The sequence below is a fragment of the Cheilinus undulatus genome, linkage group 19, assembly GCF_018320785.1.
Source record: "Cheilinus undulatus linkage group 19, ASM1832078v1, whole genome shotgun sequence".
Lineage (NCBI taxonomy): Eukaryota > Metazoa > Chordata > Actinopteri > Labriformes > Labridae > Cheilinus > Cheilinus undulatus.
This window is the reverse complement of record NC_054883.1, coordinates 35,928,259-36,000,347: the sequence shown is the minus strand read 5'-3', so window position 1 is coordinate 36,000,347 and position 72,089 is coordinate 35,928,259.

Sequence of the window (72,089 nt, the reverse complement as noted above, 5' to 3'; positions counted from 1 at the left end):
ACCAGGTAGTTATTTGATACATTGTGGTTCTGTGCAGCCTGTAGAATAAAACTGCTCTTTCAGGTCAATCCCTATTAATAAGGAAACTTTCTCCAGTGAGCTTTTATGACCTTAATGATTGAAATTGTGAAAGAGCTGATGACAGGGAGAACATTCACCATACAGCAAAGTTAATGCATTTTGTGGTGGTCAAAACTTTTGAAACTACAGCACTTTTTCAATAACATATGGTCTAAAATGGTGCCATACCAAAATTTGTATTGATGGATAATGATCTTCTCCTCTTAGACGGAGATTGTGTCATATTAGGTAATCTTAAAGCCATGAAATTATGCCGTAACTTAACTGGCAGACATGACAGACGACACACGGTGGTGCCTGACCAGTCACTGACATGGTGACACTTAAGGAAGAGGGGGCCAACTAAACGTTTCTGCTGTACTAGTTCAGATAGATCGATAGATCGATAGATAGATAGATGTTATGTAAATACCCTTTTAGGAAGAAGTTACACAAATAGTGGCTAACTGTAGCTATGTTAGCCATGCTAGCTTCATAAATAATATTACTACAATAGCCAATGTGGAAAGTTAGCTTTAGCAACTTGTGCTTTAGCAAACATAGCTTAAACTAATGTAGCTACATAAAAAAACTTGCCTACATAGCTTACTTAGCTGCTTTGTGAACTTTGCGTTAGCTATGTGTGCAAAAAACTACATTAGCAACATAGCTTTGTTGTCTATAGTTAGCTACAACAATGTGAGCTTCAGAAAATGTAGCTAAACTTAACATAGCTACAAAGATTATGATTACATAGATACCTAGCTTACAGCTGCTTTGGTTTCATGGAGGACGGATTTTGAGAACAGAGTAAACTGTCTGCTTACAGGAAAAAGGATCCCCCCCCCCCCCCCCCCCGTGAAATCCCTAGCACAGCAAATAAAGCTTATTTAGCTTAGTATAGCTATGTAGCTGATGGAACTTAAGGTAAGCTCACAAAGCAGCTATCTTAGCTACATATCTCTGTTGTATATGTAGCTAAGTCAGTTTCAGCTATGTTTGATAAAGCTCATGTTGCTAAAGCTACCTTAGCTATAAATAACAAAGCTATGTAGCTAAAGTTAGGCTACCAAAGCAGCTCCATGATCTAAGTATCTGTATTTGTATTTGTCCTGCACCGTGACGGTACAGGACGAATACATATACCGTTACACCCCTACTTACTAATATATTTAGTGTTTTCTCACTTTTAGACTAGACAGCTAAACTGAATACAATGCAAATTTCCATTTAATCCACATGAAAATTAGTTGTTGGGAGCACGCCTTGTCATAATCAAGCTCAACACAAAATATGTTTAGTTCTTAAATTACTTGACAAACAAAAAGAGCCAAATAGCCGTGAATCCCCCTGCCATGATCACAATTTTTCATCTCCAATGTGAAAACTGCTGTAAAATCAATCTTCACTACGCTGTGCCTGCTGAATCAAATGATTGCGTAAGGTATTGTGTTTACATGCTCGACGGTTTGTAATCAGCGAGAATGTTTCTGACATTCACAAAATAATAACCCAGCTCTGCAGCATCTCCAATCCTATGAAAACGATGGAGAATCATTATTAATTTACTGCTGTGCTTTTCACTGGAGAAGCCGTTTTGTTGGAGTATCCTATCTCTGCAGTTATTAAGCGAGGTAATTGAGACACCTGTTGTACTCAACATGAAATCAGGTTTGGCTAGAAGAAAGACAAATGTCCCTTTTAAATACTTTGATGTTTTATCACAGATGTTACACCATTGGGCTGTATTTCACAGGAAGATAAGTGTTTTTTCACTCAGTTCTGGCCTTGATGAAACCGTTCTTCTGCTGACAGTCAATTTTGTTTCAGCGATTCCAGCAATATACAGTTTTCTTCTTTGAACAATGCTGTCAGAGATGAAGAAAACCCACAAACCACAATACACAGCTGCACACCTGGCAGCTGAAGGTTTCTAAGGAGAAATACTGGGTCAAACTGTACTGGTTTGTTCTGTGTTTGGGCTATTCAGGAGAAAGAATGACTGCCCTTTATAGGATTGACACCTTTTCCCACTTTGGACCATCTCAAATGAACCAGGAGCATGAACCAGTCTGCAAGTATGTGTCTGCACATGTTGATTTAGGTGGGAACAGCTCATCAAAAGTCTTATATTTACAACACAAATTCCAAAAATGTTGGGGTGTTTTTTTTAAATGTTTTTAAAAACAGAATGGAATGAATGTCAAATCTTACTATCCTACATTTTGGCCACAATAGAACATAACGTATCAGATCAAATCAGATTGAATTTGGTAGCAGCAACACATCTCAGTGTTTACCATTGTGAGAAGACTAGTTGCTGGAGTTTTGGGAGAGGCATGTTGTCCCATTCTTTTCTGATGTAGGATTCTAGCTGCTCTAAATGGTTTGCGTTGTCTTGCTGAAACATGCAAGGCCTTTCCTAAAAGAGACGTAGTCTAGATGGGAGCACATGTTGCTCTAAAGCAGGGGTGTCAAACTTAATCACAGCAAGGGCTGGATTCTGGATTCAGGACTAACCTAAGAGTACAACAGGGTCACCTATTTAACCATAAACTGTCAACCTTGTTTCACCGGTAATAAAATGTTGAAAAAAAAAAAAAGTTTAAAGGCTCACAATCTGAGAAAAGTAAATTTATTAGTTCAAAAAGGTCAAAACATGAAATTGAAATTAAAAAATAATGTTTTTTTATGGCAAATATATAGACAGACGTCAAAATCATGAGTTTTAAAGGTCAAAATATGAAATAAATGTAATAATCATGAAATTAAAATCAAAATATGATGCAAAATTTTAAATTGTGAGTCTAAAAAGTCAAAATAGGTGATTATGAAGTTAAAGTCTGGAGTTGAAAATATGAGTTATAATACAAAGTAACCAGTAAAAAGGTCAAAATATCACTTAAAAATTAGAATTATGAATCTTAAAGCTCAAAATATGATATGAGCAGTCAAAAACATGAGTTGAAATGCTCGAAGTATGAAATAAAAGTCAGAATCCTAAGTTTGAGCCCTAATTGTGAGATGCTAAATTTAAAATATGAAATTAAAACACAAAATAATGTCTTTTCCCTCATTGCTGACTTCTTATCTAAATATTTTTAATCCTTACTTTTTCAGGTTTTGTGACTTAACAAGGGTTTTTTTTTTTAATCATCAAGGATAGGTTTGAATTTCTATACTTGAGGAACTCTGCCGGCCTCACACTGATGGTCCAGTTATAACAGAAATATGAGATCATCTTGCGAGCCGGATTAAACTGTTCCACGAGGCGGATTTGGCCCCTGGGCCTTGAGTTTGACACCTGTGCTCTAAAGTTTCTATCTGCTTTGATAGTGCCTTCCCAGATGTCTAAGCTGCCCATGCCATAGGCACTAATGTAGCCCCCATACCATCAGCGATGCAGGCTTCTGAACTGTGCCAGGATAACAAGCTGGATGGTCCCTCTCCTTTTAAGACCTCAAGACATGGAGTTTGCATGGTTTGCAAAAATAATTTTGATTCGTGTGACCACAGAACAGTTTTCCATTTTGCATCACTCCACTTTTGGTCCAGAGAAGACGCTGGCATTTCTGGCTTGTGTTCACACATGGCTTCTTCTTTGCATGGTACAGCTTTAACTTGTATTTGTGGATAGCACGGCGAACTGTGTCGACATATAAATGATTTCTGGAAGTCTTCTTGAGGCTATGTAGTGATTTCCAGTGCAAAATCTTACCTGTTTTTAATACAGTGTTGCCTGTGGCCGTTCATCAGACCAGGCAAGGTTTGTAAGTCTTCTGTTTCCAAATTTGAAGAGCCTGTGTGAATCGTAGCTTCAGCTTCCTACAATATGTTCTGTTTAACTGGTTGTCCAGTGTTAATTTCGCCGACTAAAATTATGACTAAAACTATTCGGCGACAGCCTTTTTTCCATGACAAACGCTAGACTAAAACTAACAAAAATATACCTGTGATGACTAAAACTGACAAGAACTAAGTTTAGTCTTAGTGAAGATGACTAAAACTAGACTAAAATATGATGTAGTTTTCATCAGACATTGAAAATCTGTGATATTTCTCCACTGTGGGTAAATATGTCAAAAAACAATGCATGTATATGTATCTCTTCAGTCTCTCAGCTGTAGAAAGCAGGGACCCCAGGTTTGGCAGAATGCATAGAAAACACTACCATGATTTGGTACCAGATTTAGGCAAGAGAATAAATGTTTGGACCAAAAGTTCAGACTAAAATGTGAGGACTTTTTATGGACAACAACTAGACCAAAATGTTTTGAGTTTTCGTCGACTTAAACTAGACTAAGACTAAAAAGGAAAGAAATGGCTAAAATGTGACTGAAACTAAAATGCGTTTCATTTAAAGACTAAAACTAAGACTAAAATTAAAAATAGCTGCCAAAATTAACACTGGTTGTCGCTGGCATTTTCCTTACCAAAGGTTTAACAGCACTACTTCTGTCCACTGATTGTGTTGGCTGATTTTAACCTGGCTTCTTATGTTGACTTTTCCAGCTGAGCACTGATTGACATAATCAGTGGTTCCTGAGAGGGTATTTTGAGGTTAAGATTTTTGCTTTATCTTCGCTGTTTCTTGGGGGGTAAAAGTTTGAAACCATTGACAAATGTAGAGACAAATCAGCGCTGCAGGCCTGGTGCATTGTTTTGCTACTTTTTTTGTTAAAACTGGGACAGGAGCTGTTCAAAACCAGGACATGTTAATGTTTTATAGAGATTTATTCAGAATCTGGACATTAAAACAGGACAGTCCCGGCCAAACCAGGACATCCAGTCACCCTACATCAAGGACACTTTCACAGTTTTCATAATGGACACATTTACACCATTACCTGTGACTGAACTTGTAACGTCTTGATTCCATAACCCGGTCTGGTACTTGAGGACATCTTCATTTTTATTAATCAGAGGTTATTCAGAAGTCATCTTCACTTTGAATGTAAGCTCTGTGATTAGTTTTTCATTATGCACCTGGCTCTGATTACAAAAAAAAAAAAAGATTTGGAATTAGGCCAATGCAATAAATTGTGAGTCCTCTTGAGCACAACAGAAACAGCAGTATTTGTCATGCTTTTTAGAAAAACCACTCTGTTGGGGAGTATGAAGGCTTCCATGGGAATAATGGATGGTCAGTGAAATAGATTAATTTTAAACTTGATAGTTGAACACTCCTATGCTTTCTGCTAATTAGTCTTTCTCTGTTGAATTGTTACACAAAACCCTTTCATTTTTTTAGATAACAAAATTACTCTTGTCCTATTTCTGTACTGCCACCAGAATTTATTCATTCAAGGAGACACTTTAGTCAAATCAAGTAAAAAAAGATATCCAGTGTACTTGTGTTTGAATGCTCACAAAACTAGCCAATTTTCAAAGGGACAAATCTAAATTCCAAAATAGTTGGGACATTGTATTCAATGTGAATTAAAGCAGAATAAAAATGTATGCAAACCAATTCGTATTCTACTGAATACAAGGAAGCAATATCAATGTCGAATCTGATGCCTGCAACCTGTTCCAAAAAAGGTGGGACAAAGACAAGGAAATACTGTTCTGAAAGCTCAAGAAGAATCATTTTTGGTCCTATATTTACAAAAAAATGAATTAAATTCATCTGCTACTTCTTTAATTGTTTTAACAATGCTTCCTTCACCTTTGAAACACTGAGGATATTGATTTTGTTTTGTTACAAAGGCTTATTAGTAATGTAACAGAACCATGGCTGACTCTTAAAAACTGGTATCATTCTGTAAAGTAGTGGTTCCCAACCTGGGGTCCAGGACCCCCAAGGATGGCGCCAAAGATCTTAGGGGTTAGTGAGGCTTTGCCTGCTCCAAGGTTGCAAAAAGGAGGGTTAGCATGCATAGGCCTTTTTTTAGGGTTTTATCGGTGAAACAATATAAATCTATGTTGATTTTTGGTGGCAGTGTGTCAGTATTTCCTTTCTCTTAGGTCCTAGGGGGGCAGAGGCATCACTGACTTATCTGAGCCTTACCACATCTGAGATGGAATGACTTAAAGTGTAAAAGTGTGCTGTGGTCTGACAATCCCATATATCAAATTATTTTTGGAAATAATGCCGGTTGAGTTCTCAAGACTGAAGAGGAAAAAGACCATTCAACTGATATCAAATATCAACAGCCAGCATCTGTGATGTGTAGGGGTGTATTAGTGCCCATGTTAGGGTCACTTGCATATCCTATATATAAGACCAATGATAAGTTGTACCAGTAGCCTAGTGGTTATGTGCACATGCCCAGTATTCAGAGGCTGTTGTCCTTAGGGTGAATCTCCAGGGTTAAAATCCAACCTGTTGCTCCTTTACTGCATGTCATTACCCTCAATCTTCATTTATCTATCCGTAAAATACCAAATAATAGCCGTGGCATTTATTTGTTTCAATTACTGAGCAGACCAGGCGTTTATTTGGGACCAGGCGGCTATTGGGACCAGGCGGCTATTGGGACAGGCGTTTAATTCCTTTCTCACAAAAATCTTGCTTAGCAAAAAAATGGAAAAATATGGTAAATTTAAGCAAACTATGTATTTACACCAGGGTGAATATCACCTTTACATTTTTAAGACAAGATTACAGTACCATAGTTATACTTTTGTCTTCTTCTGTCAACTCAACACTCTCTAATGTTGTACTTTTTATTTTTTCGCTGCACCGGGGCCATGGCGCTGCTATCTCACTTGAGAAAACCAGCAAGGGACAGGGGCGCCCCAGCCAATGAGGAGACTAGTACTCGCAGCCAATCAGGCTCAGGTCAGAGGGAGCGTTCCTATTGGCCACTGTAGCTTTCGTATCTCAGCTCAGTGAGAAGTTGATTCAATGGCAGAATTACGGCGGTGTTCGGTCCTGTGTCGAATTTGTTCATGATGAGATGAAGTGCTTTCTTGCCTGTGATTCAACCATTGATTTCAGTGGAAAAGCAAAGCTAAATCACTCCACGAGCGCTTTTACCATCAGTATTCAATTCAGCACACATTCTCATCCACAAGAAGGTATATATGTAAGGAGAGGGGCGGAGCTATGGAGCTCAAACAGTCAAACCATGAGTCAAACACAGAGAAGAACAGGAATGGAGGGGGAGTTGAGAGTTGATTCTGTATGGTTCTCATCGAAAGTCATGGACTGTGATTATTCTCTGCTAATGGCTGTGAGTTGTGTTGGATCTGATATCCTTCTGACATCTTCAGAAGTCCTACCGCTTCTTGATTTTGATTGGCGATATTGACAGGTATGACACTGCTGAAAGTGTTCAGAGCATGGCAACAAAAAAAGCAGGCATGTTTGAGGCTTGGGGTGCTGGGAACACTGGACTACGTTTGGCTTTGTACTGAAAACGAGCACTGCTGTTATGGTGTGGTTTCTGGTTTGTGCTGTGTGCAGGTCGGCTACTTTTAACTGCTTTTCTCCCCCATTCTGTCCTATTGAAAGACTCCTCAAGTCAAAACAAAAGGTTTATTGTCTTTTAAGATCCCCATAAGTTTCGGCACATGGTCCTAGGTACTCTACCTTAAGTCTGGAACAAAATTAAACATATAGATAGATGCTTGGGGGGGCGTTGCTCAGCAATCCTCTACTAATCATCTGTTCTTGATTTTGATTGAGAGCCCTCCCTTGCAGCAGGATTTCCATTCTGAACAGTTAAATCTACGTTTTAACAACCAGACAGAGTTCCATGTGAGTTCCGTGGGAAACCTCCATCACTGGTAGGCATAAATCCGCTCTAATGTTCACTGACATTTGTGTGGAGTGAGGTGGTGTGTGGGAAGAAGTGCTGGATGATAGTTTCACAAGAAAAGCCCTGAGGACCCTCCTGTCCCAGCCAAAGTGATGACACTTCACTCCGTCTGTGAACACTTACTTATGGAAGTGCTCAGCAGGCGATACATCTGCTTTTATTGACTAAATTGCTACTTTCATAAAATTTTCACAGTCCAGTCCCTCCTCGTGGGCATTTAGTGGTCCAGGCTCGGCTGGGGAAATTATTCATTTATTACCGGGGAAATAATTATGCTGAGGAGCCATTTGCATAATATATCTTTATTTTAATGAATTTTCTATATTTTTTTCTAAGTAAGCAAAGATCAGTTTATGGTAGGAGATAATTAAATGAAGATACAATAGCTTTACAGCAATGAATAATGTGTAAACTCTCCCTTTACTCACTTTAAAGAGCCTAAAACAGAAAGGTAAAAGTACAAAAGCAACAACTTTAGAGAAAGTTGCTACAATGAAGCTTTTACAAGGTATAAGTCGTGGTTCTTTTGTAGAGTACTTTGTCATTCAAGCTGTAAATCAATAGTAAAAGTCCCATGTGACTAGTTCACTCCAGCGCAGCACTCACGCATAAATAAAAACACCTTAAGAGAGAGGAAAAAGCTCCCTCTCTGAATAAACAAATCAGACTTTTTCTTCCTCTTACTAGAACATGCAAGGTCACCCTTAAAGTTTACAGGTTCAAAACAAATTTCTGTGCAGAAAAGCTGCAAGAAACAGACAGAACTGCACGTTAGTTTCAGAGTGACATGACAAACATTCTCGTGGCATCAATTTAGGAGGTCTCAGTCTCATATGGGGCTTTCTACTCACATGCAAACATGATGTTCAGTGTGTGCAGAGTATTTTCAGACCGACCAGAGCAAAGTGGGTGGAACGCAGTGGGAGGTTTGTCAATAACATCATGCAGTACCTGTGCAGTGGGCTTAGTGTCAAGGATTACTGTGAATCTGAACTTGTGTCCTTTTTTGTCAAGGTGTTGGCGGTGCAAGGTGAGGGCATCTTGTGTGTATTCAAGGCTCCATCATGTGATGTTGCCTGCTGTAGTTCTCTAAAAATCTACAAACTGAAGTGAAAGCCAAAAAAAATAAGAAACATGTTGGTATTTCTGTGATTTCACAGGTTGTTTTAAATGTGCTCCCATTGCTTTTGGGAAACATTTAGAAAAAGGTGATTAACTTAATTCAGTGACTTAATTTCCTTTATTTGTCCTTCAATTAAGGCTGCCAAGATTATTCACATTAATCACAATTAATTAAGGCTCATAATTAGCACATTATTTATTTTCAATTGTGATTACAGCATGATTTATTGTCTTTTTAACTTTCTTATGCTTTAACGGAAGTTAGATATTTGCCAAACAATGAAAGGGAAGGAAAAAAAAAGCTCCCATGAAAACACTATGTGTGGCAACGTCAGAGCTGAAAGCAGCAGTGGGCATCTGGAAGCCCTGGGGCCACCTATCTCCTTCCTCACTAATACGTCTGTAAGTCAATTGAAGATAACATATAAAATGAGAAACACACAAAAAAAACAAAAAAAAACAAAAAAAAAACAAGATCCCTTCTGCCATTGAGAAAATTTATCTTGCACAAACACCAAATGCTTTTGAACATAATAAACAGACATTTCTGTTGTTGTCTATGAGCTCTAACATCCCATTGGTGACACTTCCTGTTCTGCTCACTGTCAATGGTTACAGCCAATATTTCACCAGAGGAAGCCTGATCTGAAAATATGACTATTGAGCAATTTTGCTGATTACTTTATGCCTCCGTAGTATGAAATACAACAGCATACTTATGTGGAAACGAGAGGTTAGCCAGGATGCTCGTGCCAATGCTAGTGATCCAACACAAATGCATTAACATTAAAACTTTAATGGAAAATGATTCCATGATTGTAAAAAGATGCAAACAACAGGCTTAAAAACTGCAAAAATTGGTATAAAAGTGTCAAAAAGGGTGGAAAAATGTGGGAGAAATGATCTAAAAGCGACAAAAATGGCATAAAAAGCATCAGACAGCAAAAATTGGTTAAAAGTGACCAAGAGAAGTAGCAAAAATGGACTGAAAAATATGGAAAGGGGTCTAAAAGTAGCACAAATAAATTACTCCAACATCAGAACCAGTGATAGCTTGAAACTCTTCTCAGCGACAAAATGAAGTGACTGTTAACCCAGATGCTAGCACCAATGCTGCTCAGCCAACATAAAATGCATTAACATTACAACTTTAATGGAAAATAACTCCATGATTTTGAAAACAGATAAACAATAGGCCAAAAAGCTGCAAAAATGGGAATAAAAGTGCAAAAGAGAAGTGATAAAAATGGGTTCAAACTTGCAAAAAGCAGTGGCAAACATGGGCAAAAAGGGAGAGTGAAAAAATGGTAAAAAGTTGTGAAAAAGTAAAACAAAGCAGCATAAAAGTGCCAAAAAATGGTTAAGAGTGGCAAACCAGTAGCAAAAATGGATGTGAAAACCGTGGGGAAATAATTGGCAAAAAGTAACAAAAAGTGGCACAATTTGTTAAAAAATGTGTCAATCCGCAAAAATTGGTTAAAGTTACCAAAAAAGCAAAATGGTCTGAAAACATGTGGAAAGGGATGTAAAAGTAGTAAAAATGAATAACTCCAAAATCAGAACCCAGTGATAGCTTGAAATTCTTCTCAGAGACAAAATGAAGCAACTGTAGCCCAGATGCTAGCGCCAATGCTACTCATCCAACATAAATGCATTTACATTACAACTTTAATGGAAAATAACTCCATGATTGTGAAAAGAGGCCAACAATAGGCCAAAAAGCTGCAAAAATTGTAACAAAAGTGCAAAAGAGAAGTAATAAAAATGGGCAAAAAGTGGCAAAGAGCAGTGGGAAACATGGGCAAAAAGGGAGAGTGGAAAAAATGGTGAAAAAAGAGAAAAAGTAACAACCCAGCATAAAAGGGTAAAAAAAATTTTGGTTTAGATTGGCAAACCAGTTGAAAAAATAGATTTGAAGTGGAAGAAATGAGTTGCAAGTGACAAAAAGAGTGGAAAACTGTGGAAAAAATTGGCTGAAAGTGACACAAATGGGCAAAAGTGGCAAAATTGGTTAAAAACTGCGTCAATTAGCAAGAGGGGTTTAAAATGACCAAGAGAAGTAGCAAAAATGGCCTGATAATATGTGAAAAGGGGTGTACGAGTAGCACAAATAAATAACTTAGTTATAGCTTGAATCTCTTTTCAGCGCCAAAATGAAGCTTCTGTTAGCCAGGATAGAACAAATGCTGCTGATCCAACACACATGTATTTATATCATTAATAAATCACAACTGGAGAGGGTCCATTCTCTGGGTTTTCAGGGGCCCAGCTAATTCTTTGGGCAGCCCTGCACAGATGCAATTGGAAACAAGGGATTAAGGCTTATTTTGACCAAGAAATCATTGTTACAAGCCTCAAACAGTGCCAGACTCCAAAACTAGGCCCTGTAACATCTTTAAAATAATCTGTTATATTGCTCATGAAACTGAGATATATATGTTGGCAATATTTCAGTAAGCTTCTATTCTCCATACGCCTAAAAAAATCCTCTTCAGATCTTTTAAAATACACCGTAAAGACTATATTTAAAGTTGTAGGCACAGTGAGACTCTGCGGTGTATGGGTGTTGTATTAATAGGTGGTGTTGGCTTTACTGTAAACAATGGGGGAGTTGTATCTTAAATAGCTGTGAGAGGGGTGACAAATGCTTGCGGATATGTGCCCACTTTCTCTTTAGACTGGTGAATACATGTGTGGCGTATTTATTGTCCTTTGCATTTCCATTTAATGTGCATTTTATTCACCCTGATGATTTAACACCTCCCACTACGGATGTTGTTTTCACATTAAAGACGCCTTTGTGTATCTCCATACCATCCCCGCCACCAAAACTGACAGAAATGGTTGATTTTCCATGTGGTGCTTTGAAAAGGCAAGAGGGGAAAGGTGATTTGATTCGCCATGACTGATCCAAGCCCTAACAACATATTCTTGTAATGTATTCCTCCTCACTGTTTCCCACTGTGCTGCTGTTTGAACACACACCTCTTGACCGTACTCAGGGTGCGAGCTGTGAGCACTGATCCTTGAAAATAGACCCTAATGAGAGGCTCACAGTCTGTTAAGACTGCGAGTGAAATTGTCTCAATTTTGATGTAATTAATGTCTCCTGCCTGTTGCACAAAGATGGCTTTACTGTGCAGACCTGGAAGACATTACCTCAACTAAAATTAGATCTGTAAATGACATGAAGTAGAGAAAGGCAGGAAAATTAAAACATATCAAGAAGCCAGTCTTTTGGCAGTCCAAATAAAAGAAATTAGTTAAATTAATATTAGAATTCCAGAATTTCAAGCACTTAAAATACCCTCAATGGCCACTTTATTAGGAACACCTTGCAACTAAATGGTTAAAGGTAGACAGTCTTGAGCTTGTAAAGTAGCTAAAAGTGCTTTTACACCTGCTGATGGTAAGGGCTACTATGTTAAGTGTCCAACAGTATTAGCTAGTCTCAATTTTACCCATTTTCTCATGCCACTGAAGCAATAGAGGGAGCAATTTTGGGTTCAGTGTCTTGCCCAAGGACTCTTTGACATGTGGCTGCTGGAGCTGGGAATCAAACTCATGACTTTCAGGATGAGACCACTGACTCCACCACCACAGCTGTTCCTTGAGCAAAATTTGACCTTGACCTTTTTGCCCTAAGAATGGCCTTAATTCTTCATGGTATGAAATCAGCAAGGTGCTGGAAACAGCCCTCAGAGGTCTGATCTGTAGGCTACTGCAATGATCGCATCATGCAATTACTGAATTGTCAGCAGCACAAGCGGTGTTGTTCTGGAGATCTTGGGACTGTAAGGACTCTTATCAACTTGACCTGGTGTAGCCATTCTCCTCTGACCTAATGTATTTTTGGCAAAGAAAACTCTCTACATATTTTCTCTTCTTCAGACCATCGTCTAAAAATCCAAGTAAATCAGCAGTTTGTAAAATTCTCAGACCAGTGTGGAGTGGATATTGTTGCAAAACTCAAGAGCTCATTTGAAAATGTTGGAGGTCAGATTTTTCTTCAAACTTTCCATTAAAATCTTTGTGCTCCAAACTGCTTGCCAAAACTTCCTTTGCTCATGCTCAGACCATCTTTCTCTGTGCTCAAAACTTTCTTTACCCCTGCTCGTAATTTTCCCCTGTGCTCATACGAAACTTTGCTTGCGTGCTCAAAACTTTCTCTGTGTGCATACGAAACCTTCTGTGTATGAACTTTCCTATGAGCATGTGCAACACCTTTTTGTGCACATACGAAACTTTCTCTGTGCACCTAAGAAACTTTTGAAATCTGCTTTGAGCATGTAGATAAAATTTAGTGTATGCATAGAGAAAAATCAGAAAGTTTGCAGTTTCACCAACAACTCGAAGCTTCCTGAGGAGAACAGCTTGAGCAGAAGCGCAGGAAATTTAATCAAGCAAGCAGAGATTTGAGAGCAAGCAGACATTTTAAGCACTGAGAAAATTTAAGCACTCAGAGGCATTTTGACACAATTGGTTTCAATGTAACATTTGAGGAAAAATTTGTGCCAAAAATCAGTATGTCAAGCTCTCAAAACAATAAAAAGCACTCCTGAGTTCTGCAAAAATAATTACTCCATAGATGAGCCTGTATGGCACCAACAACCACAGCATAGTCAAATTCATTTAGGGTGCACTAGTGTTAAGACTTGGTCTTTCAACAAAAATACTTTTTTCATTTAAGCCAAATTTTAATCATTTTAAACTTTATAGTCTGTATTCAGTCTAACATTTCATATGATTTGCAAGGTGTTATGGGGCAACAGTATAATTTTTGAAAAAAAAATATAAGATATTTGTCATTATTCAATTAACACTGAGCACAGTTTGAGTAAGTACAGGCACAAATACCAATCATATGTCATTTTATTGCTAAATTCGGCAGGATGAATGAAGCCAAACTTTAACCCAAACGACTAGCCATTTTTGAGCCAAAAGAACCGTCTCTTCTTGGAAAGCTGAGCCAAACCACCTAGATCACGAAAACGAGCCAAAATTCCCATCACTATTACAAGAAAAAGGTGCAGAAAACCTCAAAGCTTTCTTTTCCAACTCAGTTCAGACTTTGGGAACAACAAGTTGTACAAAGTGAATGATTGCAGGTTGTCAGTCCATCCTTCAAACTAATAAAAAAATGGTCATTTAGATAGAAAATTTGAGCGAGGATGAAGAGGATTGTCTTGCAACAGCAGCAGCCATTATTTTAAGTCAAGATGGTAGTACCAATAGTTTTTATAGCTGAGTTATTTCAACCAGGCATCAAATTTTGTTTTAATTTAATGCAAATACTAACCTTAACACACAAAACTACAGACTCAACTACCTGACAACTCGTGCGCTCTCTTGTCAAACTGCTTAAATATTGGGGGTGGGAGAAAAAATCGATACAGCATAGTATCACGATGTTTTGTCTGGCGATATATCGTATCGTCTTGTCCACCAAGTATGGATTTTTTTCATAGTACTTGCTAATATGAACTGAAGTCTATGATAATGGAAAAATAAAATCAATTGTTTGTCCAATGAGGTCGGCAGAGGTGATGGTCATAGAGCAGGAGTAAGTTAGTACAACAAACATGGCAGCAGCGGGGGAAAGGATATTAGGAATGCAATCAGGGCACGAATGAGATGGACATGACACGAGGTTTGCAAGAAGTGCTACATGAAAATAAAATACAGTGGAAATATGACACATGAGGGCAAGACTACTGAAATGGTATAAATCACAATATATCGCATTATATGGTACCACAATACTCACTGTATGGCAAAATGTTTAAAATCGCAATTATATCGAATCTTGACCCAAGTATTATGATATTTTTGTATTGTGGGGCCACTAGTGATTCCCACCCCTATTGAATATATGGATTTATAATGCCCACTAGTCCAGTACAAATGTTTTAGTTTCACTCAGTTTCCTCAACAACAACAACAACAACAACAACAAAAACTTACTTTGGGCACTCACCAAACAAATCTGTTCCATGTCTAAGCACCCTTACCTCTTTTAGCCCAGTGAGTTTGACTAGTGAGTGCTCCATCCAATGCTCAGGCAAGGTGCATTGTGTTGGCCCTGGCACAGATGGAAAGGTGGGCTTCATCTTGGGATGACTGCTTGTACATGCACACAAGCACTGTTTACACACATTGGACATGATGTAAAATCAATAAACCTTCTCTACATTAATTTTTAAAAATGGCAGTTTCAGAGAGTGTATCTGACATGACTCATAATAAGTTAAGTTTCTCTTGTTGCCTGTTTATTTTTACTTTGTGCCAACTATATGAGAGCAATAGTAAACTGTGTGTGTCAAATTACAGTGTGATGACATATTTATGCCTGGGCCCAGTTGGACTTTCAGCAATGTAGGTCAGGCTGCTTCAGCATGGTCCAGGGTAACTCACCCTAGCATACAGTATGTATGCCCTTAAAATACCTTTCTGATGTGTTTTTTTTTTTTTTTTTTAACTCCAGCAGATCATCATAGCAGTGTCCTCATGTCTCCAAGCACTGGTTGCTGATATGTGATTGGCTGATTAGGTAAATGCGTTTGTTAGCAGTCAAATAAGTGCAACCTATAAAATGTCTGGTGAGTGTATGTTTTTGACTGCTACCAGAAAAAACAGGAATCCAAATAACATACAGGCTGTAAATTAAAATTGAACGTATCGCCCTGAGGGGTAAACTCAGGGAGAAAAACATCCTCAGCTCTCACAGCCAGGAGCCCTGAGAGCCCTCGCAGGATAGTCTGTAGCTACAGCGTTTCAGCCAGCGTTAGAAATTCACACCTAAATGTTTCTAGTGTTTAACGCAGTTTATCATAGAAGATACTCCTTGAAGCTGGCTCCTGGTGAAGCAATGCAGCACTAGTGCCCATAAATCTACAAGATTGCACAAATCATCTCTTTGTATTAATTTTATTCCCAAATAACCACACTGGTAAGTTTTTATATTGTCATTTTTGTCAATTGAAAGTCACCAAATTACCTAAATAGCATGTCTGTTGGAGGAAGCTGGAGTACCTGGAGAAAACCCATGTATGCATGGTTAGAACATGCGGATTCTACACAAAGGGACTCTTTAATGGGGACTTAAACTGATAAAAGGAAACCTTAAATACTTTAAATGTTTAACAGGATTCATCAATGGTTTGAAATAAACTCCCTTCCTCTCAGTTTTGAAGATACCAGTTGAGATGCCTCTCAGACATCTGATAGCGATTCCTCCCTGTTGAGGTATTCTTACACTCCAAATGTGGAGCCATGCTGTAGAGAGCCCAGAACACACTAGTGGGATTATTTTCTGAATCCCATCTAGCCCTGAAATACACCAGCACCTCCAAGGACAGATTCAGGAAGTAGCAAGGGAGATGGAACGGCACGGTCATGGATAAGTGCTTGAAAGTGGACGGATTGATGGGATCAGAAGTTCCCCTACAGGTTTCTACTGAGAAATGGATATCACAGGTGACATAATACTAGCTTCTTCTACTACTACTAACTATAATACAATTATAATGATAATGACAATAACTTTAGTTGTATGAAAATGATATTTACAAAATGCTTTACATGAAACACTGTCATTAAAATTCTAAATTGTGGATATATGAAGTATGCATTTACAATTTAAACTACAGCAAAAGTCAGTTTAAAACATACCAATTCAGATAAAGCCTTTACCCTATAAATAATCATCAATAATCATCTTTCACAGTCCTTTCACTGTTTCCAAAACTATGACCCTGATGAAGGCCACAAGCCGAAACCTTCTGGACTTTATTCATCCACCATGCACCTTGGAAGCTGGTAAAGTCATGCCAGATATACCTACCTCATACCTCAGTGTTTCCAAAGTTACATAGTGCTGAAAGCAGGCCACTTGAGTGCTCTGTGGTTATGAGTTGGACATACTGGCCTATGAAACTGGCTTTGCAGCTACTTCTTTAATGTTGAATAGTTGCACATATTTGTTTAATTTGTACATTTGTTATTCATTGAGGCATGAAAACTGTTTCACAGGAGCAGTCATTGTTGACAACAATCATTCAGTAGATATTTTTAACCCATATAGTTGTTTTTTGTGCCTTTGTTCACCCATAAATAAATACATACGATAGAGGACACTTCAGTCCTCCCCCATTCTTCCTGTTCTGCATTACGTGACCCATTTATCATTTTTTTGTCATTATTCATCAAGTGGATTTGACGTTATGTAACTCCTTTTGTGTTAAATTGTACTGTACGCATGGACAGGCTGAAAGCAGCATATGTGGTGGGAGGCTATTATAAATACAACCATTCATCTCTTTCTTCTTTCAGCAAACAATTATTTGTTTTCAGAGGTCGGTGTGCATCGTTCTGTGGATTTAAAATCATCCATGTAGCTGCTTTTCTTTTTTTGGGCCTTGCTATAATTCAAACAGCCTGAGGGTAAATGGAAGACCTGGACATTGACACTTACATGCAACAAATATCTCCCTCTCTCCGTGTTATTAATTTTCTAATTAATTCTTTAATTCTCCACAACCCATGTCCTCATCAACCAGGAGCCCCATACACATCCATGCATGCATTCAGTCGCTAGCCGTCCAAGATAACAGCACGACAAGACCCACAAATGTGACATTGTAGTCCATCCAACCTGTTTCTATTCATTTTTTTATCCTTTTTTTCCCCCCTCAGGGATTACATGGGAATGGCGTTGCCATGACACACTTTGGAGAGGTTACAGGACATGAAATGAAATGATTATGGATTCCAAGGCCTCATTCCTGTTACGTTTTGTGGAAACAAAGAAATGAATGGCGTTAAAAGAAGCAATAGCATATCCTATTTCACCATCTGGCTCTCAAAGGAAGAAAAAAGAAAAGGACTCTGTAGAGATGGATTTGTCACGGAAATGTTGACATGTAGATTAGTTTTTGTCTCTTCTAGGTATTCATGACATATACAGTAGGTAGGAGGAAAACCTATTTGGACCTTGAAATTTGTTATTTTTTGCAAGTGTGCTTTTTCAGCTAGGTTTTTTTTAAGAAACATTTATTCTACACACATGAACTCATTTCACCTGAAGGACAGAAGCATTTCAAGCCAACAATAAGGCTCCTTAACCTAACGTTGAGGGCACAGGAGGAGATTGTCCTCAAAACCAACCACTCAAATATGCTTTCCTCATCAATAAGCTCCATCTTTGTTGGGATAAGAATATCCTTCAGACAATTCATGTTTCATCACCACACGCTGCATTTTTTCGTACGATTTATCATGGGGATTAGACAGAAACAACAGCATCAGTTTGTGTTTGTCTGTGCAGCAGGACCTGTTAATGCTATATGGCCAAGCAATAAATGCATTTATGTAGAAATTTAAACAGATTTCATGCTGTGAAATTGTATGTTTAGTCTTTTCATGGAGACTGCTCATGCAATCACACATCTAAAAGCAATGACATTTACTGCCATCATAAAGGTCGAGCAGATTGACGATGTGAAAGTGTTCTATGATGGGATATATTGTATGGTAAATACTTAACATTTTTTTCTGTAATTTAATTAGCAACATTTAAACTTCAATATATTCTAGATGTATTGCACACAAAGTGGAATATGTTAGACTGGTTTTAACCCTAGGAGAAAAAAGTAGAGACACATGTAAACAGTAAATAATTTTTGAACCATAAATCATAGCTACTTTTTTTATTTCTCCTTGAAGCCAGTCATTGTGTCGTTCCAATAACACTATCTATGCCGTTGAATTCCTTACAGGAGCTTCTCTAGTCAGCCTGGAACTCGGGTAGCTTGCTGGGGTCTTTAAAGATTAAATTCACACTGGTTACTTTGATATTGAACGTCTTTTTATCCGTGCTCACTGCCATATTGTTTTCCCATAATCTGCAATGGGCTATGACAACCAATGGCAGGTCATTCAATTGTCACATCATGCTTTGTCAAAACTGTGAATTTCTATTGTGCAGATCCTGGAGGAGAAGGCCTTTATAGCTCATAATGAAGAGACAGAGAAGCTGTGATGTGGTCCTCTGTGCCACTGCAGACAGGAACTGCTTATAAAACTAATGGGGCCAATAACAAAAAAGCACAAGGACTTTTTTGTAATTATGTCAATAATTTAAAATGATTTTTTTTGTCACAGAATGAATATTCTTTCACCTCTGCGTCCCAAAGAGATGGAAGACTAAGTTTGTGCCAAAAAACAGGCCAAACATAAAACATAATCCCAATAACCTGACATTTAATTGAAACCTTCAACAACAAGCGTTTGGGAAAGGGCAGAGGATTTGAAAAAAACTTGGAGTGTGATTGGATGAACGTTCCGTCTGTCACATCTTTACAGGCCAATCAGAGCAACAAAACACATGATGTAGCCGCGACCAAGGTGCGCAGCTACCGAGGAATAACGCGAACCATGGCAACTGTAGACATGTCAGTACTCGACTTTTTTGTTTTTGAAAAGAAAACAACTCACTGCTGTTCTTTGCTCTTTTTTTAACCAAGAAATGTTGTCAAGTTCTGATAAAACTGGCGCTTTAGCAGCATCCACGCTAATCTCCTCCTCCATAATTGCACTGGCGTCTTGCTGCTGCTTGCTTAGGTCATGACTCCGCTGCGCTTGAAAGTACTGCCCTTCATCACTGATTGGTTCTGGATTCACCAGTGAGAAACAAGGAAACAGGTGTATCCATCTGCTTTGCAAGGTTATAAGCCCATAACTACTCTAATAATTCAAGAAACATTACTGCAGCACAGATATTCTTAAAGCCCAGGACGTTTAGACATTTGACTTTGCACCACAGGTTTTTTTTTTTTTTTTTTTTTTTTACAAGCTTTTTAAAACAGTAAGTCTAGGTGAGACCAAAGTGTTAAAAACAGTTGAGAGCTTGAAGGTTTTAATCCTATGGAAGCCCATTTCCACCAGATGAAAAAGAAAAAATGTGAAAGCAAGACAATTCTTGAAAAGAGGTAAAAAGTAAAAAGTCAAAATTATGTGACAAAAGGTACACATTTTGAGTTAAAAATCAGATTTTGTGAGTTAAACATTTGAAATTTGTACTTTCTAAGGCATAATTTTGACTTTTTATTTAATAGTTATGACTTAAGATCCTTTTTTTTGTTAAGTTGTCCAACTTCACATGAAGAACCATTTGAGAGCCTACAGAGCTGGATCATCATGCTACGCTAGATAAAGATATCTGAAATCACTGAAAAGAGCTGGAATTCATCTCAGGATAAAGTTGGCCCACAACATCAGAAACAATCAAAAAAGTTTATGCATGAGTCTAGAAAGTTTTCCTGATTTATATTAAAATCTCAAGGCACGTCAATATGATAAGACAAGATCTATGTGAGCTGAGCGTCAAATAAAGCCAGACTGTAAGCATTTCCTCACTGTTTGTCCCTGCTGGAATCCTTGTCTATATTGTCTAACAAGTGTGTGATTGACACCAGACAGTCTGGATTAATATACGTGGGCTATATTATCAGTGACACTCATATATGAGCGACAGTTATGTATAAGAGATGTTATAAATACAACTCCCTGTTGCAGGAGAGCATGTGTTTGTGCTTTTGCATGTGTGTCTATGTGCAGGAGAGAAGGTTGCACAGAGGAGGGACAGCAAGAGCTTTCTGTCTCAGTCTGGTGTCCTATTAAGACTCAATAAGAAAGTACCAGACAGTAAACTGATATGAAATTGTTGAGTCGGTGGGCTGTGTGCATCCTGTTTCCAGACAAGCTCATGGAAAGTAACACAGCCCTTAAATGTCAAACAGTGCCCCAGACTTCAGGCTTTGGAGCAGGTTTGTGGTGGTCTAAGGCAGGGGTTCTCATCCTTTTCAGCCCATGACCCCCAAAATACAGGTGCCAGTGACCGGGGACCCCCACTGTACTTGAAGGTGGCTGATCACAGCCATGCACATTCAAAAATTATCAAGTGCAGGCAAGGCTTCCCATTAGGCGGGGGAAAATGGGAGAGCTTTCTGGGGCGCAGCAAAACTGGGGGGCAGAAAAATCATGGTCCATTGTAAAGTTAAGCTGTGGTATTTTATATTTACCCTGAATAATAACCTCTCCTTTCAAAGAAACACTTCTTAATTCAATTGTGTGGTAAGTAGCCCTTTTAAAAATGTAAATACTTGTTAAAAACAGAATTAACATACGTTAAAATAGCTAAAATGGGTTAATTAAGGCAAGAAATGGTGGTAAAGGTGGTGAAATTAGATTTTAAAAGTAGCGGAAATGGGTTAGAAATGCCAAAAATTACATAAAAGTGGTACATACATACATATTAAGTGGTAAAAGGGGATTCAAAAGTGGCTAAGAGTGGCAGAAATAGGTGAAAATTTTGTGAAATTGGATGAAAGTTGATATAAACTGGCAAGAAAAGGGTTAGCTGAGGCAGAAATAGACAGAAAATGGCAAAAATGGGCATATCAAATTGTGAGAAGTGGCTTAAAAAGTGGTCAAAGGGGTTAATAGTGACAATAATGTGTCAACAAAGCCAACAATAGGCAGAGAGTTGCAAGATTTGGTTAAGAACGGGCAAAAAAAGGCAGAAAAAAGTGGTGGAAAGGGTTGAAAATAGACAAAAAATGGGTTTTAAGTTGCAAATGTGTTAAAATTGGCAAAATTGGTGGGAATTAATGATAAACAATGGGTTAAAATCTGACATAGTTGGTGTAAAGTGGAACCACGTAATTCAACAATGTTCCTAGTTTTTTTAAGGCATCTAGTGGCCCCCTCTCAGTGTCTCATGACCCCCAGTGGGGTCCTGACCCCAATGTTGAGAACCCCTGGTCTAAGGCACAGGTGTTTTATGCGTCCTCAAACTAAGAATGTGCGACCTTTGCACCAGTCCTCATTTATAGATGGATGGGAGCAAGACTTCATTTTCAAATTTAACCAACAAGCACACTGGGTAAAAAATACGACAGCTGTATGAGTTGGAAGACAGGAAAGACATCTTCCCTGCACACCAAGACATCCGGCTCACACAGGATTCCTCTGGGTCATCCTCCTTCCTCCCACAGTCCACAGACATGCTCATTAGGTTAATTGGTGAGTCTAAATTGCTTGTAGGTGCCTGACTTGTCATTTGTCTCTCTTTGTCAGGCCTGTGATTGACCGACCACCAGCCTATGGATTACCCTTCCTTTTGCCCAGTGACAGCCGGGGCTGACAACATCCAGTGGCACTGCCCTGTTGCATCCTAGGCTTGTGCTGCTGCCTCCTTGATTTTTTAAAATTATGTTATAATACTCCGTTACATGTTATTTCATTTTCTTTCCTTATTGTATGTTGTTGAAAGTTGTCTTTTTTAATGACTGCAGCATGAGTGAAGAGCCTAAGACAAATTTCTCACTGCATGGGACAGTAAAGCATATCTTTTCTTACTCTTACTGTCTCTACTATTGGTAATCCATTGCCTTTTACCTCAGGGTTAGTTAACGGTTGGTGTTTAAAGACCTCTTGGCCTTTTCCATGTGGCATTTGTGTCTGCTATATAAAGGACCATATTTGTCTCATCTCTGGAGCTGTATGTTTATGTAATGAATCTCAGCTCCACAGTAGACTGTATTTAAAATATTGTGGCTTCACTTGTGCTCACTTAATATGCCTTGAAAACAAACTAGTTTTACTGTGGTTTGCTCATAATTTATGCAAATTAAGGTAGCTGAAATGCTTTAAACAATGATGCAGATTTGTAAAGAAGAAACATAAATGAACAAAGTCGCGCTCTGTCAGGTTTCTCCTTGAGTGGAAGAATTTGGATGTAATTTTTTAATGGAGTTTTGTTCTATTCTATCTTAGTCTTTAATGCTCTTTAGTTTTAGTCACATTTTTAGCCTTTAAAGTTAGTGTTTATAGTGTAAAAATCAAATTCATTTTACTTTAGTTTGATCAATGAAAAGTTAGCACATTTTAATCTTCAGCTTTAACCACAATGTTCTTTCTCATTGAACTAAAATTAGCCATATTAAACCAATATGGCTGGGCCCCTGAGAAACCCAGACACAGGGCCCTCCCTATTTTTGATTTATTGATACTATCAATGTATGCATGCTGGATCAGTAGCATTGGAGCTGGTCTTGGTGGCACTTTTTATCAATTATGTGCACTTTTTACCCATTTTTGCCACTATTAACCCATTTTTGTCACACTTTTAAATCATATTTTACCTGTTTTTCTGCCCATTTTTGTCATTTTATATTATTTAGGCACTTCAATCATATTTCACTACTTTAATTCTGCCAGTTCCTCATTTTTACCACTTTCTGCCCATTGTTGCCACTGGTAACTCATTTTTTGCCACTACTATCCCCTTTATAGCATTTTCTGCCGGTTTACCACTGTTTACCCATTTTCACAACTTTGTATGCACTTGTTTTACCAGTATTGACCCAGTTTCGCTATTTTATGCCCATTTTTGCCATTTTCTGTCCATTGTTGATGCTATTAACCTGTTTTTGCCACTTTCTTTCCCTTTCTAGCCCTGTTTCTGCCCATTTTCGTCACTTTTATCCCACTTTTGCCACCTACTGCCCATTGTTGATGCTGTTAACCCATTTTAGCTGCTTCTATCCTCTTTCCAGCTCTTTAACCCATTTTCACCAGCTTGTTTGCACTTTTCTGCTACTTTTAACCAATTTCCACCACTTAATATGAACTTTTCTGCTAGTCTTAACCCAATCTTACAATTTTAGGCCCACTTTTGCCACTTTGAAAGCAATTCTGTCACTTGTAACCCATCTTCACCGGATTTTTTTCTGCCCATCATTGACTTTTAACCTATTTTACCACTTAAAACACATTTTTTTAACACTTTTAATAATTTTTATTCTGTTTTACAAAAAGAGGTTGACATTTTGAAGAAGGTTGCATACTAGACATTAATAATAATTTAAAAAAAAAAAATTTGCTGCTTTGATATGAGTGGTTGTTATTGAGGTAAACAATCAAATATGTAAATCACAGCCCCCCATTTGGCTGGGCCCCTAAAAGCTGTCCCCTTTATCCCCCATTGTTGGTGGCCATGATGCACAGTGTAGAAATATGAATTGTGAATGGCCAATAATCCAGTACTAACATTTTATTCTTGTTTTAGTCTGTCAAGTAGATCTGTGTTTAAATCTTAAATCCTTGATCCATGGTGGGTTGTTAGCTGCACTTTTGTGCAGATATCTGTTTAAAAGACAAATAAATCATCACAAGAATAGTCAAAATTGGTAACACCGTGTTTTTCTGTGAAAAAGTTGTAACTTTTGAAATTGTGGGTCTTCCATATGAGCATATACCATCATTTCATACTCTGGTAGCTGAGTTAAGTCCACACTGGATGTTTTAACTTCATGGCTAACAAGTCAGCTATGGAGAAAATAGATTGAGAGAAAAAGTTTGAGAGATTTTTTACTTTTAGATCTACACTGTTGAGTTCAGTATGGAAACATATTTTCAAATCATATTTAACTGATATAAAATAATGATTTCCCACTGAAAGAAAAAGTATCGACTGGTTCTTTTAAGTACTCTGGATACAAAAGGTCCTGCTGAGAAATAATTAATCTCAGTCTGCCATCCACCACTCAGTTTTTCTCTTTTATCAGTTTCTGTGGCCAACAGTCGACATCTTTTATTGAACTCCCGCTCCCCCCCCCAAGCATTCCTCCGACATCCAGCAGAAGGTTCCATGTAAAACTACTTTTGAGAACAACTCAGGCTGCACAGTACACCTCCACTCCTCTTTCTGACAAGTGGTGACACAGTAACTGTCGATCTTTCCTCCCCCATTAAGCAGGAGGTTTCACATTTCTCTGCTCTGGGCTGCCAACACTCTCTTCTGTCTTAGTATTCCTCTTTGAAACTTACCATAGACAGAGAAATCACATTGTGACGTATGGTGGAGCACTGTTCTCAAATAGTGGCTTCTCTGACAACACTGGAGACAACTTTTGATGACTGCTATGGAATGATCTTACTTTTGCTAGCTGGCTGTTATTGCTTACTTATGTTTTTTCTCTTATTTATGATTTTGTTAAGCAGATCCTGGAAAAATGGCATTGAAACAGCTCTAATTGTATCAAATATTGTAGTAGTATATACTTATGCATGCTATCTTATCTTACCTTATTGAGTATTATTCTGGTGTGTAATGTATCATACACTTTATTGCCAAAAGTATTCACTCACCCATTCAAATAATTGAAATCAGGTGTTCCAATTGCTTCCATGGCCACAGGTGTATAAAATCAAGCACCTAGGCATGCAGACTGTTTCTACAAACATTTGTGAAAGAATGGGTCGCTCTCATAAGCTCAGTGAATTCCAGCGTGGTACTGTGATAGGATGTCACCTGTGCAACAAGTCCAGTCATGAAATTTCCTCGCTCCTAAATATTCCACAGTCAACTGTCAGTGGTATTATAACAAAGTGGAAGTGATTGGGAATGACAGCAACTCAGTCATAAAGTGGTAGGCCATGTAAAATGACGGAGCAGGGTCAGCGGATGCTGAGGCGCATAGTGCACAGAGGTTGCCAAATTTCTGCAGAGCCAATGGCTACAGACCTCCAAACTTCATGTGGCCTTCAGATTAGCTCAAGAACAGTGCATAGAGAGCTTCATGGAATGGGTTTAATGACTGAGCAGCTGCATCCAAGCCATACATCACCAAGTGCAATGCAAAGCGTTGGATGCAGTGTTGTAAAGCACGCCGCCACTGGACTCTGGAGCAGTGGAGACGTGTTCTCCATCTGGCAATCTAATGGACGAGTCTGGGTTTTGTGGTTTCCATGAGAACGGTACTTGTCTGACTGCATTGTGCCAAGTGTAAAGTTCGGTGGAGGGGGGATTATGGTGTGGGCTTGTTTTTCAGGAGCTGGGCTTGGGCCTTTAGTTTCAGTGAAAGGAACTCTGAATGCTTCAGTATATCAAGAGATTTTGGACAATTCCGTGTTCCCAACTTTGTGGGAACAGTTTGGGGATGGCCCCTTCCTGTTCCAACATGACTGTGCACCAGTGCACTAAGACAGGTCCATAAAGACATGGATGAGAGAGTTTGGTGTGGATGAACTTGACTGGCCTGCACAGAGTCCTGATCTCAACCTGATAGAACACCTTTGGGATGAATTAGTGAGGAGACTGAGAGCCAGGCCTTCTCATCAACCATCAGTGTGTGACCTCACAAATGCACTTCAGGAAGAATGGTCAAAAAATATTCCCGTAAACACACTCCTAAACCTTATGGGAAGCTTTTCCAGAAAAGTTGAAGCTGTTATAGCTGCAAAGGGTGGACCGATGTCATATTAAACCCTATGGATTAAGAATGGGATGTCACTTAAGGTCATATGCTAGTCAAGGCAGGTGAGCGAATACTTTTGGCAATATAGTGTATTTATTAACTGTTTCTCTTTCAATAATTGTACCCTTCTGTGTAGATAAATGTAGACAGTTAAGAGGAACATCTTTAACCTGGGAAAATCATTGCTGTTTCTCAGTACTAGTTCCAAGGCTTCTGCAACATTCAACCAGTTATGTATGCGCATGTTCACAGACAAAGGATTCATCCAGTGAGAGTTGACTGCATGTGCCTATTGCTCTCTTATTGGCCCTGTAAGTCAGGATATGAATCATGTGGGATGGCAAGTGAGGGGAAAAGTGAAAGATGGGATTCTCCCGTTCAAGGAAGTGTTTGAAACATATTTCTACGACTAATAAAGACAAAGATATTAAGAAAAAGAAAATTAGACCTCAGAGGTTTAAAGGCATTATTTTGAGATAAGTTGAGATAATTTTAATAATTTGATAATCATTTTGTAATAATCCAATGCCAGTTCAGTCCTCTAATTCTGTCCTGTGTGATACCTACTGTAAATATGCTAAGGGTTTCGTGTTACTGCTTATAGAGCTTACATTATTGCTTCGCCAGACAGACGTCAGTCAAACTACAATCAACTGTTCCCACGTAGGTTTAAGACCATCCTCTTCACAGCAAAACAAGAGGCGTTTGAGTCTAAGCTTTTTGACAGTTATGAAGGTTTTTTGGCTGAGATTTGGGAGTCTTAATGAGACAAACATTTTATATAAAACATGCATTTTTAGTGCTTCAAGCCAATCTTCCTTCGGCTATAGAAAACACTGACAGTAAGTACAATGCAAACCTGTCTGCTTAATTTGCTCCTGCATTTCCAAAGAAAAGCACTAGCAGACATTTAACCAAAACAGGTAGAAATATATTTCATCCTGTGATGAGAAAATGGACGAGGCAGACGTGACAGAAACGAGCTATGTGGTGCAGTGAAGATGTTGTTTTGTCATTTCGTCTGTTTATGTCTTATCTTAATCAAGAAAGCTGAATTTTAATTAGGAACTGAATGTGCAATGATGACTGAAAGTTTCAAAACAAGCATTGACTCAACATATTCTTTTTTAACTCGCTGGTTCAGTTTGAGCACAGCAAATTTGCATCTTTTTGCAATTCAGATTTGTCTCTGCTGGTGCTAATATCTTTCCTTGAGCAAACTGTGTCCACTAAAATCACCAAAAATGTGGATTCTTGGGTTGAATTCTTGCTTTAATTGTCCACTATTTTGTCAGAATGAAAAAAATCTGTTATTTCTGGATGAATTCCTGTTGAACCACAGGAGGTACCCAGGTGCTTTAAAGGTGTGGATGTCTATCACTGGTGTCTTCATGGCCTACCGGGACCTGCACTGACAGTGGCTGCTGGATGGATTTAGCTCCTCCACCAGATGCTTTCTTGGCTCAGGGGTATTCCTGGGGTAGAAACTCGACAGGGAAAAGGATTTAAGCCTGTGGAACATGACTTTTTCTCCCGTTTTAGGATATATCACAAAATAGCTCATTCTCAAGGGCAATTTGGTGGTGATATTGCGCCTGGTGTGCGAGCACGGCTCATCATAATGATGCACAGTGTGGGGAAGTTATTTTCGAAAATGTATTCACTCCATTATTATGTGGAGTTTAAAAAGGAACCACTGATGATTAAAAAGGGAGGCATGTAAGAGAAAGAAAATGGAGGAAAAAATGAATGTCTTTTTTCCACATGCACTGTGAAATCCACAAAGGAGACTCATTGCTGCTGAAAACAGGCACAAATACAAAAATATATCATTAGAAAGCTGATACAGAGGAGTAGCAGTGAAGTGTAATTAAGCTGGAAACAGGGATGTTAGCATTTTTGGTTCAGTTTGTTCTACAAGCCATAGTTATGAGAATATGCACATTAATACTAGCTGAAGGCCACATTCTCTAATAATGAATTACCATCACACTTTACAGTTAGAGCAAAAAGGAATATAAGCACAGCAAACTGTCAGTAAGTTTATGGATTAACTCGTCCCTAAACCACACAATTAAATGAATTCCAAACTATCTAACGAGTGGAATATACTTGGTGTATCGTCTTAGAATAAGGATGTGGAGTAAATGTTTTGATTCATACCCTGTTCCATGATGGAAATGCCAAAAACAGGTAGGGAAGGGTCATCTCCAGTTCTAACAACACATTTCAAAAGTATAAGTGTTGCGCTCATACAGTGCCTATATAAAGTGTTCACTCTCTTGGATGTTTAACACTTTTAATGAGTTTATGAATCAACCATGGTCAGTATAATTTGGCCTCTTTGATAAACAAACAAAAAATAAAAAATAAAAAGGGCAAGCCACTGGTTAATCAGTATTCATGGCTACCATTGCACCACAAAGACAAAAGAACACTCCAAGAAACTAAAAAAAGAAATAATATTGAAAAGTATAAGTCAGGGAATGAATATAAAAAAGAAATTGTCTTGGTGGCCTCTCTTAGTAGTGTCCTTCTTGCACATTCACTAAGTTGGTGAGGACGCCCTGAACTAGGCAGATTTACACACGTTCTCTGGGGCATTTAAAAAGAACCCTGCATGATCAGACAAGTTCATCTTGTTGGATAGATATTTGTATTTCTCATATACATATTGAACTAAAAAACTCACAAGATATCTGCATTTTGAGTCATTTGAGTTTATAAATTAACCAGTAGACCGCCATGTTTTGGTCCACGCTGGCGCCGTCGCATTACAGTTCCGTGGTGTGATCCTCACTGTTCCTATGCAGTAACCTGTAAAGGAAGGGGGTAAATGAATGTGATGAAATATAAGAAAATCCTGGAGAACAATCTTATTCAGTCGGCAAGAGAACTACAGCTTAGGAGAAGATTTATTTTCTAGCAAAACAATGATCCAAAGCATACAGAGGAAGCTTCACAGAAATGGTGTAAAGACAACAAGGCGAATGATCTGGAGTGGCCGAGCCTGACTGAGACCTCCACATCCACACAGACTCAGTGCTCTGATTGCAGCCAAAGCTGCATCTACTAAATACTTACTTGAAGGAATGAATTTTTATGCAGTCACTTATTTTACATTTCATTTTTTTGTTTAATCGACATTACTTTGTAGAAATCTGTTTTCACTTTGACACTGTTTTTTGGTTCATACAGCCAAATTATACTGACCATGATTGATTCATAAAATCAATAAAAGAGTAAAACATCCAAGGGGTGAACACTTTTTATAGGCACTACAGTATAATAGCAGGACATAGAGCAGAGCAGAGGCTGAGGATAGTGTTAACTATAATTATTACTGATGCTGTTCACACGCTGATGATGGTTCAGCAGCTGCTAAATGAGAAGACTGCGGATAATGCTGTTAAATCTGAGCTGACCACAAGCTGCAGATAAGACACTAGACATGTTGAGTGTCATTTAAAGAAACCTTTCAGTCTGATTGGTGCTTTTTCTTCCTCCAACACAGAAAAGACACAATGGGTTTAAGCTGAAATGTGTACAGTTGAAATAACTTTAACTTTGTTAACCTTTATAACTTTGTTAACTATTCCTCTTAATGCTATTAAAGTTAGCATTAAGAGGAATGCCAACTTTGATAGCCATGTTAGCTTGGATAAGCTTTGCTATGAGCTTGGAGAAATGTATACATCCCTCTAAGACAGGGGTGTCCAAACTTTTACCACTGTGATTCACGTGGATGGTGGGGCCACTTTCATATACCTCATCCTGAAGATTGTAAAGTTAGTAAAAACCAACCTTATGATGGTTAAGATACATATCCTTAGTGATTAAGTGTGCTTAGATGCTAGTTAGTGGCTGACAAGGCAAATAGCCAATCATTTTAAGGATTTTAGGGAGGCCAGTCAGATATTAGGAGGCCCTGGTTGGCCCTGGGTACTACTGTTTCTGCCACCATCAGTATTGCCATAAGCCTTCGTAATCCATTAGGGCATTATAAATCAAAATACTGTTATTATGTTGTTTGCCAAAATACAGTATTTTCCGTTTTCCGTGTTCTCTCCATTTAGTCGCAAAAATCGATAAATTATTCTTGTCAAAATGTGTGTTTACAGAAATAGCATGGTAGCACTACCTTGTGCTGAAACATGGGAAGTATGATACAGTCAGGCACATCTCCATGTTCATATGTAAACCATTTAGAATTTGCTGCAGGCCACTCCAAAAATGGACCACGGGCTGCATTTGGCCCAAGGCCATAGTTTGGACATCCCTGCTCTAGGCAAGGCAAGGCAAGACAAATTTATTTATATAGCACCTTTCAGACACAAGGCAATTCAAAGTGCTTTACAGGTGCACAAAAGCAAAGACATATGTTGCACTTATGATTTCAATAAAGATGAAAAATGACAGTTTTACAGCAGTAAAGTGTTGTCAAGAAAACTGTAGATTTATGCATCATATGGTGAATCAATATGGTGTCACATACACGTGGTTCTTGGTGCTGGCCCCTTGGGAATATAGAACAGCTATAATGACAGCAAAACTCTAGCATAGTGTGTAGGCTTTGATTTTGGCACTGCTGAACTTTTTTCTCTTAGCTCAGTAACAACAGTTGGATAAGATTTATGAAGCAATAAAAAAACTGTTTCTGAGAGAAATTAAAGTCTTTAAAGAGCACAGACTGTTTTAGTTTAAAGGAAAATGGTAAGACCTCATATGGTGTCTGTGTTTTAGCTTGTAATAACTCAAATTGCTGTGTTGGTTTGGGAGGAAAATGTGCAGAACTGGCAGAACGGATTCCTCCGAGCCACAGGACACGTTGTTCTACAGAAGTGTAAAGTGCAGCCTGCAGCTCTGCAGAGAAACAAAGTCAGATTGACATCCCAACACTTTTCAGGTATGTGTGAACACGAAGTGTGCCGGCTGATATCTTATTATGTTGTGAGATGCCCTCAAGTGCCGTTACAAATAAGGAATATTGGCTGGAGCTGCATCTGCAACCACTTTCCCTTTAATAATTTGTATAGTCTGTGTGTGTTTTGCTTTTTATGACATTTTCCTCCCTTTTTTTCCTGCTGACAGCTTTCTGACAGCAGTTGTATTTGAAGTGATGTCATGATTTCAGGGATTTCACAGTCACAGTTCAGGTTGTTCTTAAGTTTGAGTGACGTGTGCTGAACAAGTGCTAAACATCAAAATTCTTCAAGTATACTAGAGACTAGTTTTGCTTTACAATGGACTTTATTCTGATTAATCTACGTCTGTTTTATCTCTTGGTATTGTTCCTGATTTCTTTCAGTCAAAGGAATTTGATATTCACTTTAATACTACACAGCCACGTATGCTGCCCTACATTATTGTAGAAGTGATTTATTTATGTTCTTACACAAACAGGAAGGCTGTTTCTCTCTTTCTAAGAAAAAATAATCTATTTATTTCTTTGTAAGTTATTTCATACTGTTTCCAAGCAACTGAAATCAATATGAAACTTTCTGAACTCCTGTAATGCAGTTATGGTGGCAATAAGGCCAGCTGGGGGGAAAAATACAAAAAAATGACAATATTTAATGAGGTAAAATAAATCTTCCAAATCCAACAACAATATTTTTTGTTTTTGTTTTACAAAATGTATTAATGTGCTCAACCAAATTTGTCTGCATGAAACTAAATGCTTTAATTTGATAGGTTCTTTGCAGTCATGTGATTCTGATGATGCATGGATGCCTGATGGGGAGCAGGAATTTGGGGACAGCCATTAAGGATGAATAGGAACTGAGGAAAGTTAGTGCTTTAAAGCTCTAAATGGACCTGCATGCTGGATTGATCATTAGAAAAATTTCAACGTACATTGAGTACAATCCCTACACTTTACAAAAGAGGGAATTTTATCACAGTTTAACCAATTTAACTGATGTGGAAGTGCTCAATATCACAATTTACTCAGTCCTGTAGACCTCTTCACATCTAAATGAAGGGAGACAAGAGTAGGCTTGTGCTGAGCTAAGACGCTAGCTGAACCCCTTGAACATATACCAAATAAATTCTTTAACACTTTATTTTATTGGACAGCTGTTATCCATTGATTACTAAGTAATTTTAGAGTAATTACATCATATTTTTATTATTAATAAGCATAATTATCTTGTAATTTCTCAAGATAAGGTACTAATAACCTAGTAATAACTTGGCATTTTATCCAGTAATACTGCTAAAATATGGTGTATTAAGTGTTTATCTAATTATTTAGTAATTATAAAGTAACTACTTAATGTTTTGGCTCTTCTATATCAACCAGGTGGTGTTTTACCAAGTAATTTTGTAGAAATAAAATGATAGTTCTTCGATATTAGTTGCTTATGTAAAGTTAAATTAAAGGCATTGTGCCTTTAACCAAAAAGGACCCACCATAACACAGGTGTCACGTGACCTTTAAATGTCCTGTAAAAGACCCTGCAAAGCTTTTTTCTTGACTTTAATAATGTCACTGATTGAAACACATTCTGATGTGGTCGTGTGGTTGGTTGAATAAGCTAAAAGTGGTAAAACATTAAAATAGATTTAGAAAAAAGTGGCATGACTTGGGAAAGCAGTGGTGGAAAAGGTTCAAAGGAAATGCAGCAAGGAGAAATAATGGACAGGAAATGGACCAGAATGGATTGAAGAGACACAAAAGGGCAAAAACAGGTTTAAAGAGCCAGATAAATTTGTAAAAACAGGTCAAAAAGTGGCAAAAATGAGTTCAAAGTGGGAAAAATGGCTTAAAGTAAAACACAGTTGCAGACTTTTTTTAAAAAGGCAAAAATGGGTCAGAGAAATGCAAAATAGGTGGAAAATGGTTAAAAGCTGTTAAAACGTGGCAAAAAATGGGTATGCAGTGGCAAAAAAAAAAGTAAAAATGGCTAGATGAAGTAGAAAAATGGGGTTCAAAAGTGAATTAAAATTTGAAAAAATGGGCATAGAGCAGGAAAAACTGCCATAACCATGGCAACACTATACTGAACCAAACTGGAACATGTGATCATCTCATTTGTGAATTGGTGCAACATTGTAGGATTTTATTGAAAATCTGTATGTATTTATGATTGTTTTATAGCACCACTTTTGAATAATTGCATCCAAAAAGTCCTCTTAGATGTATTATGGACAAATGGAGCAAAGGTGTGGGGTGCAAATTGACACAGACGGTCAGACATGACCCTAATTATGGAACTAAAATGATTCCCACCGTTAGCACATATTTATTTGTCTATTAACTCATAGTCTTCATCCTGTTTTGCCCTAGCATAATTCAAGAGGTTATTCATTAGTGAATTCTTTTGGGGAAAGATTGGCCCGTCAAACTCTTCCATTCAGGCCTGCATGCATCACATTCCTGGCTCTTTCCTGCCATGATGGTACTGACTGTTGTCTGCTGTTCATTTATATGTAATTAAATATGTAGAGACTTCTCTGTTGGAGAAGAAAAATGTTAGCTTTTGGGAAATTGCTGGAAAGCGGTTTGATTTATTTTTTTCTAGGCAACATCAACCCACGTATGTTCACAGTGTTTTTATTTTCCACCACAGGTTAATGTTACTTCATGTGCCTGCAGGCGTCTGACAGCATGCCTACATTCAGCTCAAAACCAATGTAAAGTGTTGTTAGTGTTTATCTGATGTACAGTGAATTGTTAGAAAGAGCATGAAAGGATCAGCGTTTCCACCTGTAAAGCAGCAACCTCCTGCTTTATGGCTCTTTGGATCATAGTCGCTGTCCAAGGTGCTGAACTTTGGTTCCCCAGAGATGCAGGGAGTTGCAGAACCCACTTCATATTAACTGTTATTTATTTGTTTATTTATTTATTTTCAAGGTATTTTTTTTACTTTGTGTCTTCTGTACATAATTACTTGGATGTTTGACTGTTTCAGAACCACTAATGTCCTTAATAGAGGACATTAGGGTATTGAATGGATGCGACACATTGTTCAGGGTGTCTTTGCTTGTTTTTCTCATGTAGTTAACAGGTAGTCCATGTATCTATCTACGACTGTCTGTCCGTCTGTCCTGGAAGAAGAAACCAGACAGGCCAGACAGACTGTAAAGTCATCCCATTTTTCTTTTCTGTGTTTTACAGTCAGATCAGGAGTAAATTCTTGAATTCCTCAAACAAAACTGCCATACTTTAAAGCAGGACAAAATTGTTTGAATTGTTTATATTCAACCTTACTGCAACACCATCATTACTTCTGTCCTCACTTAAATTACTGGTCTTAAACTAGAGTTTATTGAAAACAGCATTGTTGTTGTTTTTTTTTTTTTTTTTTTTTTTTTTTGTTTGTTTGTTTTTGTTTGTTTTTTGGAGTAGTTTAGATTTTTGTGTGGGTTCTACGTAGGGTAAGCTTTAAAGTGAGCTTTATTGAAAAATGAATGGAAATGGTGGGAATTAGCAATTCCCAATTCAAATTAAATTATTTTCAAGGAGTTGATGACTACACGATGAAGCAATTATTATCAGAGTCTTGATTTTGGAATCAAATGAATGCAAAAAAGATGTATTTAATTAGGTAATTATTTAAATGTTAATAATTAAAATCAGTACTGCATTGCTACATCTGTGAGGTCTGAAACCCAGTGTTACTTTCATCGACTAAAAATGTTTGACAACAGCTTTTGTTTTCCATCACAAAAACTAGACTAAGACTAACAAAAAGAGATGTGTGATGACCAAAACAGACAAAAACTAAGTTTAGTTTTCATCAAGATGACAAAACTAGACTAAAATGTAATGTAGTTTTCGTCAGACATTCAAAATCTGTGATATTTCTCAACTGTAGGTAAATCTGTCAAAAAACAGTGTAGCTGTAGCTATTCAGCCTCTCAGCTGTAGAGGGCAGGGACCCCAGGTTTGGCAGAGTGCAGAGAACATACTACCATGATTTGATACCAGATTTAGGCAAGAAAATAAATGCCTGGACTAAAAGTAAAGACTAAAATGTGAGGCCTTTCTATGGACTGAAACTAGACTAAAATGTTTTGAGTTTTCATTGACTAAAACTAGACTAAAACTAGAAAGGATAGAAATGACTAAAATGTGACAAAAAATAAAATACATTTCATTGAAAGACTAAAACTAAGTCGAAAATTGCAAATAGCTGCAAAAATTAAAGCTGAAAGCGAGACTGAACCTGGGCATACACTGTGAGAGCTTCATCCCATTCAACCACAAATTTTGAGTTGCACAACTCAATTGGAAGTTGTTGCTACCTGAGTTACACAGTAAAGGCTAACTTCCATCTATCCGTTTTCTACACTGCTTATCTCGTTCAGGGTTGCAGGGGGCCTATCCCAGCTGTCACTGGGCAAGAGGCTGAGTACCCCCTGGACTGGTCGCCAGTCAATCACAGGCCTGACACATAGAGGCAAACAACAAAGCACAATTAAAGTCAACAATTCACCTAATGAGCACGAAGCTGTTGAACCAGGAGAGAAGCTAGGCATGCACGGGGAGAACAAACTCTGCACAGAAAGACCCTGGCTGGAATATGAACCAGAAGCACTTTTTGCTGTGAGACATCAGTGATAAACCCTGCACTGCCATACAGCCGTTAAGGCTAACAGGCAAAAAAAAAAAAAAAATCTCCAAAAATGCTATTTACAATGCTTTTACTCTTTCAGTCATTCTGTCTTAAGCTAACCCACAAAATCCACATACCTCATGTCTTTAGTTTTGCTTGTGTGCCACAGGTTTGCTACAACCAGCAACTAGCACAGTTATATTAAGTAATATACAGGAGTGCATGTACAAAATGACTCAATGTAATCCATCCGGGTTCTAGTTAGTTTCTTTGTTTGTATTAGTAACTCAATTAAGGCTAGCAACTGAGCTAATGTTCTCTGTTATGCTTTTACTTTGTAACTGTCTTAAGCTAAGGATACCTAACTAAGGTTATTGGGTAAGATTAGATATTAAAAAAGCTGGCGTCATCCTTTTTTCCTATCAGGAGCAGAGACACACACTGTCTAAGTTAATGCACCTAAAAACAGAATGCAATAAATGCATTTAAGAAGTAGTAATTTAATAAGTTTGGATCTTAATTGCATCCTACTTATAGCACTGTTGCAGACTGTCCTACTGTTTAAGAAATGTATTTTAATGACACAGTGTCTGACACCAACTCCACACAGTTGTAAAATATTAATCTGATGGACTCTCTAGCCCCATGCTTTTGTGTTCTGTTAGTGATTAATGCATCTTAATAGGAAACATCTGCCTTCAAAGCCCCTTTTGTTCCATGTAAATCTGCTCAGTCCTTTAGAATATCACACTGTGCACTCATGTTTTTCCCCGTCCTGATATGTCTGTCTCCCACTGGCCAACAACCTGCAATCATCAGCCTGTCAAGAGCTGCTCCACTCACATTTTTTTCCCTCTCTTTCTCTTATAATGTGCTACACGCAAAACAAATCACTGCTTTGTTTGAGGGCATGCAGTGACGGGGGCCATATTGTTTCAAACAGTGTGACAGTTTGTTTCCTTTTCGGTTCGGTTCCTTTCTGGGGTCACTGGAAGTCGTATTCTGAAGTTTTTGACACAAATCAAATCTGTGTTTCATTGCTCTTTTTATGCAAATGTCAGAAATTTGAGACCCTCTGTCAGCTTGATCACATGAAAAACAGTCAAAATATTTGAGTGAAAGAAAAAAAGTATTTGAAGGCATTGTCTGGGAACTTAAAACCCTCTCACGACTTAATCCACATTTGCAGTGGCAGTTCCCAACAATGTTTTAACAAGCGCAGAGGGATATTAAAAGTATCTGTTGGTTGTTTCTGATTAGCTGCCACTGAACTCTGACTGTAATCCTATAAGCTCAGCCTCGCAGCATACAGAATCTGAACAGGCCCACTGATGGGAGGAAATGCAGAGGACTTGTTTCTTCTAACTAGTTCTTCTAATCCATCATATACGGCTTATCACATGTATAACCTTGAAAGGACAAATCCTGGGGCGGCCTAGTTGCCCAGATGGCTGTGGTATAACCAAAAGTTTACAGCATCTTTCTCTGCAGTAAACAGCTTGTCAATCAAGATGGAGATTGCTTTAAACATATTTAGCAGCACTAATCGTCCTGCACTCACTAAAGTTTGTTTAAAGGAAGAAAAGATCAGCAAAGTGACCAAATCTTAGTGATGTGTGGTTAATTAACTCTCTGCAATGAGGGAAAAAAAACACCCAAACAGAGGCTGCTGGAAGAACAAAGTCTCCTAAATTATATGTAAATCTCATTATTTTGCTGACATTGAACATTGTATTTGAAGTATCACTGAATTTGTTGTTAAAAATGTTGGCTTAAATGTGTTTCTTAAACTCCAGTTTTGTAAATAATGCTTTGAATCCAAGTTACCACTAATGGCAGATGGACAAAAAACATCTTGCTTCATTATTCTGTATATTTTTAGAAACAGCAGCTTCAACAGTCATATAATGAAAACATTAAAAGGCTTAATTTGCAGTGTAGTGGCATTTTGATTCGTGACCTATTTGTATGGAGCTATTATTGTTTCAAAACTATTTCAAATGTGTAAACAGATCCACATATGCTTACTTCAATCAAGTTTATGACAAAATAAAGGGGAAAAGGCTGTTTAATCTTGCGTCTAAGCTTTACCCCCATTCATCTGAATGGCTAGCAGCTACACAGTAACCTCACACATCCATCTGGGAAACCTCTCATAGACAGCATTTGGGAAAGGGCAGAGGCTCTGAAAGAATCCTCAGAGAGTGATTGGATGAACGCTTTGTCTGTCACATCTTATCAGGCCAATCAGAGCAACAAAACACATGGCGTAGCCGCTATCGAAGAGTAAACTCCATAGAGAACTGCATAGCGTGAACCATGGCGACTGTAGTGCACGACTTTTGTCATTTTTGAAAAGAAAACAACTCACTGCTGTTCTTTGTTCTTCTTTTAATGAAGAAATGTCATCAAGTTCTGATAAAACTGGCACTGGCACAGCATCCACGCCAATTTCTTCCGCCATAATTGCACCGGCCTCTTGATGCTGCTTGCTTACGTCACAACTCTGCCACGCCCAAAAGCACTGCCCCTCGTCGCTGATTGGTCCTGTCACTTTCTAACCAGGCCCAAACAGTTCAGATGGGAGCTTTACAATGTGGATTTACCAGTGAGAAACAAGGAAACAGGAAAATCCATCTGCTTGGGAGAAATGGTTTATTTTCTGCAAAATTCCAGGGGTGCCAACACTTTTGTCCATGATTGTAACATAGTCCGAAGACATGCTTTTTTCCCCAATTATCTTTGCAAACGTTTAAGGATGAAAACCAAAATACAATGAAATAAATGAGTTATTGCACCTTGTATTAATACAAGGTGCAATCTTCTTTCATTTTTAATTCTTTTATCTTATTTTTTTATGCTATGTTTGTAAGTTAATGTGGGTGTAGAAATGAAAGTGAGTGTGTATGTAGTGTAGTGTGTATTTATTTTTATCTATCCAGGATGCACGGAAAAATCTTGTACGTTTTTTTGTACAATGACAATAAAAGGTTGAACTGCTGAACTGAAGTCTGGATAAAGCTCTGAAAATGTATGCATTTATTAAGAATGTAGGCATGTTTGGCTTTATCAATTCTTCAACTCAGTTCAATTTAAAATTAACTATCAATTTGTAAGGAACTTCATTTGTGCAAACAGTGGAGTCCAAAAATAACCTCAAGCTACCTACACAAAAACAAAAAACATAAGCTTTAAAATGTCAATAAAACAGAAGATAGACAAATGGTGTTTCCACCTCAGGCACCATTGTTTTCATACCTACCCCCAACCGTGCTGGTCCGCTCTCACATATGTATTCTGTCTGATGCAGTGGGAGGTTGTATGCCATAGTTGGTATGCTAATCTGCAAAGAAGAAAGGAAGAAGAGACAACCATGGCAGCCACTTAAGTCGACATTTGTTTAAGCTCCATGCAGACAATGCAGTCCATCCTGCAGGATGTTTTTTATTGTTTTTTAAACGCCAACAACGAGCCTCTTCCTACTTCCACATCTACCACACAGCTCAGAGGGTAAATGGGTTCGTGCTTTGCAGATGTGATGGTTTTTAAAGAGACAGGAGACAGTTAAGATTGCTTTTACAGCTCTGCTGTGTTCACATGTCCATAGTCCACATTACTATTATTGAAGAACATATTAAGTGGACTCCCAGAGTCTGGTAAGTTTGTATTCACACTAATCAAATGAACCAGACTTTGGGGTCCAGTGTTCTGAGATTTGGGGTTAGGTCCTTGATGTGAAAGCTCCCTTAAGAATGTCTACACTTCAGTCTATGAGAGAAAACATTTACCTCTTTATTTAATCATATATATGCAAACCAAACGTGGCCTTGGTATGATTTTTCCTATTATTTAAAGCATGCAGAGATGAATGTGCTCTGCATGTTATCTCATGAAGCTGCAGTGGCGTGTTTTGACCCTCTGGTGGATTTCCTCATGAGGGAAGAAAAAATGACAGTCATCAATCACTGTGAGTCAGTCTGGCTTGATTGGCATATCTATCCTCATTGGAGCTGTCTGTAGCCATTAGTGAGCAGAATGATACGCTGGCCCTAATGTGTTTACAGGTGATTATTCTATTTTCTCTGCTATTAAGCTGCTTAGGAGTTAAACTTGACTTTTCTGTAACTGTCAATATGGCTCAACAGCAAAGGTCATTAAGTGTTGTATATTTCATAAATACACAAATTAATTAAAAGGCACAGATTGCTGCTTTTAATCTCCATGCATCAGTCTTCACTAATGTTCATTACAGAATAGTGCCATTCCTCAATCTATGTCAATATGTGGGCTGAGTAAACCGAGCAGCCAGTGATATCATCAGTGGGGATTTCACTCTAATGGAAACGGCAACTTTCTTTTCCTGAATAGTTGGATCTGCCTCCAGAGACAGCAGAGTTCAATATCAACGTGGAAGAAATGCTGCAATAATTCAACTTTACCAACTATTTTAAAGGACAATGAGAGCATCATTCTTTCATCAATAAGTCTGCAAAAGCAATTAAAAAGTGAAAAAAAAATCATCAATTAAGTTTTGAATAATTACAATGATTTTAGGCAAAAAAAAAAAAAATACCTTGAAAAATATACACTATACTGCCAAAAGTATTGGCTCACCTGCCTTGACTCTCATATGAAATTAAGTGACATCCCATTCTTAATCCATAGGGTTTAATATGATGTCCGTCCACCCTTTCCAGCTATAACAGCTTCAGTTCTTCTGGGAAGGCTTTCCACAAGGTTTAGAAGTGTGGGAATTGGGAATTTTTTTTTTACCATTCTTCCAGAAGCGCATTTGTGAGGTCACACACTGATGGTAGAAGAGAAGGCCTGGCTCTCAGTCTCTGCTCTAATTCATCCCAAAGGTGTTCTATCAGGTTGAGGTCAGGACTCTGTGCAGGCCAGTCAAGTTCATCCACACCAAACTCTCTCATCCATGTCTTTATGGACCTTACTTTGTGCACTGGTGCACAGTCATGCTGGAACAGGAAGGGGCCATCTCCAAACTGTTCCCACAAAGTTGGGAACACAGAATTGTCCAAAATCTCTTGGTTCCTGAAGCATTCAGAGTTCTTTTCACTGGAACTTATGGGCCAAGCTCAGCTCCTGAAAAACAAGCCCACACCACAATCCCCCCTCCACCAAACCTTACAATTGGCACAATGCAGTCAGACAAGTAGTGTTCTCCTGGCAACCGGCAAATCCAGACTCATCCATTAGATTGCCAGATGGAGAACGCGTCTCCCCTGCTCTAGAGTCCAGTGGTGGCGTGCTTTACATCACTGCATCCAAAGCTTTGCATTGCACTTGGTGATGTATGGCTTGGATGCAGCTGCTCGGTCAATAAACCCATTCCATGAAGCTCTCTACACACTGTTCTTGAGCCAATCTGAAGGCCACGTGAAGTTTGGAGGTCTGTAGCAATTGACTGCAAAAAGTTGGCGACCTCTGCGCATTATGCGCCTCAGCATCCGCTGACCCTGCTCATCATTTTATGTGGCTTATCACTTGGTGGCTGAGTTGCTGTCATTCCTAATCACTTCCACTTTATTATAATGCCACCGACAGTTGACTGTGGAATATTTAGGAGAGAGGAAATTTCACCACTGGACTTGTTGCACAGGTGGCATCCTATCACAGTACCATGCTCAAATTCACTGAGCTCCTGAGAGCGACCCATTCTTTCACAAATGTTTGTAGAAACCGTCTGCATGCCTAGGTGCTTGATTTTCTACACCTGTGGCCATGGAAGTGATTGGAAGACCTGATTTCAATTATTTGGATGGGTGAGTGAATACTTTTGGAAATATAGTGTATCTGTGAAGTTTTAAATATTACTCAAGCTGTATTGTTTTTTACAAACTCATTTCCTGAATATATAATTCATAAGCTTTCCTTGCAGTCAAGATTTACAGACATCAGAAAAGTCAGCATCTGGGTTGCCAATAAAAAGTGCTCACCCTCTTGGATGTTTTTTTATTGATTTTATAAATCAATCATGGCCAATATAATTTAGCATTTCTGACAAAAGAAAAATATAAGAAAAACTCTTTAATGTCAGAGACTTCTACAAAGTAATGCCATCTAAATAAAAATATGGAAGGTAAAATGAGTTACTGCATAAATATTCACCTAAATCAATCATCAAATTTGGAGAACTCTTGTCAAGATTTCATATGAGTTTTTCTCAACACCTTTGACTGGTGAAGAACCCAGGCAACTGTTGCATTATGCAGACATTTGTGAAACTAAATGGGCCGTTCTGAAGACCTCAGTAACTTCAAGCATCTGCTGTAAGAGAAATTTGAAAGTGGAAGCATTTAGGAACAACAGCAACTTAGTCACATAACAAAAGACCACGAAAAATCACAGAGCAGGGTCAATGACGACCAAGGCGCATACAATGCTCTGCTGATTTCATAGTTGAAAAGTTCTGAACTTTCATTGGCAATAATGTAAGTTAAAAAAACGGTACATGTGCATGCAAGCCTCCTGTCACAAAGTCCAATGTGAAGGGTCAGATGGAGTGATGTAAAACACACTGACAATGGATCATGGAGCAGTGGAGATGTGTGTTCTGGAGGGAAGAATCACTTCTCTGTTTCGCACTTAGAGGGGTGAGTTTGGAATTGGTGGATGCTGGGAACCGTCTAGTTTGGTGGTGGAGGGATAATGGTATTGGTTAACCTTGCAAAGCAGATGGTTACTCCCATTTCCATGTTTCTCACTGGTGAATCCATCTTGCAAAGCTCCCGTCTGAACCATTTGGTTAAAAAGTGACAGAACCAATCAGCAACGAGGGGCAGTACTTTTCGGGCATGATGGAGTCGTGATGTAAGCAAGCAGCGAGAAGAAGCCGGTGCAATTATGGTGGAAGAGAATAGCGTGGATGCTGCTAAAGTGCCAGTTTTATCAGGGCTTGGTGACATTTCTTCATTAAAGAAGAACAAAGAACAGCATTGAGTTGTTTTCAAAAATGATGAAAGTCGTGTACTGACATGTCTATAGTCGCCATGGTTCGTGTTATGCAGTTCTCTATGGAGTTTACTCCTTTGCTAGGGGCACAGCTTGGTAGTGGCTATGTCATGTATTTTGTTGCTCTGATTGGCCTGTAAAGATGTGACAGATAGAAAGACTCTATCAGAAAGGCTCTGTCCTTTCACAAACGCTGTCTATGAGAGGTTTACCAGATGGATGTGTGAAACAAATCCATATGGCATGCCAGGTTAGGTATTCGGCTGATATGCAGGGTTTGGGCTAGGCATAAGCATACCAAGACATTTTGGACAATGCTATGCTTCTAACTTTGTAGCAACAGTTTGGAGAATGCCCCTTTCTATTCCAGCATGACTGGAATGACAAAGCAAGGACTATAAAGACATGTTTTCATGAATTTGGTGTGGAGGGACAAAACCCTTTTCAGAGCCTTGACCCCATCTAGCACCTTTTGAATGAACTGGAACTGAGATTGCATGCCAGGCTTTTCATCCAACATCAGCGCCTGACCTCACAGAGTGAATGGGCACAAATGCCCACAGAAACACTCCGAAATCTTGTGGAAAGCTTTCCAAGAAGAGTGGAGGCTGTTATAGCTGCGAAAGGGAGGGGCAACACCATATTAAAGCAAATGCATTTGAACACAATGTCATTACATTACATTTGTCGCTGTAATCTATAGTCATAAAATTTATATTTCTAGATTAAAGACCACAGGATGCAGCTTTAAAGCTCAAGCATGGTATATTAAGACAAGATGTGAGTCATCTTGACTAACAATCAACTTATTACACAAGATCAGTCATCCACTTTTAGAAAGGAGCATGATTAATGTGTTCATGCTGTTTAAATACTCAAAGATCTACAGTTGTTTGTCTTGGCAAAATATTCAAACAGAAGGGTGTGAGTGATAATGCTTGAATGTCTCCCCCTTGATCTTCACCAAATAGCGGTATTTGCCAAAAGACAACCAAAAGAGGGGCCAGGTTTTTCGTAAGACTCCCCCACAAGCATGCTAAACACTACTGGCAAAAAAAAATCAACAAAGTAAAATAGTTTTCATCCTTATGAAAGAGAAAACAGACACATGCTGCTTGTATGTTGTCTCTAACTTAGCACCGTTCTCTTCCTCCCTGTCCTATATTTTGTGATAGTGTGTGTGCACTTCCGACTTTATTGCTGATTTAATTGTCAGGCTATGATCTGCGGGTCCTTGCCTCTGATGGGCCCTCATTATCATCACCGCAGATTTACGGCTGTGGGCGACCAGAGGTCAGTAGAGACAGAGGTTCACTGCCTTTCAATGATTACATGATGGATGATTTAAAAGGCCCAGCTGGAGAATGCTTTTTATAACCTCCATGCACTGAGGATTACCATCTACTCTTCCATGCTAAAATGTACATCTCTGGACATGTAAAGCACTTTATATGCAGCATTCTTTAAAATACTGTCAGATAGGGCATATTTGGAGGAGGTACATGCTCATGATGGAATTTTTTAGAGATCTTGTTTAACCCTATGCATCCATGTTGACTTAAGCGCTGCAGAAGTGTCAGAAATTATTAATAATTCTGTGCTTTTTTCAGTATTTGGATGTGGAGCTTGTTGATCTGGGTTGGTGAAAAACAACAGGAAGGGATTCATCAGAGAAAAAAGAGGACGGCAGTAATGCAATTTTTTCAGTTTAATTCAATAACAAATACACATTGGTTCAAAATAAGATATGAAAACACAGGATGATTCATTTAATAATTCATTTTAAACAAAGTCAGAGCATTGTTAGAGAGAATTACAGCCACATTAAGTCAACACAACGGCTTAGTGACAAACACACGGGTGTTTATCGGCCAAGCTGTCACAACCCCGTGAGTTAATACTGTAATAAATATCATGGAGGGCTCACTGTTTGTGCGCAGCTATAAAAAAAAACGTTTCCGCTTTGAAGATTTGAGGAGTATCTAAAAATAAAATATCTTATCAAGCTTTATGCATAATTAATGATTGGTCATTTTACATAAGGAGTGGGTCTTATCTTCCTCGCTGCCCTTGTCAATCATCTGGGGCCACAGCTTGGATTCTGGCTCAGCTCTGGGAATGAATCTTAAATTTCAGGCTGGTGATGTATAAATCCTGACATGGAGAGAATCCCCATTTGGTATGCACGTATGATTATTCTGTAGTGTTAAATTTAAAAGATGGAATAAAGAGGTAGGTTTGCATGCAGCATGGGGTTTGTATCTGCAGTTAGAAATTAGTTCTTTGGAATGTTAGAGTATTTTTGTGTCTTACAGCCTTACACATCCCAGATTATTGTCATGCATCATTAAAAACAACTAATAAAATGGTGAATCTTCATTTATTTAAATCTTAGATTACTGATGCTATTTTTGCCTTTTCTGTTTGTGAATATAAACTGTTTAGGAAGTGTTAAAAGGGATATTTCAGAATTTTTGTATGTATGAGATACTTGTTGACAGAAGTGCCATAAGCCTCCAGAGATTTCAGTAAGTGCTGCCCCTTTAAGAATGTTATGCTTGGAGAACCTACGCTGTATAGCGGGCATAGCTGCTGCACGTAATTTATCAAGTTTAAGGTAAAAAATAGGGATAAAAACAATGCTTGCTAAATCGTACGTTCCATCAACCATTTTTGGAGTGTTTTCTTTTTTGCACTTTCTTGCAATAGAAGCTTCCACCACTGGCTATGTGTTCTTCTGCCTTTGCATGAAAAATTGTATGGGTCTGCAGACTTTACCAGATGAAACAAGAAGTAACTCAATGTTGGCTCAGACGACAAGGATCACAGATTATGGCCTGACTGCATCATCGCAGCTCATCATCAAAGATCGGGCTCGATCATAAAGGTCGGGTCCGACAAACAGTCTTGTCACATGACATAATTAATGACACATCCAAGACTCCACATGACCACCTCGACAAGACGAGCATGTCAGAATTTTTCGTACATCATAGTGTGGCCAGGCTGTGGACCAAGACGGGACAAGAGTGTCATCACGTAGCTTGACATGGTGCAATCAAAAAATAATAGTTTTGTATGAGCCAGCCCAACTAAAACAACACTAAAAGAGCCATGCTGACTCCAGTGATGATGATGTGCCATTTACAGTGGATTCCAAACATTACTTTTATGACCTGGACTACACAGACAAACTCCCACAGATGGAGACCCATCAGAAAGAAAGAGAGAGAGAGCAACTTTAGTGGAGATTGGTAAAAACTGTGAACTCATGCCAACCAGAGCTACTGATTTCATGAGTTGTACCTCACAACACATCTTTGGGACATTTCTGATCGAGGATAGCAGCTCACAGACACCTGCAGCCTGCATCGCTCCCCATCCAGCGTTCCCTGCCTTACAGAATGCCAGTGTTTTACAGACTTTTTTCACCTTTTTGAAGATGAAATGGAGTCCGACCAGGAGAGCTGAATGGAAATTTATCATCCAGGTGAGTTTATGCTGTTGCTTTATTCTTCTAATGGCTGATTCTTAGACAAGCTACAGTTGGCACAATACGTTAACAGCATAAAAATGTGTCAGCTGCTGAAGAGGAAACTGAGCTTGTTTGAGCTTGATTTTTTCTCTGAAGAAGCCCACAGATGCAAACAGCCAAGACATGCTGAGGTGGAAAAGCATGAAGCTGAGGTTTGCATTGCAAAATAGTGCCAGACACAGGCAGGAAGGGGCCATCCTCAAACTGTTCCCACAAAGTTGGGAGCAGGGAATTGTCCTAAAACTAGCTCAAAAAACCCAGCTCCTGAAAAACAAGCCCACACCATAATCCCCCCTCCACCAAACTTTACACTTGGCACAATGCAGTCAGACAAGTACTGTTCTCTTGGCAACCACCAAACCCAGACTCGTCCATCAGATTGCCAGATGGAGAAGCGCGATTTGTCACTCCAGAGACACATCTCCTCTGCTCTAGAGTCCAATGGTGGCGTGCTTTACACCACTGCATCCGACGCTTTGCATTTCACTAGGTGATGTATGGCTTGGATGCAGCTGCTCGGCCACGGAAACCCATACACACTGTTCTTGAGAAAATCTGAAGGCCACGTGAAGTTTGGAGGTCTGTAGTGATTGACTCTACAGAAAGTTGGCGACCTCTGTGCACTATGCACCTCAGCATCCACTGACCCTGCACCATCATTTTATGTGGCCTACCACTTGGTGGCTGAGTTGCTGTCATTCCCAATGGCTTCCACTTTGTTATAATACCACTGACAGTTGACTCTGTAATATTTAGGAGAGAGGACTTGTTGCACAGGTGGCATCCTATCATAGTACCATGCTGGAATTCACTGAGCTCCTGAGAGCGACCCATTCTTTCACAAATGTTTGTAGAAACAGTCTGCATGCCTAGGTGCTTGATTTTATACACCTGTGGCCATGGACGTGATTGGAACACCTGATTTCGATTATTTGAATGAGTGAGGGGATACTTTTGGCAATATTGTGTATATATATATATAGCTTACAGTTGAGCTGGTCTTGTTTTTGGCCCATTTTTACCCACAATTAGGCTGAGGAGCTGTACCCATCTGAGCCTAGCTCCCCTAAGCACATCCTGTTTAAAGGGGCAATTCAACTTCAAAAACACTGAAATATTCCTTTACTTAAGAATGGTATGCAGAGCCAGTAGGAACTCATTCATTAGTGTTGATGCAAAATCTGAGATGCAATCTGGTGCAAATGAGTTTTAGATGGCTGAAACCAAACTTGTCCAATATTTGTTTTTATTATTATACATAATTAAACAAGAATAAACAAAACAAATATTAAATATTATAAATAAAACATCATAAACACACAGCTGTCTGTTAGAGTCCGTTGTTTAAACTATTTTTTCCTTGACTAGAACATGAATATTGACAGGGCAATGACACGTACGGATGGCCTCGGAAGAGCATCCATCTCATTTTGCATGTATCTACATGCTGTCACCATATTGAATTCAGATGGGAAATTGGCCCAAGAATGAGGTAGTGATTGCTGACCACCCCATATGTTTCCTGTCATAGAAAACTTCAATAATCTAAAGAGCATGTGTCAAAAAAATAATGCAGTCAGCAGGAGCTGTCCATTTCCATTTGTGAGCAACATAATGCTGCTATCTGAGAGCCGGCTGAGGCAAATAGCATGACTCGTGGTTAGGTCGAATTTATGAATGTTAAAGTGATGCTCCAGGTCACATCAGCCATACTAATTGCGAACTATTTTCATGGAACAAGAGCAGCTCAGGTCAGGTCTTCCTAAAAATCCCCACTTTTACATAAAAATGATGATAAGCTCTCTGTCAAAGAATGTTTATTTGGATCAAAAGAAGTCCAAGTCAGAAAATACAAAAGGAAACTTTGAATAAGAAATCAGTGGTCATGTGTTTTTAATATAAAACCTCACAGAAAGCATTTCCTTTCAGAAAGAAATGCTTCTGTGTGAATAAACTGGTTTCTCCTTGCTTTTATTCCTTCTTTCATTCCTGTTTTATTCAGGAAAACATGTTTTGAGCACAAATATCTCCCTACGCAAACATTTTTTATAGACATTCACTCCTGGGAGCTGCTTCCTTGACCTGGTTGCTTTTGAGAATTTTCACCGGAGCAAAATAGAGTAACTTATGGCATCTTAACAAGATGTCAACACTAAACATGAGAAATAATAACTAAGAATCACACATTTTCAGCAGGGAAGGCAGAAAGATGTGGAGGAATTCTCACAGTCTGATAAGGATGCTTTTAAAGGACATAGTTAATGCCAAAAATACTACTTCCTACAATTTTAGCCAAAAAAACAAAAAAAAAAACAAACAGATTTGGCACTAGAGAATTCAACATCTCTTCTAATCACCTTTCATGCAACGACTACTGATAAATTGACAATGAGTACGTTTACATGCACACCAGCATTATGTGATATGTGTTATGTGATATCCTTTATCAGATAATGGCTGTCATTGAATTATGAAAAGTCAAATAACACACAGCTTTTAGCTCAATAATCTGTTTATTCAGTGAATGTAAATCAGTCCATCTGTTTTATTTCCCCTCTATAACATCTTTATATCGGTAACAGAAGAAGAAAAACATGGCAGGAGCATTGGGGAGCAGCATTTTAGAGAGGAATCTGGCTGCAGACTGCAGATGTCAGACGCCCTCTCTTGCAGACCTATTTCTGGATTCTGCTTCATTCGTAAAAAAAAACAAACAAAAAAAAAAACATCTGGCCGTTACATTAATGAAATAACTGCATTGCAAACATTACAGACTCAGCATCATGACATAAGTACAAAAAAAGGTCTGATGTCTAATCTAGGGTAAAACTGTGTATATACACCCATTATAGAAGTAATTACGCAAATAATGGCTCACTGTAGCTAAAGCTAACAAAGCTTTGATGACAACAAAGTTAATGCTACATTGTATGACAATGTAGTTACATTAGCTTTAGCTAAAGCCAAGGACGCCCCTGTTTGGTCCAAAGATGTTCTTGCTTTAGCAAATGTAATATAATGTAGCCATCATAGTTTTGTTTGCTTTAGCTTTAGTGACATAGCTATGCTACCTATGTAACATAGCCTCATATGCTTTAGATTAAGCTAAATTAGCTACATTACCTTTGAAGCTTCCGTGGCTGATGTAGTCCTGTTATCTTTAGATTCAGCTATATTAAGTACATTACCTACGTAGCTGACATAGATGCATCAGATTTAGCTTTAGCTATGTTAGCTACGAAGGCTACATTACCTAATTAGCTTACATAATTACATAGCTGACATAGCTTTGTTAGCTCCCTTAGTTATGTTTCCTGTGAAGCTAACATATCTTAAAAACGTTAGAATTGGCTATGTAAGCTACATTACCTATGTAGTTTTTTAGCTGATGTGGTGTCATTAGCTTTAGGTTCAGCTATGTCAGGTATATTACCTACATAGCTAACTTAGCTTCATAAGCCTGATGTAGTCCAGTTATCTTTAGATTCAGCTACACTAAGTGCATTACCTACGTAGCTTACATTGCTGACATAGATGCATCAGCTTAAGATTTAGCTATGTAAGCTATGTTAGCTACATTTCCTAAGTAGCTTACATGATAATATAGCTAACATAGCTTTGTTACCTCCCTTAGTTATGTAGCTAAGTTTCCTATGAAGCTAACAAAGCTTTAAAAGCTTTATAATTGGCTATGTAAGCTACATTACCTATTTAGTGTTTTAGCTGATGTGGTGTCAATAGCTTTAGGTTCAGATACCTAAGGTATATAACCCACATAGCTAACTTAGCTACACAAGCTTTATTTTTACCTCTGTTAGCTACATTACTTATGTAGCTTTCATAGCTGATGTAGTCTCTTGATCTTTAGATTCAGCTACGTTAGCTATGTAGCTTACGTACCTCACATAGCTTCATTAGCTTTAGATTTACTTATGTAAGCTACGAAGCTACATAGCTTATGCAGCCAACATAGGTTTGTTAGCCTTATATTTAGCTACATAAATCAAATAGCTACGGCATATATGTAGCTAATGTAATCTTGTTACCATTATCCTGTGTTTTCATGGAGGGCACGTTCTTTTTGCTGTAAGCAGGCTGTTTACTCAGCCATTATTCATGTTGGTAATCAGGTTATTGACTTTAAATTTTAACCTTGTCCTGACCAGAAGTTTTATCACATGGTTTTATTTTGAAAGTTCAAACATGTACTCTGGTTCTGACTGAGGTAGCATCTCACAGTGGTCTGCAAGGATCTGAGATCTACAGCCAGACTGTCTTGATATTTCTGGAGTAAAGCTGAAACAAATTTTATTCCTAAGAAAATAATGAATATGAATATACTACATCTCCTAAATTGGATGTAAAATGGAAATGGTAAAATGCTCTAGACAGTATCTTCAAGTTGGGTTTAGAACCAATTCACTGCCACTGAAAATGATTTGACTAGGTCACTACAAAGCAAAGAGAAAAACAACACAAGTGGGTCAGATCCAGAGACATGCCCAGTGATGGACTGGGGTCATTAAAAAAAAAAAAAAAAAAAAAAAATCCTAGGCATTTGCATCTGACAGGCCTTTTTTTCCCAAAGCTGATACAAACCCAAGTAAGATAAACTACCCGACAATGAACACATAAATCACATGATACTACATGTGATGTGTTCACTACAGTAGTTGATGAATGCTGACTGATGCGGAGAGAACATTGTAGGAGCTTGTTAAAGTCCCATAAAGGGAAACATTTAGCACAAACACATAGGTAAGGTCCTTGTGTTTTGACTTTTTCTTTTTTTTGTCTTGTAATGCCAGTTTTTAATAATACAACTAAACGTACAAGTTCCCGTTATATGATACAGGCACTGTGCACGTTAAAGGTCACCAAAATATGAAAAAGAAGTTCTCAGTCATATTCCTGTCATCTTTTGGGACAATGCCAGCCGCATTCTCACCGATTTATGATCGGTGCCACAAAACAACTGTTTTTAAACAGTTCCTCTACAGGAATACCCTGGTGACCACAATGGTGGTTGACAGACGGATTGGTGCAGACTCAGCAGTTCTGCAAGTGTTGTGCTGAACCGTTGTGGTGAAGAAGGAGCTGAGCCAGAAGGCAAAGCCTTGGATTTACCGGTCAATCTTCATCCTGACCCTATGGTCATGGACATTAGGTAATGACCAAAAATATGAAATTGTGGGTGGCTGGGTTTAGCTTTAGAGATAGGGTAAGGAGTCAAAACATCCAGAGGGAACTAGGAGTAGAGCAGAGACTTCTGCATCTAAAGGAACCAGTTTAGGTGTTTCAGGCATCTGATCAGGATGCCACCCTTTGGGGGGTTTCCGGTCACACCCAGCTGAGAGGAGACCTCGGGCGGGACCTGGAATGTGCTGGAGGGATTACATATCCTGTCTGGTCTAGGAATGCATCAGGATCCCCAGGAGTTGGAAAGTGTAGCTGGGGAGAGGGAGGTCTGGGGTGACCTGCTACCACCAAGACCCAGCCCTGGATAAGTGGAGGAAGCTAGATGGTCCTGCTGTAAAAGGCTAAATTTTCTGTTAGATTGATAGAAATGAAAATGTTTTACATACGTAGAGTATGTTTGGTCCTGTCCAACTAATGTTGCCCTCCTGGCCCCAAGTCTTGTTCGATTTCTGTACTTTGTTGTATGATAAATTAAAGAGTTGGGAATATTATTTTATCTGACTTAGACATTGTCTAAGGCAAATATAAGACTTGTCAAAACTAACAATATATATGTTTTTCTAATGAAATTTGCTCCAAAGTTAATTGATGTCAGATTTTACAGAACCTATCAAATAAATATTGTAGATTGTAATACAGCTTATGTGCTGAGTAACAGCGTTATCACTTTGTCCTTTCTTCTCCTACTCAGACTTTTACAAAGTGTATTTCTATTTCCTCACAGTGTAAAATATTTATAGCAAATGTCCATAGTAAAATCTTGATGTCTGAGCACATCTAATACAGTGGGGAAAGTTTCAAATGATGTGGGGCAATTATCCATTATAGATTAATTAAACTTGCCAGCCCTTTTGTAATCTAAATCTAATTGACTCATTAGGAAATAAATTGCATAAATTAATGGTCTGGAGAGTGCATGGACGAAAATAAAACATTGTTTTATCCTGTCCATGGATTTCAGAGAACAGAGCAGCTGCTTTATAACATAAGGAAGCATACAAAGGACACATTAGAGGGGAAATCTGCATAAATACATGCCTAATAACACGCTAAAGGACTGAAATGTTTTAAGTGTTCAGTGAAATGTTCAAGCATGTCACATCTGAAAAGTCATTGATGCTTCAAATTTGCAACCAGTTTATTTCTGTCATTTTAGGGGTGTCCAAACGATAGCCCAGGGGCCAAATATGGCCCGTGGCCCATTTTTTAAAGGCCTGCAGGAAATTCTAGAGATAAAATGAAATAGTCCACATTAAAACATTAAGCTTGTGCTTAACTGTACTGTACTTCTTTTTCTCAGCACATGATAGTACTATCATGTTAAATCTGTAAACAAACATTTTGACAAGAAGATGTCTTGATGAATAATATCTTGATGGATTATCACAGCAAATAGCAGCACCAATAACTGTATATATATACAGTGCTTAAGAAATTTATTAGACCACCCGTCATATTTGTCTCAGAGACCATCCAGCATCATGAAGTGCTTTAATGCGGACCCTTTCATTTTCAGTGAGCTCTCCACATTTTACCATTTTGAACAGGAATGAGAGACTTTAAACTGAGTTCACCCAAATTTGAGCCGGCTCACTGGGCTTCTCTGAGAAGTCAGAAATTAATCAAGCATCACATTCAACCACTAAAAAAAAAAAAAAAAACAAAGAAAAAAAAATCAAGGCACTGAACATCTGGAGTTTTTAAGTCCATCGTCATGCAATGGAAGTAGACAAGAGAGAGAGGCCACCAAGACATCTTTGACTACTCTAAGGGAGTTACAAGCTTCAGCAGCTAAGATGGGAGAGACTCTGCAAACAACAACTGTTGCCTGGGTTCTTCAGCAGTCGAAGCTTTATGGGAGCATGGCAAAGAGGAAGCCACTGTTGAAGAAACTCAGAGCAAATCTCTGTTAGTTTACCTAGAGGCATGTGGGAGACTCCATGGTCAAGTACGAGAAACTTCTTTGGTCTACAAGCACACAATCCTGCAATATTTGCAGTAAAGTCCTCCAGGCTAAGAGGAAAAAGACCATCCAGATTGGTATCAATGTAAAGTTCAAGAGCTAGCATCTGTGATAGTGTGGGGGTGTATTCAAGCCTATGGCATGGGTAACTTGCACATCTGTGTAGGCACCATAGATATTAAGAGGTAAATACAGGTTTTGGAGCATTTGCATCCATTGGGGTGGTGGCTTCCTGGGGGGTGGGGGTGGGGGGGGGTTCTTTTTCAGCAATGCAATGCTAAGCCACATTCTGCATGAGTTACAACATCCTGGCTTCACGTACAGTGAATTTTGCATGCAGTCAAGACCTGTCTCCTATTAAATATGTATGGGCTTTATGAGGCACAAAGTATGACAACCGAAATCCTTGCTGTTGAGAAACTTAAAGTGTGTATTAAAAAAGAATGGTAAAGAATTCAACTTCAGTACCTGGACAGCACAGAGTATAAAAGGTGATGGAACACAGTGGTTGGCATGCTCCTGTCCCAACTTTTTGAAATGAGTTGCTAGCCAAATTCATTATGTGTGTTTTTACAATAAACACAAAAGCATTTATCAAATTGAACATGAAATGTTCACATTCATGTGCTGTCTTCAATTGAATAAAAGTTGAAATTTATTTAAAAAATCGCCGTTTTTATTCACATTTTATATAACATCCCAACTTTAAGGTTTGCACTCATTGGCCTCTTCTTGGCTGCTCTCCTTCTGCACTTCATTAAATCCATTAAAACACAGTGTATATTTCCCCCTGTCACCTCAGTCACAGCACTATTAGACATGTATGGTTAAAATAGAAATCATTGATTCTCTTAGACTCCCTCATAATGAAAGTCAACAAAATAATTGACAATGCACTCTCACCATCACAGCAACTTCCACCTCTATATCCCTTGGCTGAGAGATCCTCAATATTTGAATAAACATAAATGAGGTGCTGCTAACAGGAAATCGACGGCGCACATCTTTAAGTACGGTGATATATGAAACTACTTTCTGGAATGAATGGACACGCTGTAGAAAGCCATTATACAGCAGACATTAACAGCGCATCATTTTAAAAATAAGCAGATCAGCACTTTCAGAGATGTAACTGCCATTTCTGGAGGAGATAGATGACTCCCTGTATTCATTATCATTGGGATGTGTGCAGAGTTTCTTGGATCCACAACACATTAATGCACTGTGAGGGTGTACTTCTAATGACTTAGCAACACGTGCAGACATTACGTGTACGACATGATGTGTGGCAAGGTTATTTATAGCATCAGTACAAGGGAGAGAATAATGTTCTATGGTTCAAATATTAATATAAATGTTTAAAGACATACATCATAAAGCATTCTCCTTCCCTTGTGTTATGGACCTAATTTAACCATTTACACCCCAGTAAGTGTTGCTTCTGCTTTCATGGTTAAAGGCACTGTAATGTCTAATATATGACAAGCCTTTGCTTGGTGTTGCATACATTATTCATTTTCTTCTCGGGTGATAATGGACGGTCAAAGACGCCATTGCATGTAATGTAAATGACTTTAGGTTTGCACAATATAAAGGATGCAATTTGAAATGGTTTCTATTTTGAACTGCTCTGCTGGAGATCTCCAAAATGTTCACATAAAAATGGCTATTTTAGCATCACCTTCTTCAAGTCATATGGAGCAATGTGAGGGTAAATATCTTGACCATTCCCTCCCACTTTCTTGTGGGAGGGATTGTTTAATTTGGCTTTCAGGTTGATCAGGTATGGGATCATATGCAGGTTCAGCACATTGCTGCTTCAACCTCGGTCCTGCACTGTTCTGGCCTCCTGATTGTCAGGGGCCATACCCCATCTCTCCAGGTATCCTCCCAGCTGACCCCTCAATGATGCACCTGGCAGCCACCAGCATCTGGACCAGCTTACTGGGTCCTTGGCATCCAAGAAAGCCCACCAGGTGCCCTAAAAAGCGCAGCTGCCATTCTCGTATCAAGCAGCCGACCCTTCCCATCCCTGCTCTCCTGAGCGCATCAGCATTAAAAGCATGGTTTTGCCAACGATACCCAAAAATGCAAAGAAGAGAAGTTGTCAAAAAGAAGTCCAGCTGATGCTTCCGTCAATCAGTCAACAACCAGGCCTCACAAGAGTATAGCAAGACTGTGAGGGCCAATGACTGAAAGACTCCCCTTCTGCACCTGTTAAAGATGCTTAACATGAGACATCATTGACAGTGATAATACAGCCTAACAGTATGTAATAGTTCTCAATGGATGATATCTGCAGGGATGTACACTCTGCTGTCAGATTGTTGATTTCCCATTTACCATGAGACAGATCATGAAACCTACTAACTGGACAGCAGTGTAACCAGTTTACAACCTTCCAACAGGAACATAGCCAGCTCAGAGTCAGACTTTCAGCCTACTGTTCTCAAAGCTTTTGCCAGTGTGTAAAAGCCCTTCCAATATTTACCCTGGTCTGGCTTCTTGCTCAGTCTGTCTCTCTGTTTCTCTTCATCCGTGAGCATCCTCCTCCATCTCTTAGAGTCAGACATTGTACTAAACAGCTGAAGGTTTGTGTGTGAACAAGTAATGTAAAGCCTTATGCACTTCTTACAAGAGAACCGTGGCTCTGTGCCAGAGTGACAGTGCTAAAGCAGACAACCAGGGTGTTATGTTGAAATGGGATGTACAACATTTTCTCTGTTGAAAGTAATCGTACTGTCAGATTGACTTTGAAACTTCCAGAGGTGGGACAAGGTCATTGTTTTGAAGTCACCAGAAATTCTCAGGCCTTTGGTCTCAAATCAAACAGTGTGAATTTCAAGTCCTAAACAAATCAGCAGTTACAGACATAAAACATAAAATCTATTTCAACCAGACCAATCAAAGCCTGGTCACAGAGCAATAAGTCATAAGTCAAAAGAACTACAACCTGATGCATCTTCCTTTAACACATTTAATCTGCTTTTTAACAGATTTAAAAAGACTATATCACCCAGACAAAGACATCTGAAAACTCCTTTCACCTATTTCAAGATGAACTTTGGGCTCAGACAGCAAAAGTAAGTCTTGTGACTGAGTCACAGAGTGAAGATCGAAGTTCCCAGCACTTTTCACATTGATAAAATCAAATGATTAAGAGGAAAGTAGAAAAGTATAGCCTTATAAATTGGGATATACAAATGATTTTGTCTTATGTGTGGTCAGTGAAGGCCACCCAACTCAATCAGACAGTCTACAGTCTACAGTCAATAGGACTGTAGACTGGAAATGAACCTCAGTGCATCGTGGTAAACAGTATACAAAGATCAAGGCACTGAGAAGATGCATGCACAAATAGACAACATCATCATTGTCAATCAGAGGAGTCAGTGACAGCAACAGGTCTTTTTTAGTAGTACATGAAAAACAAGACTTAGTCCTAGAATAAAAACTCAGCCACAACTTTAACTTCATTACAAGTTACTCAATATGAAGCTTGCAAGACAGTGACTCATCAACCAAGAAGCAACAGAAGGCAGACGTAGCGATAGACGGCAGGTTAAGCTTCTTTTTCTTTGAGATTAAAGACATCATAAGTTTGGTTTTATCAGGATTTAGGATCAATTTAAACTCATGCAGAGTGTCAAGTACAACGTCAAAGGTCTTAATAGAGAGCCTGATGCTGTGTAGGAACAAAGCAGTAAGACAGTATCATCAGCGTATGAATGAAAATTTGCCCTTTTGGGAACATATGACCAATACTGTTAATATAAAGTGTAAATGACAGCAGCCCCAAGACTGAGCCCTGGGGCACTCCATTTTTAACTTCCAAATACTTATGGGGCTTTTCCATTACACTGAGTGGGGTGGCTCTACTTGGTTTGACTCAGCACAGCAGCCTAGCGCAGCAGGGGATTTCTAAGCTATCCATTTGATGCTTCAGTAAGCATTGTTTTGTTCTGCCAGAGGAAGAAGAAGCACTACTTGGTTTCTACTTTAAAGTTCCTTCTTCTTCTTCTTCTTCTTCTATTGGTAATCTGGCAGGTATTTCAAAGTTTGGTGCAGCAATTGCTGCTTTAACACATCTCTAAAGCATCCCTGAATTGCTGGCATGCCACTGCAAGGGTTTGGAAGCAGGGGGGGCACTTTTGGGCCCTGCTCCAGAGTAGGACCATTCTGGGTGCAGCTAGGCGTAGCCAAGTGTGGCCGAACTAGTAATGGAAAAGTACATCAGCACACTTGGTTTGTGCAGCTTAGAGTCATAGTCGAAAAGCCCCATTAGAAGAAAAGCCTTCAGCCTGCACACACTGCATCCTTTTCGATTAATAATTTTTAAACCAATGAATAGCTTGTTCTGACAAACCAATACAGTGCAGCCTGTCTTTTAAGCTGACATAGTTGACAGTATTGAAGGCTATACATAAACTTATCAAAAAGGCTAAGCACTACCCTTCATTCTTCATGCATCAAATGTTGATTCCTGGTATTTTTAAGTAACATACCAACCTAAATTTCAAGTATTTTGAAGTCGTAGCTCTTAGGGGTCCATGATCACGCCAGTGTGATTTCATCATGCACTACTTTTGTCACATGACTGCATGAAAACAAAGGCACATTTTGCATGTGGAAAGCATGATCTTTAAGCTTTCGTTCAGTTTTTGTTTGATGCCAATAGGCCAAGTGAAACAGGAAATATCATCATTTTAGTTCAACATAAAAATTATTGTTATGCATAGGGGACAGTGGACCATGCTGCACAGGACTGGCACTGGTATTTTTTTTTCATAATTTCAGCATATTTTCATCTTAAAAATGACAATATATTGTTTTAAATAACACTTTTTAAAAATCTATTTTTGTTGGTGTTGTGTTGTTGGAGGCCCTATATCTAAAACAGTAAATTAAACTTTCAAAAAATATATAGTTTTCATTTTATAAAGTTGAGGTGGTGCCAATAAAGATTATACCAAACATTAGCATGGTTTGCATTTTTTGAGTGAATTATTCTGTCAAAAGAGAATTAACAAAATGGTAAAATAGCCAGTGGACCTCTAAGGGTTAAGGCCCAACCAAGTGAAGTAATAATTAGTGTACAAGTCCAATCAAGTTATAGGTCCTTTAGGATTTTTTAAAGTCAAGCCAAAAGTCATTGAATTTGTGACTCAAAGTCTGACTTGAGTCTGACACGTCCGGAAACTCATATGTGCATATTGTTGCTTGGACTTTAGTTTTAAGGTCATATTGTCATGTGTGTTTATTTGGCCTTCATGCCACTCCCTCTGTTTGTTTGTTTTCTCATTCTGTCCAGAAGGTGTTGTCCATCTGACCTCTACTGTCTGTATTATTCAATGTGAATGCAATTGGATGATGCAACCAGGAAGTAAGATATTGCAATGGAGTCGGTAGGTTACCTGTGGATTTCCCCTTACCTGCATCATAGTCTGCATAACATCATGAAGTGATGCTTTGATTTAGTCTGGATCCCACAGATCTGTGGATTTTCCTCAATAGACATAGATTGAAGATGACACAAAAGCATGGCAAAGGCTGGTTATGCTCCCAAAATGTCAGTTTCCTGTACATTTCCTACATACATGGACTGTATGCATGCAGTTAACTGTTAAATGACCACATTGTACTGTGTGTGTATAAAGCAAAGAATGCAAAAAAATAATTTGTTCTATAACAAAATATTGGTGGAGCTTTGGGAATGCTAATTCTTTCTGTTGAATAAATAAACACGGGCTCTTGTGGAGATGCTGTGTTTCCAAACAGGTAATCATACAGTCACTTCAGACAGGACCTCGATGGAAAATGAAATCATTTGCATCACAGCCTACACAACCTTCTCCTTGTGCCTTGAGTTGTGCAGCGAGCTACCAGGGGTCTCCCAGTTGATTATGAGGGGGCCTGGCAGACACTCACACAATGATTCATGCAATCTTACTCATCATTTATACAGGAATGCCTCAATTACAGGACTCATTACACAGACCATGATGCTCTCAACAAATCAGCTGCAGGGAAACCAATGGAATAATGACACCTTATTTTGAATCTGACGTGCAGCTTGCATTTTGATGAATAGCTTGTGGATAAAGAGAATGTATTTGACCGTCAACATAGAACCACAGCTGGTGTTTATCATTCTTTACACATTATTAGTCACGCCACACCTTGGAGATTTTAAAAAGATGCAGATGAGTACAGTTAATTTTAGTGCTGATGTGTTAATGAAAATGCAATTGGTGTTAATCACATTAATTTTGTACTATTTTGTCAATTAGGGTGCACACTAATTAAGGGATAGCAGCTGGATACTTCTCACCATAGTTTCTGCTTGTTCTCACAGTGATAGAAAATTAGGACACTAATCTAAAGAACAAAAATGTTACGTGTGGCTAAAATGTGCTTTGAAGGCTGGGTTTCTTTGTTTGAAAATTTGTAAGAACAAACAGAAAATCAAAGCATGAGACGAGAATAGTTGTGAGATTAACATTTTAGAACTGCAGGGAGTTGAAGTCAAACAGTTTTGTCAAATTGCTCGTTTTAACATCGGAATGTCTGAGATGGTCTGATGGATTGAATAATGAAGATAAATCTGACTAAATAAAAATGGCAAGGCTGTCATTCCATGAATTTTCCTAATGTGTTTCAAAGTTTTTCTGTTGGTTTAAAGGTTTTCATATGAAACAAACCAGATTACTGAGTATAAAAACCTCATATTGCCACCACAGTTACACAGACTGCTGCTGCAAATTTATACATAATGACATGATAAATTGCATTGGTGTAAAGGGCTTACACACAGAGTCAGAGGTCCTAGGACCCTGATCTCCAGCAAGGAATGCCACCAAACTTACTGTGGTAAATGTATCATGAGCGCTGAGAGCTTCTGCTAAATGTGGGAGCTCTAGGTTCCATGGCTCTCTCCATGGTGCTGATCTGAAGCCCTCTCTAGTCTGTTAGTTTGCTCAATAATCCGGTTGTTTATTTGCTTTCGTTATTTTTATTTAATACAGTTTTTCAGTTATTTTTTGCCCAAGTTCACTCAAAAAAAGGGGTAAGAGGTTATGGATGGATGCCAGTGGTGTGTTATTTCACTGTGAAAACAGCTCAGTTGACAGGTCAAAAAGTAATCTTCTTCTTTTCATATAAATAATTTGCTTTCCCACGCTCCTTATAAATAGAAAGACACTAAAAATGGAAGTCCTGAAAGCATAAAACGCTGTCACTTGAATAGGGGATCATCAGATATCACAGTTATTTTGTACATGCACTCCTGCATATTTCTCTACCTATAATAGTGAGTCATTCTGCATATGCACTCCTGCATATTTCTACATGTAAAATACAGTCATTTTGCACATGCACTCCTGCATATTTCTCCATGTATAATAAAGTCATTTTGTACATGCACTCCTGCATATTTCTCTACCTATAACAGTGAGTCATTTTGCACATGCACTCCTGCATATTTCTCCATGTATAATAAAGGCATTTTGTACATGCACTCCTGCATATTTCTCTACCTATAACAGTGAGTCATTTTGCACATGCACTCCTGCATATTTCTCCATGTAAGAAAAAGTCATTTTGCACATGCACTCCTGCATATTTCTCTGTCTATAACAGTGAGTCATTCTGCACATGCATTCCTCCATATTTCTCCATGTAAAAAAAAGTCATTTTGCACATGCACTCCTGCATATTTCTCTATCTATAACAGTGAGTCATTCTGCACATGCATTCCTCCATATTTCTCCATGTAAAAAAAGTCATTTTGTACATACACTCCTGCAAATTTCTAGACCTTTAACAGTGAGTCATTTTGCACATGCGCTCCTACATATTTCTCTGAGTATAACAGAGTCATTTTGTACATGCGCTCCTACATATTTCTTAAAATGTAAGTGTTATATAGTGCATTATAGAGAATAAGCTCTCTAAGACTCTCTTCTTTCTCTAAGTCATGCTTTCAGACCACACTTATGTAGCATATTAGCACACATTCAAATAAAAAAATCTAAGAGGCAATATTAGAAAAATGTCTTTTGATTTCATTTGATTCCCTTATAATGAAACCCAAATTGAATTAAATTTGAATTCCAAAATGCAGAAATATTGAATTTTAAACATGCAATTAAAAATGTCATTAATCACGGTTAACTGTGCACACTGCTACCAGCAGTAAGAAATTGTCGTTCTCTTTTTAATCTCTTTATCTTGCTTTTTACAGATGGTGCATTTCTGCCTGGCCTTACCTATTGTACCATATCTTTATGGATTGGTGGTGCATATTCATTCCTATCTTTCTTTACTTACCATCTGTTTACTGACCTATATCTACTTTCTTTCTTCATTGTCCTTCTGAAGTCCTTCTGTTTTACTAATTTGGTTTGGAAATTGATCATTTCTAAGTCCTGTAAAATATCCTTTATAAACACACTTGATAAATATTGCACCATGTTTACTACAGTATACAGACTTGGAACATGTTGGAGTCACACAAAAAGCACAATTTATTTCTCATAGCTGTGGTTGTTAATGTTCCCCCTGATCCTCCTTTAAAAAAAAAAAAAAAAAACATGATTATTTTAGGCTTGATGCTGCAACATTTATTTAACTGCCATGAAATAATACTTAAGATGATCACAGATCACTTGAATGCTGCCTCCAGTAGCAAACCTTGCAAAATGAATCCTATTTTCAGATATTTTTTTTTGCAAAGCTAGTACAGGTCATCGTCTGTACCTAACCCATTTTTATAATTGTTGAGAGTGAGCTGAGCCAAAAAGAAAAAAGGAAAAGAGAGAAAATAGGAGGCTTGCTCTATGTGTGGAAGTAGCGAGGGCCAAGAAATCTGATACACTATTAAAATGCTTATGTAGCTGCCAAACAAAAATAGCTCGTCCCTGTTTGTTGGATTCTCCCCACTTGGCCCCATCTTTCGCTCAAAGCTGACTGTATCTCCAGCTCCTCCCCTGCCGTTCCACTTCTCCTATATCAGACTGAGAGTCATAGATCACCAGAGACTCCCCAATAATTTATATGCAAATCGGATGCCATCTATTAGCCTTTCATGGAATCAGTTTAGATAATAGGAGAAAACAGAGCAATGCCTGCACCTGATCTTCTGCTACAGGCTTTCCCTGAAGTGGAAGTTTATTCTCATAAAGCTCCTATTTTAGACACCACCTGGAGATGTTTAAAGAGATTTATACACATTTGTGATGTAATCTGATATCATACCCATACTCCCCTAGGCCCGTTTAATGGATGCTTGCAAATGTGAAGAATTGAATTTAAAATTAGGAATATTTTCAAAGGATGTCTCATGTGTTCCAGTATCAATACAGAAAAATTACAGGGTCATAGTACAGGGAAAACACAGACCAACCTGAATTGAATACTTAAGGCACAGAGAAAGATAGAAATATCCAAATATAAAATGTAGATTTGGTGCATTTTGAAACATTTTTATGATTTTAAAACCTTGTTTTTGTGTCTAGAGTGAATGTTTCAATGCTGGTCAGCCTCCTGTTGAAGCATGGCAGGGCTCACATTTGTAGTAGTAAAAATCAAATGAATCAGACTGGTATAGGATTTAACATGCAAATAAAATGATAAATGTACCTGTACCTTGTTTTTAGTTAACAAGCTTAACTACAGAGAACAATAGAGAAGCTGTGATTTTAGCTAATAAAGATTAACAAGTAATCATCCAATTCTGTTTGATATTGATTCAGAGATCCTCATAAACAGATCACGTGGATAAATATGACTCTTATCAAGAAAAAGCAAACTTATTTCAAAGTATTTTCACAGAACTTATCACATCTTACCACAGGAACAACGTATTGAAGACTGGCAATGACACATGTAGTTGCTCCAGCCGAGGGCGCTCATGTTAAACAAAGTACCACTCTCAGTAGAAACTCATAAGAACACATGCTGAATATAACATTCAACAGGGTCATTGTTAAACTGTACACAGAAGACATTATCGGAGCCTGACAGGAGGAGGATGTGGAGCAGCACAACACCTACAGCCAGTGGGGAAGAGGCAGCAACGGCATTGTGCGAGACGGGGAAGTGGGGCAAACAAGCCGGGCTGCAGGCTAGGCTAAGAGCTACCCCACACAAACCTGCCCTACCAAGTACCTTTCTCCCGAGTGCCAGCTCCCAGCCAGCAGGATGGATGGCGTGAGGCTGCGGATTTCTAACCACCACTTGGATGATTATGTTTGCTGCTACTGAGGAGACTGCACAAAGGTAATTTCGTTGCATTTTTACAATGCAATGACAATAAACGACCATCGACTATCAACTATTAATCATTTCCAATCTCATTATTCCAAGTCTGCATGATACTCTGTATGAATTTGGGTGTGACTTAAGGCTGGCTCAGACTACACATTTTTTTTTGGTCGTTCACGATGGCACCATGCCAGACTATGCGACCAAATCTTGTCCTGTCTTGGCCGACAGTGTGGCCACACTACAAGAGGGATACTGACCACTCACCTTATGCTGACGTCACCACTGTCTCCGTGACTGAATGCGAGTTCACAGGATGTCGGGGAGCGGGTCAAAGAGTGTCAGTCACTCTGCAACAGAAACGCTCTGTGTGATCCTTTGCTCGTAAAAAAGTAAAATAAGAAACAACTGTGGATTGGATTATAGATAACAGTTATAGATATATAAAAAGAAGGACTATATGGACTGGCTCTCCTTCAGATAGAACTTAAGGTATGCATGTGATAACGTAAATAAAATAAAATAAAATTTACACATTAGTTTTAGGGAATAAAAGGGAAAAATGTGGTAAATCTTGTAAATGTTGATGCAAAGACAAGGAGCAAATGTTCTCCTGTTAGTAGACATCAGGATTCACGTTGTTGACGTCAGGTCAGAGTGTCAAACTAGACGATGATGTACGAAAAATTCTGACATGCCAGTCTTGCTGAATTGTGGTCGTGGGGTGTCTTGGACGCGTCGTTAATTATGTCTCTCTTTGTCGTTCTCTGACGCTCTAAATCGGGCCTGAGTTTTGACGATAAGCTGCGACATTGCAGTCAGGCTTAAATCTGTCTGAATTCCTATAGTCTGAGCCTGCCTTTACAGTGCTGTCTGTCAAATCAGCATTCACCATAAGACCACACCACAAGATGCTAACCCTGATTATTAGACTAATCAAGAGATGAAAAAAATGGATGACAGTTGGTTACTCCCCAAACAGTAGAATGGTATTGTTCAGGTATTGTCATATACTGTTATTTCTTTGCTTTCTACTATGAAGGACAAAATGAAAAAATGGCAACAAATAACGTACACAAGTATACATTTCCAAAAGCTAAAAAGTTATCTATCTCGTCCTCTTCATGCATCTTTCCTGCATATTTCTTCACACATAACAGCGAGTCATTTTGTACATGCACTCCTTCATATTTTTCTTCATGCAGCTTTGTCTTAGTAGGTTTATCTGTTGGATTGTTATGTTTTCTGATACATGAAACTAATAAAATGAGATTATGATACACATATATAGACACACAGTGCTTAACAAATTTATTAGACCACCTGTCATATTTGTCTCAGAGATCATCCAGCATCATGAAGTGCTTTAATGTGGACCCTTTCATTTTCAGTGAGCTCTCCACATTTCACCATTTTGAACAGGAATGAGAGACTTTAAACTGAGTTCACCCAAATTTGAGCCGGCTCACTGGGCTTCTCTGAGAAGTCAGAAATTAATCAAGCGTCACATTCAACCACTAAAAAAAAAAAAAAACAAAGAAAAAAAAATCAAGGCACTGAACATCTGGAGTTTTTAAGTCCATCGTCATGCAACGGAAGGGAAGTAGACAAGAGAGAGAGGCCACCAAGACATCTTTGACTACTCTAAGGGAGTTACAAGCTTCAGCAGCTAAGATGGGAGAGACTCTGCAAACAACAACTGTTGCCTGGGTTCTTCAGCAGTCGAAGCTTTATGGGAGCATGGCAAAGAGGAAGCCACTGTTGAAGAAACTCGGAGGCCTTTGCGCTGATAAACTCTTCACAGTCACATTTCACGAGTACCTTAGACCTGTTTATGTAAAATATCATGCAATGTCTCTGTACTCATTTACTATTACTTAAACACAGTAAGAAAACTCACTGTGGTAAAATGCCTCGTCTCATGTGCATATTTTTGATAATTCATGTAAACTATTTTCAATCATTATATCTACTTCATGTTAATATTTGTATTTTTTACACTTTATAATCATGTCTCTTCAGTATCTTTGCACCCTTTGCACTCCTTTGCAACCATACCATTAATGAACACAGGCTTGTATACTTGTTATAATACCTGAAAAGAGTTTAAACTTAACTTTTTTTTCATTGTTAATGTTTATTTTTTTTATTTATTTATTTTTTTAAATGGGCTGCATGGCAGCTTAGTGGCTATGCGGTTGCCTCACAGCAAGGTCCCTGGTTCGCTTTCCGGTCAGGGCCTTTCTGTGTGGAGTTTGCATGTTCTCTCTGTGCATGCTTGGGTTCTTTCCAAGAACTCTGGCTTCCTCCTATGACCAAAAAAATAACATGCCTGTTAGTTTAATTGATCACTCTAAATTGCCCATAGGTGTAAATCAAGTGCACCTGGTTGTTTGTCTCCATATGTCAGTCTTGCAATTGACTGGTGACCAGTACAGGGTGTCCCCTGCCCTCACCCAATGAGAGCTGGGAAAGGCCCCAGCCACCTGTGATCCAAATAGGATAAGCTGTGTAAGAATGGATGGATGGATTTTTTGACACAGAGCAACTGGCCAATTCTGATTCTATGCAGACGGGACCCCCTGCTTCACATAACATACATGTTCCATGACCTGGAGCACAGAGATCAGTTACTTGGGTTTACTATGGTTTATCCACTGATGAATGTATTGTAAATTTTGATATTACTTCATCTCAGTTTTAGATCATTTCAGGAAAAATGTTGTGAATGATTGTGGATATAAAGTTTGTTATTATACAGGTTTACCTCCCCAACTATAGACACATAGTCTATTCCGATCCAGGAAATATCTTGGACCAGGTACAGGCACTCCAACAGGTCTTTCTTTCATTTTCAGTTAAATTTTCAGATTATTACTTTTTTGCACCTTCGGTTCAAAACTCCCAACTTCCATTTAGTAAAAACATCTCATTTACAGGATGAAACATGTTTAATTTAGTCCTGAATATTGCTGAATAGAATGCACCCATTGCAAAAGAAATAAAAACGTCTAACCTACAAAACTCATGAGACACATTGGATGTTTGCCATTCACTGCTATGCCATTGTCCCTGTGTACCTGTGCAGATATTTTTGGCTCATGTTTTGTGCACAACAATAATATTGTTAGAAATGATGGCCAGTTTGGATAAAGCCGTGAGTGAGTAATGGGTTAGGATGTTCCATCTCTGTTAATTAAATGATGGAGAACAAGCGAACGAGAGAAAGGCTTTAATTTTTCAAAGGTGACACACAACCAGGAACATTATGTGCTAGCTATCAACATACATAACAGGTAGAGAGGCATCAGCTGACAGCTCCTCTAATGAAGGGCTGGAGCATGGCAATGTTTTATCCATCTGCTGTCAGAGTGGCTTGCCAAACATGTCAAAGCATTCACACTGTTGCTGTTGTCCCCACCACTGATGTTTACCTTCATCATAGCATGTCACTACACACCGGTCTACTCCTTTCAATTATTTGTTCAATTACCCAGACACAACGGAGTACAGTGTACAGTGTCGGGGGTTTTAGAAACAGTGAGTTCGGGCTATTGAAAACCAGCCAGGGTGGAGACAGGAGGGAGATAAATTTATGATGTCCCTCTATAGTGGATAATAAAGTGAAAGGAGATGTAGGACACTGAGTCATGCCTGTTGTCATGTGTGTTGATGCCCCATTTCTACCTAAGCATGTGACTAGTAAACATGAACAATGCCCTCTATCCTTTTACAGCTATTTTACATTTACTTTTTAATCCATAGCAAGTTGTTTTTCCTTCTGGTTAAAGGGATACTTCAACATTTTGGCAAATTCGTCCATTTCCATAATTCCTATAGTCTTAGTAATAGGTTCGTTACTTTCAGTTGTCGGTGCAAGCTATTTTTAGATCAGCGGCTGCCGAGTTCGGACCTGCTGTGCCAACTCAATGTAAGCAGACGGTATTCCGGCTTCCCCTCATCAAACTCATCAAATACACAATCCAACAAGGATTCAATGTAAAATTATGAATCTAAAAGGTTAAAATATGAAACAAAAAGCCAAAAACATAACTTTTAGTCATACCTGTGAGATGCAAAATTGAAAATATAAAGAAAACATAAACTTCTCCTACGTTCCTGACTTTTTATCAAAATATTTTTACCATTTACTTTTTCTAATTCGTATGACTCAGCAAGGATGTTATAAATCATAAAGGTTAAGTTTATATTTTTATACTGGAGGAAATGTGCAGACCTCATACTAGTGGGCCAGTTCTAATAAAAATATATGATCTGGTGGGCCGGGTATAACTGTACCATGGGCTGGATTTGGCCCCCGGGCCTTGAGTTTGACACCCCTGCCTTAAAAGATCTGCTTTGCCCTTTTATAGAAATATGAAGAAGTAAACATCAAAACCATAGATGACACTGCCTCTTAGTAAACATCATACATGAGTTTCCACATAGTTGACATTTCGCAGATGTGAGCAGTCCAGCCTTAAAACGAATGTGACATTCAACAGCAGCAGATTTGAATCAGAATCTTGAGTATTATAACAGAAGGACTGCCAGCTCCAGTCTCTATAGTGTTGCTCTAACGCTACATTGTTGTGTTATGTTAATGCACTCCCCTTAACATAAGTACAATCTCTGTCTTCTTTGTAGTCCTCCATACAAAGCATTATGGTTCTTTTTATAGCCTTTGAGGTAGGCAGTCCTCAGTAATCATAGTTGTCCATGTGATGTGCGAACTCTTTTCTGCAGCAGCTTATCCATCCTCCTTGGGCAAGGAGGGGAATAAAAAAAAAGGGACTGTTATTTTTCAACTTGAATCATCCGTGCTAGTGGTGCATGGTGCAGTCGCAATGATTCATTTTAAAAATTCAATTTTGCAGCTTAAACACTATCTGAGTGTAATGGGAACAGGAATATTAAGCATTGCCAAATTAAAACTATCCATAACACTGATTAAAAGCACCGCTCTCAACACACACAGGCACAGGCACACACACTGATGTGCACACACTCGCACAAAAGAACAGCAGACGTGTCTATTGTGCAGTGCTGACATCTTTATTTTAATTCAGACGGATTCACAAAGCAAAAAGCATTAGGGAGCAGACCGTCAGGGGAGATACTTAGCCTCACATTCAAGGCCTGCTTTGTGTTCTTAATGGCCGCTTGTTCAGAAAAACTCAAGTTGTTTATTGTTCTTGTGCTACTCTGGAAGTATTTTCCAGTTTTATGTATATAACGTCTTTCTCTTTATGCTACTGTCACTCGAATGATCTTACCTTCTTTGATTTATGACTCATACAGACCCATGATGAGTCATACAAACATGTTGAAAGTGGGGAGGCATCTTTCTTGTAATCAACCTGACCTTTAAATCTGCAGTTGAACAAATATAATCTTATAAATACATCTCTGTGGAGGATGAAGGTAATGTGCTAAGACAATGAGTCATAGGAGTCTAGTTAATTATTAAGTTTCATTGATGTTAACCAACAGGTTGCCTTTTTATAAGGGTTTCCATAGGTCCTGAAATACCTTGTGAACAGTTCACCAATTATATGGCAAACACATAGAACATGAGAGAAAATTGCCTTGAAAATATCACGCTGTCCTAAAAACACAACAATACATTTTATCCTTATTTAAGAAACAAGCTCCCCACCAATGGTGGGAGTATCGATACTTAAGTATTGATATATCGTTACTTACAAAGTACTCTGTTGGTATCGATTACTCAAACAAAGCATGCAGTGTGGCCAACTCCTCAGTAAGGAAAGTAGCTATTGGCTGTCCTAAAAGTCGCCAGAAGTCGCTAAATGATGTCATCACCTAATTTGCATAATCATGGGTATGCATTTAATTGTAATGGATGCTGTAGGAGAGAGGGAAAACATCATGAGAGAGACAAAAAGTGAGTAAAAGATCTTTAAGATGTATAGAACTACAAATGAACTTGATTCTGTCGATTCTTGTTTTTATAACATCACAATTCCAACCCTCCTTCTATATCTGGGCTTGGGACAGGCAAAAATGACTTGAGAGATACTCTGGCAGAGTAACTTTAATTCTTATTTTTAGTTTATTATTCTATTAATTATTCTATTTTTCTTAGAAGTTTAGCTTTCTTACTTTTTGTTTAGTTTTTTAGCCTTATGGTCCACTTACAAGCCTACATCAAATTCCAGTGAAACATTAACGTTTTTAACGATAACATTTATAAATATTTTTTGGATGAAGTCTTTATTAACAACTTTAAATCGACCAAAAAGAGACAACAGAAAAACTGTTAAGGCACTTTCACAGAACCGTTAATTTGCAGTTTTACATGGGTGCGTGAGCATCTCCTGCTCAAATGATCAGAAAGAGACAAAAGTTTTAAAAAGTATTGAGATACCCACCAGTTCATTGTATTTCATCGAGTGCCCTATAAAGGGTTAAAGAGTTTCCAGTAAAGCTTGACTGCACCAGTAACTACAACCTGTTTCTCCTCATATGCCGTTGATTAGTCCTGTCATCCTGAGCTTAGGAACAAAGGTATTTGATTTAAGCTTTGCGAGATGGACCTGCCCAATGACAGACGTGGAATCTGGCAAATCCATTAACTTTGCAAGGTTAAACCACTTGCCTTGTCTTCAAAGATCCTTCATGCTCATTAGTTTGAATGCCCTTGTTGATGAAAGTCTGGACACGTCTCTGGTCAGTGAAATAGAAAAGTTAAAGCCAAAAAACTTTCCCTATGAAGGTCAAATACCAGAGGTGATAGCAACAAAGAAAAGACTGATAAAATCAAAGTTCCAGTGTAACCTCAGGTCAATTAAAAACCATTAGATCTGGCACTTAGCACCTGGTCAGGCTTGCACTCTGATAACCTGTAGTGCCATTAAAACAGGAAACAGCCAAGTCACGATAACATCAACATTATTTGGAATAAAGGAGCTTTTTCATTCTCTAGTAAAAGTCCAGTTGCAATTACAGTTCAGACCGTGTAGGCGATATTTTGCAAAGCTAAAAGGATTCTCTGTCAACAATTACAATGCATTTGTATTGTTCTCCAGGATTCGAAGACATGAGTTAAATCTGTGACCCATAGGACAGTGTTTAAAACATTCAGCAACACATCCAATACAAATATAATGCATTTGATACTTTCCTCTTAACAAGTGCATCCCCACCCCTAGTCCGAATGTTTGACCAAACGTGTTGGAGCATTTACAAAACGTACAGTTGCTTGAGAAATGGGAGAATAAATCACTTGTGAGTACGGCTCATTGAACAGATCCTTGGCAATTTGAAAAACAGTCTGTGTCCTCTCCTGTTTGCTGACTTTGATGAATTTCTGCTACATCGAGCAGCTCAAATTCAGACTGATGTGTTATTGATACGTTTTACGACTGGCTGTATCTAAAGATGATGTATTCGCCAGATGTAGAGAGCAGAAGGGGATGTCAAGTGATGGCGTCGACAGTGAAATTAACATCATGAGATAATCTTGCAGCTATTGAATTTAGTAAACAGGAAATTCATTCAGCTGTACTTTGTATTTACAAACCATCATGACCTGAAGTTATCAAGCTGTGTCAGGAACACAATACAGAAAGAAAAAATTAAAGTTGACTTGCAATATTCTGGCTATTTTACATACACTATATTGCCAAAAGTATTCACTCACCCATCCAATCACTTCCATGGCCACAGGTGTATAAAATCACTGTTTCTACAAACATTTGTGAAAGAATGGGTCGCTCTCAGGAGCTCAGTGAATTCCAGCATGGTACTGTAATAGGATGCCACCTGTGCAACAAGTCCAGTCATTAAGTTTCCTCGCTCCTAAATATTCCACAGTCAACTGTCAGTGGTATTTTAACAAAGTGGAAGTGATTGGAAATGAAAGCAACTCAGCCACCAAGTGGTAGGCTACGTAAACTGACGGAACGCGGTCAGCGGATGCTGAGGTGTATAGTGCGCAGAGGTCGCCAACTTTCTGCAGAGTCAATCACCACAGACCTCCAAACTTCATGTGGCCTTCAGATTAGCTCAAGAACAGTGTGTAGAGAGCTTCATGGAATGGGTTTCCATGGCCGAGCAGCTGCATCCAAGCCATACATCACCAAGTGCAATGTAAAGTGTCAGATGCAGTGGTGTAAAGCACGCTGCCACTGGACTCTAGAGCAGTGGAGATGCGTTCTCTGGAGTGACAAATCGTGCTTCTTTGGCTCACAATCTAATGGACGAGTCTGGGTTTGGCGGTTGCCAGGAGAACAGTACTTGTCTGACTGCATTGTGCCAAGTGTAAAGTTTGGTGGAGGGGGATTATGGTTTGGGGTGGTT